At 29.6% G+C, this 72,089-nt stretch overlaps 5 protein-coding genes across 5 annotated transcripts in view; 2 read left to right on the top strand and 3 right to left on the bottom strand.

Moving 5' to 3' along the window:
* Positions 1–1,455, top strand: part of LOC114166524 — a 4,249-nt gene extending 2,794 nt beyond the window's left edge. Inside the window, exons 7-9 of the mRNA XM_028051271.1 lie at positions 1–400; positions 519–712; positions 1,061–1,455. The exon at positions 1–400 is cut by the window's left edge and continues 231 nt beyond it. Of these exons, the coding sequence (XP_027907072.1) occupies positions 1–400; positions 519–712; positions 1,061–1,177 (711 nt within the window). The 3' untranslated portion in view covers positions 1,178–1,455. The remainder of the gene's footprint in view (positions 401–518; positions 713–1,060) is intronic.
* Positions 1,456–35,768: 34,313 nt separating this feature from the next.
* Positions 35,769–36,524, bottom strand: LOC114165591 (histone-lysine N-methyltransferase 2D-like). Its single transcript, XM_028050176.1, has 3 exons — positions 36,450–36,524; positions 35,857–36,375; positions 35,769–35,795 (listed from the first exon to the last, which is right to left on the bottom strand). The coding sequence occupies exons 1-3, from the start codon at positions 36,522–36,524 to the stop codon at positions 35,769–35,771; spliced, it is 621 nt and encodes a 206-aa protein (XP_027905977.1).
* A 389-nt stretch (positions 36,525–36,913) lies between these two features.
* On the bottom strand, positions 36,914–40,597 carry LOC114165590. The gene is made up of 4 exons (XM_028050175.1): positions 39,343–40,597; positions 37,443–39,212; positions 37,061–37,295; positions 36,914–36,974 (listed from the first exon to the last, which is right to left on the bottom strand). Exons 1-4 carry the CDS (start codon positions 40,595–40,597, stop codon positions 36,914–36,916), a joined length of 3,321 nt encoding a protein of 1,106 aa, XP_027905976.1.
* A 6,876-nt stretch (positions 40,598–47,473) lies between these two features.
* LOC114167484 (1-aminocyclopropane-1-carboxylate synthase-like) lies at positions 47,474–51,232 on the top strand. The gene is made up of 4 exons (XM_028052579.1): positions 47,474–47,728; positions 47,830–47,961; positions 48,308–48,468; positions 50,016–51,232. Exons 1-4 carry the CDS (start codon positions 47,558–47,560, stop codon positions 50,989–50,991), a joined length of 1,440 nt encoding a protein of 479 aa, XP_027908380.1. The 5' UTR covers positions 47,474–47,557; the 3' UTR covers positions 50,992–51,232.
* A 7,578-nt stretch (positions 51,233–58,810) lies between these two features.
* Positions 58,811–63,085, bottom strand: LOC114166009 (iron-sulfur assembly protein IscA-like 2, mitochondrial). The gene is made up of 7 exons (XM_028050665.1): positions 62,866–63,085; positions 62,664–62,737; positions 61,599–61,645; positions 61,024–61,193; positions 60,386–60,516; positions 60,200–60,308; positions 58,811–59,172 (listed from the first exon to the last, which is right to left on the bottom strand). Exons 4-7 carry the CDS (start codon positions 61,180–61,182, stop codon positions 59,104–59,106), a joined length of 468 nt encoding a protein of 155 aa, XP_027906466.1. The 5' UTR covers positions 61,183–61,193; positions 61,599–61,645; positions 62,664–62,737; positions 62,866–63,085; the 3' UTR covers positions 58,811–59,103.
* Between the last annotated feature and the right edge of the window lie 9,004 nt (positions 63,086–72,089).

Genomic DNA, 72,089 nt, shown 5'->3' with positions numbered 1-72,089 from the left:
TCGAAGATCGAGAACTCCAATGCTACTACAAATAAGACTGTGAATATTAGTAATGGAACTTCTGATAAAAAGAGAGACTATGTCACAATTGATGAAGATGACTTAGAAGGCACCAAAGCTTTGCAAGGATGTTCAAAACACAGCCACAAAGACCAAGACATGGATGATATTGCTTTTAGCAAGCCTTCTCTAGCGAAGCCAGAGACCACGTCGGCCACAAAGACCGAAACATTATTGCAAAGAAAATGTACTTTGGCCGAGTCTCCCAGAGTTGATATTGACATTGACATGACTAACAATTCAGCTGGTCCTGTGGATGAAGAAGTAACTTTGCAAACCACCACCAACCAACCTGTGGTGAACATTAGAAAGGAGTCTCCATTTACAGTTTCAAATTCAGGTATAGTGCTATGAGTTTTGAAGATATTCATTTTAATAAAAAAACAAGAAACGGTTGATTATTTACTCAGCAAAACTTAAATTCTGGCTTATGCTTCATTCTCCATCATAACTTCCAGATAATATTTGCTTTTCTGGTGGATTGCTTGGTCCTGATGGAACTCATCGATTTTTGGGAAAATGGTGCAAGCGTGGACAGAACAGTGAATCATCATCTGCAAAAAGATCAAGCAATGGGGATTTAATAGCTGTCGGGGCAGACGGTAGAGGTGGCAGAATAAAAGTTCTAAGGACTCCTACCCAAATCCTCTCGGTGAGTTCTTTAATGTTTACATTTGGTCGAATGTATTTGAGCTATAAATGTTTTCAATCATAATTGATTCATTTGAAAGTAGCAGTACTATCTTCCAGCAATAAACTTGTTATCTTTCACAAGTTTCTATAACCATCAAATAGGTTACTTTATTTGCTAATAGATTTTCGACAGCTTAGTTTGTTTGGTTGAGCTTATGTTGGAGAAACAATTGCAAAATAAACGTTCATTTCTTCCAAAATAAACATTTTCAAACATGCACTTATTAAGAGTAGCAACTCACTTGAGTATTATATCATTCTGATGTTGCTTAAAGCTGTAAGCTGAATCTAGAAGTTTGTGTTGCAGGGTGGTAAGGAAAACTCAACAAGTTCGAAAAGATTAAAGCTTGGAGCTAAAACAAGTAGTTTACATTCCCAGGGGTGTCTGCAGATAGAACACTTTTTTGGGAGAGTCACTCAGTAATATATTGGTCTGTTCTTGTTGCAAATAGTAAAGTAATTCATCCTTTGTTACAGAAGGGAAGGATGGAAGATTCAAGAAATTAATTTTTGGGAGTGCTTTTCATCACTTTGAATAATGAGCTTTGGAAATTTTGGCTAAGGGTGTACCAAAATCTAGCTATTGATTCCTTGGCTTCAGTATCTAATCAAATGGTGAAATTGTTCTTTTAGGTTCTATCTTTAACCAAATTCTGCCCCTTTTGAAACAATGCAAATTTAATGAGCTTAGATATAGTTAAAGAAAATATGTTTATATTGAAGTTTGAAGATAGGTTAACTTTCACAGATTCTTGAAGATCATTGTTTTTGGATTCATTTTTTTACCTCATAGTTATAGTCTCGTCAGACTACCCATCTTGTAGCAACAATGATGTTTGTAGATTAGTAGAAGGTAGATGCGTAAGGGCCTTTTTCTTCCTGCACCGCTAAAATTTCTTTACTCACCCTCTAATTTTAAAATTGATTATTCTACTGTTAGTAAAAGTGATTTTTGGATTTTTTCTTTGACTTTTTTTAAATACGATTTGTAGAGTGAATTTTTTTGAAATAAGGTTTCTAATATATATATATATATATATATATATATATATATATATATATATATATATATATATATATATAATATCTTTTAAAACGAGTTCCTTGGAATTAGTTTTTTGAACATCTGGAATATTTTGTGAAGAACTTTTCGTTGTTTTTGTTACACGTTGTCTTCTTCAACAATACTTTTTTTCTTTCTTTGTAGTGGTAGCGAAAAAGGTACTGTAGTTTTCTTTATTTTGTTATTGTGAAGTGTTTTGGTAATGAAAGGGGTGCAGAAAGCAAAAATCAATAGAACAATTTCTTATAGAACTATCAATTTTTATTTAGTAGATCAATTGTATTTTATCAAGTTGTGTAAAGCGGAGATAATAAAGTTTGACTTTACTCTTTCAATGCATAAATTAAGTATATGCCTAAATAAATCTTTATTATATGTTCAAACTTACTTTGAAGTCTTAATAATAAATTAAATACACAAATACAGAGGATAAATGATAAAAACAATATGCTAGACCATCTTGTAGAACAAGTAAAATAAAAGAGCTATGACAGAAATAAAAAATCTATAGAAAAGTTTTTTTTTCCTTTGTTGTTGTTGAAAGTACTTACTAAAGAACATGTTCAAAGAGAGAGTGTAGCTTTTTCAATACTTTCTGTTAGTTAAGGGCTTTAGGAAATGTTGACTTCTTCTCTCATTACTTTGATCGCGGCTTTCTTCTTGCAGCTCCAATTTTGTTTCAAATATCAAAAATAGCCTTTGACTATTTGAGTAAAGCTATACAAATTGTATCCCAAAATTTCTTCCGGTATATATATATATATATATATATATATATATATATATTTCAAAGGTTAACTTCTGGTATATACTTTTTTTTACATTCGGAAGTCCAAATTCTTCATCAAATGTAATCTGGGAGTGCGATCTGTGTTACTGTAATTAAATGGTCAAATAATAATTCAGAATTTTTTTGGAGGTATAGAAGAAATCTTAGAGGTGCAGGAAGAAATCCCCTTATCTGCTGATGTTGTAATTTTGAACCTCTATCCACAAAAAAGAAAATCAAGAAAGAGTTCACCCACCCATATCTGAACAATGTCATTTGCAAAAAAATAAAAATAAAATAATAAAAGTATTTTGCATTATTAATATATTCTAATTTAACTCTAAATAAATTGAAAACGGGAATATTTAATAAAATAATTATTTGACATTATAGAAGTAAAGAGGATATGAAGATAAAACAAAAGAATGTTTTCCTCTTCCTTAGTTGGTGAAAAAAGCGTAGAAGCCCAATGCTACTAATTTATTTCTTTTTCTTTATTTTAAGTTATAGCATTCATTTTATATTGAGTTATATTGAGAGTAGAATTCAGCAAATATATGAAATCTTGGAAAGAAAATAAGATGAATTGATTGTTCTGAATTTTTTTGTCCTCTATCTTTGTTATACATTTTATTCCTTTTTCTCACTACAATATTATTTCATTTTCATTAAGACGATTTGATGGTCATCATATTTGCGTCATTAATATGACGACGCAATAAAAAAAAAGTTGTTGCATGATAATTTGAACAGAGTACTGGTTATTCTCATTTGGGGGCATGGAGTTCTGTGATTGCTTCAGCTTCATAGGCTGCGACAGGGACATGCAGAAAAGGTTATAATTTTTCCTCGTAAACAAAATACAAAGGTTGTCACGAACATGCTAAGTGACACATGCTTGCACCATATCCTCATGTTCTCAAACCACAACGCAAGTGGTCTAGTCTTTTACCTGCAAAGATTTTGCATGCCTTGTTGATCATTTCACTCCACATGTTTCCAAAGTTGAATCTGTTTCTGTTTTTTTTCTTAGTAAAAAGTTGGATTCAACTAATGCGTCTAAGGTAGAATTCTCTACTTAAAAAGGATTTCTAGATGCATCCTTTCTTGTATAAGAGAGGGCGAGGGTGGTTGATGGGGAAATAGGAAGAGTGAGTGAGTATAAAGAAGAACAAGATGGAAAAAAGGAAAAAGAAAAAAAATTTGTCCATACTTATATATAAAGAATTTTTCTTTTATCACATTTGTTTTTCAGGTTTACCTTTTAAATAACATTTTTTTTAAATTGAAATAATTGTTTTATTAGTTTTATCATTTAAGTGACCATATTTTTAACTTTATCCGTTTTCTTTATTTGATTTTTTTTTTAAATTTAGCCATTTCTTTCAATTATAAAAATATTTATAAAGTAAATAAAATCTTACAATAAAATTGTGAAAATTACTTATTTTAATTTTATAATTATAATAAGGGTTAAATATGTTTTTAGTCTTTCGATTTTTAGTGACTATTTGAAACTTTAACTTAATTTAGTCCCTCAACTTTAGAACTGCATGAATTTTTAGTTTTTTTAACCAATTTTTTTTAATTTTATTTGATATTTCAAACATACTTCACAATAACATTTGAATTGTTTACAAATTTTGTTACATTTCCAGTTCAATATTAATTGAAAAACGTGTTTAAAATGTTAAATAAATTTAGCAAAACTTAGTTAAAAAGACTAAATTCATTTAGTTCTAAAGTTAAAGAACTAAATTTGGTTAAAATTTTAAAAATAGACTAATTTTAATTTTTAGTAAAAGTCGAGAGACAAAAACATATTTAAATCCATTTAAAATTATATATCCCTTTGCAACCAACGGTTTTTCTACCATGACGTAAGTCTTCAAATGTCCATTTTTGGCTGGAGATAGTGCATCGTATTCATTTATCATTGCATGGTACAATTTGAGTTCAGCTAGACCTATTTAACGAAAGTTGTTTCTATGGTATGATCATAGTTTACCTCTTTAATTACAACTTCATATAAGTTTTAGGCTTAACTATTCTACTGTCCTCTATTTTATCTACTACGTAAGGTTCAATTTTGATGTGTTAGAAATAATAAAATTGTAAAACTCATTAAGGAGACTATTAAAAAAGATGTCTATGCAATCTTTTTCCAGTAATTGAAAATCTAAAATAAGCTACTTTTCTCATATCAATTCTTGGGTTTTACATACCTAACTATCTTTCTTGTTTGATTGCCCCAATAATATTGTAATCTCTTTCCTAATACTATCTTTTAAGTTCTATAGAATATCTTCTCCTGTGAATATATATTTACAAATTTCATCTGAATTTTTTAAAACTTTTTCTAGAGAAATTTCTCATGATAATTTTGTAATAAATTCGTAAATATTCCTACCAAAATAAATGTAAACTATCTTTACGGTTGCAAACTTGTTACCCAGTGCACCTGATCAAGGACATATTTGAAGAATTGTAAAACATTCCCAAACAAGACAAAGTTCTATTTTATTTTATTTTTTTGTATGTTAAATACTTCTAAGGTCATTTAGATTAATATTTTTTCTCTTTTCTTGTGCACATGCATTGCATATCATATACGATACTTTTTCGAAGAAATTTTTCTTATGTTTTGTTTTTTATGGTACACATGTGACTGAGGCGCTATTGTTAACTACTGTTATCTCAATTCTCTATTTAATTAATCAATCGTTTATTAATTATTCTTTCTATCATTGCTATTTTCATGACCACTTTTTTAATTTATTAAAAATATTGGGTTACTTAAGATTGTCAAGTAGGGTGGTAACATGATGAAGAAAAATGCAATGATAGAGCTTCAAACTTAGGCATTTACACAATATTTGGAAGGCTATGATGCAATTGAGTTGGCACTATGTTAAAAATTCACAATACCTCTATCGTAAAATTTCGAAACTTTGTACACAATGACGGAAGATAGCAGGCGCAGGTGGGGCACGACCCTCAAACCTTTCGATTTTTTTTTCAATTATATGTATTTTGAAAATTTTTAAATTATGTGTATTTTAAATTCTTTAAATTATATGTCTCTTTTTAAGTTAGATAGTAGTAGATAAAAATTAATGAAAATTAAATTAGGTTTTTTTTATTTTTTTATAAAGTATAATATTTAATGTTAATAAATAATAAAACATATAATCAAATATAATAAAGAAAAAATTATTAAGATATACTTTTTTTTTCTTTTGTCTTTTGAATTTCTCTCATGTTGTACTCATCTCTCATTGCTTACTTATTTTCTTTTGTTACTAAAAGAAAAGAAAAATTAAACAAAAACTCATTATTTTTTTTCCCATTTTTCATATATCTTTTCTTTCATTCTTAAAGAAAAGAATGTAACTCTTTTGACTCACTTGATAATGAATTATTTGTTTAATATTTAACACTATTTTCTATCTCATGACCCTTTGGTATATTCAATTTTTATGAATATAGAAGAAAAAGTAATAATGTATCATGTGATTTTTCGTAGTCGATTTTTTATTGTGATTTGATTATCATATTTTTTTTAGTAATTATGTCCCTCAATTTTTTATTAGATTATGATAAATTATTTTTTAATCTTAATTTTTTTAAATATGTATATTTATAAAAAACAAAAGAATAAATTTATTTTTTAAAATTGATAAAAGAGAAACTACATGTGAAAATAAAAACATGACACAATGATCAATGGCAGATCCTCAGTCAATGTGTTGGGGGTGTTCAAATTTTGGTTGAATTACTCTTTTAGTCTATTTTTTTGTCTAAAAATATCAAGTTGGCCGTCTAATGTTTTTTAGTCTCAAATTGGTTTTGATTTTTTAAAAATTGATGCAATTTGATATTTTTCGTTAAATTTCTTAAAGCGGAGCAAAAAAATTTCACCAAAATTTATACTAGGATTAAGTCAATTACACCAACAAAACAAACCATCATTATTCACAACTTCAATTTTGATGAAAAAACATTGCTCCGATTCAAAAAAATTAATGAAGAAATGACAAAATTGCATCATTTTTTCCAAAATCGAGATCAAATTGAGACTAAAAAAACTCGAGGACCAATTTATTATTTTTGAACGAAAATAAAAACTAAAAGAGTAATTCCAAAATTTTCATATAAACTAGTAAAAACATTGTATTTACTTTCCTTATGATAATAAAAAATAATAAAATTATAATTATTTTTATCATTATAATTATAAAATGAAATATTAAATATTTTTTATTTTATTATAATTAATTTTCATTAACAATGCTTAAGTTTGAAAAATAATTAAATAAAAGAATATTAAATTAAATAAATAATCGCTTAAAAAATAATATTAATAAATTATTATTTTTATTTAAAAATAAAATTGAAAAAAAAATGTGAAAAAAAACTATTCCTCATCTATAAATATAAATATATAAAAGTTTATTAGAATATAAACATATAATATATATTAAAATATTAAATTTTTAAAAAATATATATGAAATTATATAAATATAAGAAAAAAAATGTGTGTGTGCCCCTTTGTTCACACTAATGTCTGCTACCGGCTATGATTGTTCATCGCATAACAATTAAATAAAAGTTGAAGACTTTTGAATCAATTAATGCATATGAATAAGATGAAAGATAAATATTTTGTAGATAACATGGTTATTTACATTGAAAAAAATGGCTGAAAAATTTAGTTAAATGATTCAATTATTGATGAGTTATAGAATATGGCAAAATGATGAACAGTCAGTTAGATACGTGTAATTTTTTGTATAGTTATAACTGTACTAAATTATGTATTTATTTATATTGAATTAGTGATTGTAATATTAAATATATAAATTTTGCATATATTATTTTAGCTCTCCCCAAAAATTTTGATCAAGATCCACTATTGTTTGGACCAATTTAGTCTCACATATTTAAAAATGTGTGAATTTAGTCTTTTAACTCAATTTTGTTTAGTTTATTTGAAACGTTTCAAATTATTTTCTTAGCTAACATTGAAGTGAAAATAGGTCAAACGATGTAAACAATTTAAATATTATGAAAAAAAACATTTAAATAAACTTAACAAAATTTTGTTAAAATAACTAAATCCACATATTTCTAAAGTTTAAAAAATTAAATTTGGTCAAAATTTGAAAAATAGACTAATTCTAATTTTCACTTAAAAAAACAAAAAATATATTTAACTATATATATATATATATATATATATATATATATATATATATATATATATATATATATATATTAGATGAGAGAATTTAATTAACTTATTTATAAAATTTTATTGCAAAGCAAATTTTTATGCGATAAAAATATAACTTTCTCCGTGTATAGGTTAAGAATTTTTTAACCGTAATCAGTGACATAATAGAAACTTTTAAGGTTATATTATTTATTTAGTGGCTGCCCACGTGTTACATACAAGTTATGATGGAAGACTACCAGATGGCGTCTAATCAATGCCAACTCTCTTGCTTAGTTGACTCATTCGGCCACCTCTTTCTATGTTTTGCAGTTGACTTTCCTCTTTTTCATTCAAACACTACATTCTAGTATTACCCAAATTCTAAAACATAAACACCTTTTTAGGGTGTTCACACATTCGTGCATGCATTCTAAAAAGTTACTCTAACACTACACTTTGTCTTCAAATCTTACATATTAACAAACTTTTTATCACGTTACATTTTACCTAAATAAAGTTATAGTAGCATCTATTTATTAAGAAAGATAATTATAAATGCATTTTAGAACAAAATTGTGTCAAAATTTCATTTTATGTTAGGTTTTTTCTTTCAATTTGTTGAACCAAACACATTTAATTAGTCAATATTAACAGCAATGATAATTATTTTTCAACATTTTTTTTCTTGATTATTAAAAAATAAAAAAGTTAGAAATTAAACTTACAGATTTTATTAATCATAATAAGAAGAACCAAAAATTACGACTAGGATTAATTTAAGTATTTAACACCTTGAAATAAACATATATTATTATTTTTAAAGATAAATCAATACGACAAAAAAAATAGTAATTTAACATTTTTCTTGTTAAAGAGATTTTTAAACCATTATAAAATATCTGAAATAAATTTATCAAGATTTGTGATTCATAATTACGAAACTATGAAAAATTCCTAAAATTACTTTTTAAATATACAGAATTATTCAATTTTAAGAATTATAACTTTTTAATAGTTTATAAGAATTTTATTATTTCATCTCTCAATTATTTTTTTTAATCAAGGAATAAAGTTACGTCTCAAGTATGACCTAAAAATAAAATTAATTGTATAGTCATTGCTTTTGCTAACTTCCAACAAAGTTGTAACTTTTTTCTCAACAGAAAATAATTAAATAAAATAACATGATATTGAGTACCATTAGAGAATAAGAATACATTAAACTTCACATAGCTCCTAGAATGAAAGAAAGTATTAATAACATATAATAATATAATAATATTAGTGATAGATCATACTATGTTTCTTAATGAACTACACCTTGGGAATACGAGATTGTAATAGGTTGTTTACAGACACTCTCAATCTATGGACTGCCCGAGGCCTTTATCACGAGTCTTCGTCAACGCCTCTTTCAGTATTTGACTTATTTGAATTAGATGTAATACACTTAACTTAATTGTTTATTAAATATTTGCTCTGATAAATAAACATAACCATGACTTATTTTTAGAATAGCCATAATAAACAGTAAATCTGAACTCTTAATCAGTAGTTTAATTTTAATATATATATATATATATATATATATATATATATATATATATATATATGTGTGTGTGTATGTATAAATATAATTTTCTATCAAATAAGTTAATGTCAAATATGAAGATTTTATTAAAAAAAAAGAAGAACACACCAAAGTCATGATAAAATTACAAAACACACATAGGTAAAAAATCCTATTTATGATTTTCTTTACGAAAATCATTTCATAGTTTGAACTTTATATACTAAGAAACAAAAATCAAATTCCTCAACATAATTAGCAAATCCTTTCACATTCCAAAAGAAGTTTATCTTTAGAAGTTTTTGCTTTAGAAGATTTAATATTAATTTTCTTTGGCCATTCTTATTAGTTTTTCCTGTAGTTTGAACTGGTTCATCATCCTCTTCAGTATTAGAATTTTCTCTTTGATAAAGTATATTAGCCCATTTAAAAACTATTTTCAATTCTTTTGCAAAACAAGTCTTCTTTGACATCAAAGAATTAAGAATTGTCGCTAAACTACTATTATTTGAATCGTTATAAATCCTGCAAACTATTGACAATAGTAGTGACATTTTCCAAAAAAAGACATATTAGCCAAATGAATCAGATTTCACTAACAAACTATTGACCTCGAGACTTAGTTTTGATATAATCATCTAAATAAAAAGGTGTGCCAATTCCATGTGATTTTGAGAATATATGAACCCAACATTAAGTTTTCGTAAGTTTCATGGAAACTGTGACAAAATCTTTTGTCCAAAAAACAATACAAAGAATTTCAGGAGATAAATTCCAAATATCAATAGCCAAAACCTTTTGCATGTCTTTTAAAAAAGAAAAATAAAATTCATAGAACCCTTCAACAAGTAGAATAACCTTGATTGACCCAAATAATTCCAAGTCACGTTAAGATTTTACAAAGTTCCAAATGAGTAAATGACTTATCCTCTTTTTGTTAACAAAATACATTTATGCAAATGATTTTTGCACTCTTGTAAGCTAACCAAATAAACATTTTTAATAATATGTATAAAAACCATATTTTCCTTTATACAAGAAAAATATAATTGTAACAAAGAAATATCAGATGTAATATTAAATACTTAAGGAAAATATAAGTTTATTTGCTCATACATTTGAATTGTGTAAGCAACCCCAAAATATAAAACTCCGAAGAAAAAGCCAAGCCTATTTCTCACCAACCGTAACAGTACCCCCAGTCACAAACCATGCAAACTCTGCTTCCAAACTGGAAACGCTGCTACCAAACCAAAGTGGAGCGTGAATATGCTGCATGATATACATAAATATATATATATATATATATATATATATATATATATATATATATATATCTTATTTATATATATCTTATTTATATTTAGACATTAGTTTCTATCAACAACATATTATATCAATAAAGATTAACCCAAATATATAAAATATATATTATAAGGTAAAATATAAGGGAATCACGTGTTTATTTTATGCCATAAAATTTGAAATAACATTAGTTATAAATTAAACAAAGATTTCAAGTAGGAATGAAAAATGAATCACTATTAGCATAAGTATAAATATGAGTAATGTTCAATTTTTAGTTTGAATATGAAAACGTGTTAAGTATGTATATATTTATCTAGTTTGCATACTCGTCTTTATTTTCATATCTATTATCGTTTTAAATGTTTAAAATGATTTCAATTTGTTAAGTAATTTAAAAGACTTTATTAAGTTTTATACTTATTTTTAGGTACTCATTTCCACTTTACTTTTTGTAAATATTTGAATTTTATTTAATTGTTATTCTCCTTTTTATTAAATTTTTGTTGTATTTTTTATTTTTATTTTTTTTAAGAAGATTATTTCAACAAATATTTTTAAAAACAGTAGGTAAGTACAAACTCAAGTACTATATTATACTTGTTTTCTGGTGAAATGAAAACCAGACAAATTTTATATCTAATGAGAATGAAAACAAATTTATAAAAGATGGAGATACATGCTCAAATCCACATCCACCCTTTTCTGTTGGCATTCCTAATAAGAAAAAAAAAATACATTAAGAATGTAGAAGGTAGAAAAAAACTTTAAGAATGTAGAATAAAAGCACAAATAAAAAAAAATAGGAAGAAATGAAATTAATATGCAATATATAAAAACATTATATATAGATTGAACCATTGCACATGGTTGGTTGGCCGGCAGCATCATGCGCATTCATAGTAGAAGCTCTGAATCCTGACCTGACTGCTGATGCTTGAACTCATCAAAATTGGTCAAATTTCAATCTTTCATTTATTTTTCTCCATAATATTTAATCAATATTTCTCTCTATGTAATAACAATACATCAAAGTATTGAGCAATAGAAAGAAAACAAAGTGAAAAGTTTGAATTTTTTTTGTGATAAGCACTTTAGTTGTTTAAAATTGTCAAAATCTTGGAAAAAATAGACCTATGTTTTAATGATTATTTTATATTAAAAGAAAGGAAAATTCTAGAATTTGATTTTCTGAGTTAAGAAGGTGAAGCAAGGGAAGTATATGGATTCATCTGCATGTGCCTCGTAAAGCTACACATTGAGCAATTTTTAAAATTGTAAATAATATGTTTCCAACACATAAAAGAAACACAATTTGTGACATTCCTGTCGTCGTGCAGTGCAACAGAATGAAGAACATTATCCTGTTCTTTTATCTTTAGATCCCAGTTTTCTTATACATGGTGCTTGATTACAATTTTCCTCACAAAAGGATAGTTATGAAATATTATTGAAACCGATATTTTTTCCTTGGTGAACTTTTGTGTTTTCGTTTAAAATAAAAACAAAAACAAGCAATATATATAAATAAATAAATAAAAGTAGAATGATGAACATATTCTTGTCTTACAGGTGTTTTAAGTACTTTTTACATTTTGATTAAGACATAAACACGCACCTGCACTATTTTTATTGTGGCTGAGCAAATGTCTATTGCACAATAATTACTAAATATGTTCTTAAGATATGAAAATTGTCATTTTAAAAATTGGACTTTGCCTTATATAAGTTGAAAAGGTCTTCCGGCCATGTTTTTTGTGGAACTTTTTTCTTATAAAATATTTATAAATTTTATTATGAATAATAATTTACAAAAAATTTCTATTAATTTTTTTTGTAAAATATTTTATATAAAATTTTCTAGAAAAAATTTATAAATTTTATAATTTTGTAGAAAATAATTATCTACGAGAGACTTATCTACCAACTAAATTTTTTTGAAAAAATAAAAAAAATTACAAAATTTTATATCAAATTTGCAAGAAAAATTTCATGAAATTTGAAAAATTCTAGTAACAATCTATAAATTTATAAATTTTTGTGAAAGATAAACAGAAAAATATCACCCAGTTACTTTTTAGATAAAGTGAAGGGAAAATGGATAGAAAATAAATATTATATATTTAATGTGAAAAGAAAAGAAAATTTAAAAAGGTAATGAATTTTACAATACGATATATTTTTATTTATTTTTGTATTTTTTATAAGTTTTATGAAACTAATGGAATTACATTACTTTTTATATTTTTTTCTTTTCATTTCGTACTCATTTCTATTTCACCAAACAAACAAGTAATTACATGTATATTGCATGATATAATCTCAAAATTCTATTAAGAAGTAGACTTTAAGCTTAATTCAATCTTTTAAAATCGATTTATAAGGGGTGATGTTTGTATCCACTAATGTGCTCTAAATTGACCTTAATTATCTCTAGTCGATGTGTGACTTCCAACACACCCTCACGTCGAGGTACATACATATAGTTTGTGGGGGACATTAATAGATGGTTCAATAACGGCTTCATAGCGAGTGGAATGATAGGTTCAATAAACACAAATTTCACTAGGATATGCTCTAAACCTGACACTATTATCATGTTAAGAAGTAGACTTTAAGCTTAACTCAACCCTATGAGACTGGTTTGTAAGACGAGGTTTATATCCACTTATGTTGTAACATCCATAAATCAATAAATAATGTATTATTTTATAAGCATTTTATTATATATTATTATTATTATTATTATTACAAATATATATATTAAATATTTTAGAATGTTAATAAAAAGAATACTTTAAAAAAAAAAAAGAAGAAACGTAAAATTAATATCTTAAGTTACGTAAGTATGAAATTAAATATGGTTAGGTAAACTGAACATATTAGGTTATAAAAAAAAATAATAAAAATAAAAATAAAAAGAAAAAGAAAAAAAAAAAGCCTTCACCATTATCTATTCAATTACCCTACGTCATGAGATGAGCTCATAAGCTAATAAATGCATGTAACATCACATGTTAAAGAAAGAAGAAAGATGAAATGAAAACTTAATCCATAACAAACCACGGTGACTAGAATTTGAAACAAAATTGAACAGTGTTACAAACCAAATAAACTAAATGTAATGATTAGGTGCATAGTATAAATAGGAGTAGTGGTAGACACTAAGACGAAAGAAAAAAAAAGGGGAGAAGAGGAATTTGTCGACAGTGAAGAAAATAGAAGGAGTTAAAACGTTCACAAAGTTTTGGGATATATCTTTCGCAATAATTAAGGTAAGGGAAGGAGATATCTATCATTTTATTTTTACTTTAATTATTTTTTTATCAGTTCATAATTATTTTTATCTCTATATTTACCTTAAGTGAGGTGTCCCTAACCTCATTCTAGTTTATATTTAGTTCCCATTCCTATTTATTTATTTATATTCATCTCTAATTGAGTACTAATCCTATTTATATTTACTTCCATTTACTTATTTATATCTCCAGTTATATACTGGTCCCCTTCAATTATTTATATATATTATTTTTCTTTTTAATTATGCATCGATCATGTTTATTTAATTAAATAATTAAATGGTTAATATTGAAATAAATTTTACGATAAATGAAGATTTGATTATTGTAGTTGGAGGTATGACCTTGGGGATTTAAACGAGTTAGTATTACTCAAGATGAGATGTTCTTGAGTTACTTTATTGGCCATGAGCTCATTTATCCTGACTAGTCACTACAAAATTAATCAATATCTTTATAAAAGTATAATAAAAATTCAGTTTCATGAACTTGGGAGAATTTTTATTTCATTTTATTTTATTATGATATGTTTTTTTTGTGATATTTGTCTCACTTCCCTATTTCTTTTGATTGTGTGCGAAAAACAAAATTTTATAACATCATCATAGATGGCTGCTCCGAACACACCTGATCCCTTCTTCGCCGACATTGTGGCTGTTTTTCCAGGAAATGCATGGCAAACCAATGTAGTGAATAATTCTGTAACATTTCAGGGAACGGGAAACTCTACCATTACTTTTCTCTCTGCTCCGAATGCACCGATTGTCGTCGAAGGACAAATCGGAGTTACCTTTTATCTACCCCCAACAGTCCAAGTGAATCCTATCCATAACCTTTTCCCTCCACCTGTTTGATAAACCGTATATGAGGGGGAAACTATAAATAAATAATCCTTCTTCCTCTTCCAGTATAGGAAATATAAAATGTACTAAATAATGTGGATATAGGAAGTATATAGTATTGTAAATATATATATAAATGTGAATATTTTAAATATAATTATATCTTAGTGTATAAATTTTCGTCTCTAAATATTTATAAGTATACTATAATAAATAGATTTTTTTTATCGCCACATTAGATGGTATCAGAGCGACGTTTCATGCGAGATCTGTGAAATGTGCTCATTATATATATATTTTTCTTTCTAACTCATACAGTTCCAGATGGCGAACATTAGAAGAAACAATGAATTAACTGAAGCAATGCAAGCTATCCGAGACATGGCTGCTGCTCTAATGAGGAATCAAAGACCTGAAGGAAACCCTGAATCACAAGGATTAGCTGAATTTAAGAGAAACAGACCCCCACAATTCTCTGGAGGATATGATCCAGAAAAGGCTGAATTATGGATTAAAGAAATGGAGAAAATATTTCGAGTTATGAACTGTGCTGACAACCAAAAGGTGAATTATGCTGTATTTATGTTAATAGGAGAAGCCGAATATTGGTGGGATGGTACCAGGAGATTACTTGAAGGAGGAAGAATAATTATTACCTGGGATGTATTTAGAACAAGGTTTTTAGAAAAATATTTCCCTAATGATGTGAGGAGAGCAAAAGAAATAGAGTTCATGCAGTTGAAGCAAGGAAGTATGACTGTAGGGGAATATGCTTCCAAGTTTGAAGAATTAGGAAAATACTCTACTTTCTTTTATCACCCAGAGGAAAGGATGAAATGTATAAAATTTGAAAATGGACTTAGAGATGAATTGAGAAAAGCAGTAGGGATACTAGAAATTGCTGATTTTCCTATGCTTATTCACAAGTGTAGATTTTTGGAAGATTTTGAGAACAACCAAAATATCAAACCAAAGTATTTTGGACCCCAGATAAATAAAAATAAACACAATGAGGGAAAACCTTACAATCGCCCACAATGGAGGACCCAATCCAACCAATCTTCATCAGGAAATTCTAGTAGACCTGTATATGATCATATCAGATGCTTTAAATGCGGACAAGGTCATCATGCTAAAGATTGTCACCTTAAAGGACCAGTCTGTTTCAAGTGTGGGAAACCTGGTCACATATTCTCTGAGTGTGGACAACAGAAGCCACATTTCAATCCAACTGCAATCAAGACAAGACCTACCACAACAAGAAGAGTGTACACCATGACTGGAGCTGAAGCTGCTAAAAACCATGATCTAATTCAAGGTATGTGTTTTATTAAAGGAAAAACTTTAAATGTACTTTATGACTCAGGTGCAACTCACTCATTCATTTCCAATCATTGTGTTCAACATCTTAATATGTCGACCTCTTTTCTAAAAACTAGTTTGGTTGTTTCAACTCCCACAAATGACTCAGTAATAACCAATAGAGTTTGTTTAGACTGTCCACTGTTCATTGAGAATACAAAATTCCTTGTAAATTTAATATGTCTACCTTTATCTCAATTAGATGTAATCTTAGGTATGGACTGGTTATCTTCCAATCAAGTCCTTTTGGATTGTGCTACGAAATCAGTGATATTTCCAAACTCTGAGAGTCTTCTAAAATCACCTACCAATTCAAAAAGTGAGTCTTTAAGGAATGAAATTCGAGGGTACTTGTTATTATCTTCTATGGAAATAAAAGAGGAAGTTGAGTTGAAAAATATAGCAGTTGTTCAAAATTTTCCTGAAGTCTTTCCCAATGATATTTCTGGTTTACCACCTAACAGAGAAATTGAATTTTCCATAGATCTGATGCCTGGAGTTGGACCAATCTCTATGGCACCATATAAGATGTCACCCTCTGAATTAGCAGAATTGAAGAAACAATTAGAAGAGTTACTTGAAAAACAGTTCATTCGTCCTAGTGTGTCACCTTGGGGAGCCCCTGTTTTGTTAGTTAAAAAGAAAGATGGAAGTTTTAGGTTGTGCGTAGATTACCGTCAATTAAATAAATTCACCATAAAGAATAAATACCCTCTTCCTAGAATAGATGACTTGATGGACCAATTGAGAGGAGCCTCTGTATTTTCTAAGATAGATTTAAGGTCCGGATATCATCAGATTAGAGTAAAAGCAGAAGACATACAAAAAATTGCTTTCAGAACTAGGTATGGTCATATGAATATCAAGTGATGCCTTTTGGTGTGACCAATGCTCCTGCAATATTCATGGATTACATGAATAGGATCTTTCATCCATTTTTAGATCAATTTGTTTTGTTTTTATAGATGACATTCTTATTTACTCTAAGACTCTTGAGGAACATGAGGAACACCTTCGAATTGTCTTGCAAATCTTGAAAGAAAAGAAATTGTATGCTAAATTGTCTAAGTGTGAATTCTGGTTAGAGGAAGTAAAATTCTTAGGACATGTGATTTCCAATAACGAAGTGTTAGTGGATCCAACCAAAGTAGAAGCAGTTTTACAATGGGAACCACCAAAAACAGTGACTGAGATTCGCAGTTTTCTCGGTTTGGCAGGATATTATAGGAGATTCATTGAGGGATTTTCTAAAATAGCTTTGCCTTTAACCCAACTCACCAAAAAGGGCCAAGCTTTTGTGTGGACAGAAAAATGTGAAAATAGTTTTCAAGAACTCAAGAAAAGATTAACCACTTCTCCTGTTTTAGCATTACCTGATCCTACTGGACACTTTGTTATATTTTGTGATGCTTCCAAAATGGGATTAGGTTGTGTTCTTATGCAAGATAGAAGGGTAGTGGCATATAGTTCCAGACAACTGAAAACACATGAAAAAAATTACCCAACCCATGATCTAGAACTAGCTGCCATTGTTTTTGCACTTAAGATATGGAGACATTATGTTTATGGTGGAAAGTTTGAAATTTTTAGTGATCATAAGAGTCTCAAATACTTGTTTGATCAAAAAGAATTAAATATGAGACAAAGAAGATGGATGGAATTTCTGAAAGATTATGATTTTGAATTACAGTACCACCCAGGTAAGGCAAATGTAGTGGCAGATGCGTTGAGCAGAAAATCTTTACATGTCTCTTCACTAATGATTCATGAAATGAATTTGTTAGAAAAATTTAGAGACATGAATTTGTCGGTCACCCTAAGCCAGGATAAAATGCAATTAAACTCCATTCAGATCATTAACAATTTACAAAAGCAAATCCATGAGGCACAAGAAAGTGATGAGTTAATTAATAAGAAAAAGAAATTGATAGGTCAAAGGGGTGGGGAGAATTTTGGCATAGATAAAACCGGAACTTTAAGATTTAAGGACAGGATGTGTGTACCCAATAATGAGGAAATTAAGGAAATGATTCTAGAAGAAGCACATAAAAGCAAATTAAGCATACATCCGGGCACAACAAAAATGTACCAAGATCTCAAGAAAATGTTTTGGTGGCCCAAAATGAAAAAGGAAGTGGCGCAATATGTAGCAAAATGTCTAGTTTGTCAAAAAGCTAAAATAGAACACCAAAAGCCAGCAGGAATGCTACAATCCTTAGATATACCTGAATGAAAATGGGATAGTATAGCAATGGATTTTGTAGTTGGCCTTCCACGAACCGTTCAAAAATTTGATTCCATATGGGTTATCGTGGATAGGTTAACAAAGTCTGCTCATTTCTTACCCATTAACATTAGGTATTCGTTGGAAAAATTGACTGATTTATACATAAGAGAAATTGTCAGGTTACATGGGGTTCCAATAAGTATTATATCTGATAGGGACCCTAGATTCACTTCAAAATTTTGGAGAAGTTTACATCAAGCCTTAGGTACCAAGCTTCACCTTAGCTCAGCTTATCATCCCCAAACTGATGGACAATCTGAACGAACCATTCAATCTTTGGAAGATTTGCTGAGAGCTTGTGTGTTAGAAAATTCTGATAGTTGGGATCGATACCTGCCTTTGATTGAGTTCACCTTAACAATAGTTTCCATTCCAGCATAGGTATGGCACCTTATGAAGCATTATATGGGAGAAAATGTAGAACACCTTTGTGTTGGTTTGAGACCGGTGATAATTTAGTATTAGGTCCTGACATGATTCAACAGACAACAGAGAAAATCATGATGATCAGGGACAAATTGAGAGCAACCCAAAGTAGACAGAAAAGTTATGCTGACAAGAAAAGACGACCTCTTGAATTTCAAGAAGGTGATCATGTATTCTTGAAAGTAACACCAACCACTGGAATTGGTAGAGTGATGAAATCAAAGAAACTCACTCCCCGATTTATTGGCCCTTACCAAATTCTTAGAAAAATAGGTCATGTTGCTTATCAAGTTTGCTTACCTACGTTCCTTTCCAACCTTCATAATGTCTTTCATGTGTCTCAATTAAGAAAATATATTTCTGATCCAACTCATGTGATAAGACCTGATACAGTACAATTAAAGAATAACCTTACATTTGATGCAATACCTGTACAGATTATGGACAAGAAGGTCAAAGAATTGAGAGGCAGACAAATCCCTCTAGTGAAGGTCATGTGGAATGAAGCTAATGGAGATATTACATGGGAATTAGAAAAGAAAATAACAAACCTTTATCCTTATTTATTTCAAAAATAAATAAATAAATAAATAATTTCGAGGACGAAATTTCTTTTAGTAGGGGAGAATTGTAACATCCATAAATCAATAAATAATGTATTATTTTATAAGCATTTTATTATATATTATTATTATTATTACAAATATATATATTAAATATTTTAGAATGTTAATAAAAAGAATACTTTAAAAAAAAAAAGAAGAAACGTAAAATTAATATATTAAGTTACGTAAGTATGAAATTAAATATGGTTAGGTAAACTGAACATATTAGGTTATAAAAAAAAATAAAAAAAATAAAAAAAAAATAAAAAGAAAAGAAAAAAAAGCCTTCACCATTATCTATTCAATTACCCTACGTCATGAGATGAGCTCATAAGCTAATAAATGCATGTAACATCACATGTTAAAGAAAGAAGAAAGATGAAATGAAAACTTAATCCATAACAAACCACGGTGACTAGAATTTGAAACAGAATTGAACAGTGTTACAAACCAAATAAACTAAATGTAATGATTAGGTGCATAGTATAAATAGGAGTAGTGGTAGACACTAAGACGAAAGAAAAAAAAAGGGGAGAAGAGGAATTTGTCGACAGTGAAGAAAATAGAAGAAGGAGTTAAAACGTTCACAAAGTTTTGGGATATATCTTTCGCAATAATTAAGGTAAGGGAATGAGATATCTATCATTTTATTTTTACTTTAATTATTTTTTTTATCTGTTCATAATTATTTTTATCTCTATATTTACCTTAAGTGAGGTGTCCCTAACCTCATTCTAGTTTATATTTAGTTCCCATTCCTATTTATTTATTTATATTCATCTCTAATTGAGTACTGATCCTATTTATATTTACTTCCATTTACTTATTTATATCTCCAGTTATATACTGGTCCCCTTCAATTATTTATATATATTATTTTTCTTTTTAATTATGCATCGATCATGTTTATTTAATTAAATAATTAAATGGTTAATATTGAAATAAATTTTACGATAAATGAAGATTTGATTATTGTAGTTGGAGGTATGACCTTGGGGATTTAAACGAGTTAGTATTACTCAAGATGAGATGTTCTTGAGTTACTTTGTTGGCCATGAGCTCATTTATCCTGACTAGTCACTACAAAATTAATCAATATCTTTATAAAAGTATAATAAAAATTCAGTTTCATGAACTTGGGAGAATTTTTATTTCATTTTATTTTATTATGATATGTTTTTTTTGTGATATTTGTCTCACTTCCCTATTTCTTTTGATTGTGTGCGAAAAACAAAATTTTATAACATCATCATAGATGGCTGCTCCGAACACACCTGATCCCTTCTTCGCCGACATTGTGGCTGTTTTTCCGGAAAATGCATGGCAAACCAATGTAGTGAATAATTCTGTAACATTTCAGGGAACGGGAAACTCTACCATTACTTTTCTCTCTGCTCCGAATGCACCGATTGTCGTCGAAGGACAAATCGGTGTTACCTTTTATCTACCCCCAACAGTCCAAGTGAATCCTATCCATAACCTTTTCCCTCCACCTGTTTGATAAACCGTATATGAGGGGGAAACTATAAATAAATAATCCTTCTTCCTCTTCCAGTATAGGAAATATAAAATGTACTAAATAATGTGGATATAGGAAGTATATAGTATTGTAAATATATATATAAATGTGAATATTTTAAATATAATTATATCTTAGTGTATAAATTTTCGTCTCTAAATATTTATAAGTATACTATAATAAATAGATTTTTTTTTTATCGCCACATATGTGCTCTAAATTGACGTTATATCTAGTTGTGTGGGACTTCCAACAATCTAGGACAGTGAACACTTTGAAATATTAAATTATGAGATAATTGGTCTCTTCTTATGTACGAGACTTTTTTTTTTATTATTATTAGTATAGTTCCAAATTTATATTTTAAGTTCAAATTTATTTATCAGTGAAGTTCAAAACAACAGGTACAAGCACTACTACAAAAAAGACTTTTTACATCGGTTATACAAGACATATTATATCAATCTAGAACCGATGTAAACTTCACTAATGTATAATAAATTGGATCATATTACATCGGTTATTAAATCAATTTTGTATTTAATTAAAAACCAAAAAAAGTTGAAAGTGTATAATAAATAACCAATGTAATATGATGTGGTTTTTAGAAAAATCGCTCACATGATCATAGTTATACATCCCATACTTCAACTCTTTCATGCCAAAACAAAAGACAATGCCAAAGAATTGGTATAAAATTCATAGTTCTAATTTCTTAGAAGATAAAGTTAATCTAGTAGTAGTAGTGTATCTAAATTTAAAGGAAACCCGAGAATATAAATATAGTGTATATATATATATATATATATATATATATATATATATATATATATATATATATATATATATATATATATATATAACTTAACGAGGATAACATTTTAACTTCAAACAAAAAGGTTTATAGCATTGATCTATGTGAATCTTCAAGCTCAATTTCAACACCCGTTTCAACCAATGTCTTTTGCTTTATCTCCCAAACAGTCCTGCAATTTCAAGCAGAATTAGCATAAAATTCTTAAGAATCACAAAATCACAATTCCCATAACCATAATCAAATGCATCAATCTTATACATGGTTAAGAATATTAAATTCCAACTAAACAATCCATAAATGATAAAGTTTTGGGTTTGTTCCATTTAGATACTTGTAACGTGGATAGTCACCACATGACGAGCGATAGTGAACAACTTAAGCTTCTTCAACTTCTTCCCCACACGTGGGTCATGGTAAAATAACAAGATCAGATATGGTGCCACCTTCATCAGATTGTTAATTATAATCGACGCTTGGTCCATTACAAGAAAAACGCTTATTACCGATGACAATAAATCATCGGTAAGGTCATAACTTCGTCGGTAACTATTTTTCCAACAGACTTTCGACGACCAAAATTTCATTAATAAACACATTGTTGGTACCGACTGATGGTTTAGATCCTTCGATAAATTGACGAACATATCCTTTACAAAAACCGTCAATTATTACCGACAAAAATGTCCTTCGGTAATTACCGACGACCTAATCCGTCGGAAAAACTAGTCGTGTTTGCATTGTCAAATGTTTAAAGTCTATGGCTTTTGAAACAAAAAACAAGACCCAACAAGTTAAATCGAGTGTTGGAAGAGTAAAGGCACCACATATGAATGAGTAACACAAAAACATTGACCAATTTGTGTTCCACTGCACACACACACACACACACACACACACATATATATATATATATATATATATATATATATATATATATATATATATATATATATATATATATAGACACATGAATGGTATTAAGCCAATTTCAACCCAAGTAATTTAATATTTCCTTAGCAAATTAAGTTCCCAACGATGGAGAAAAGCAAGTATGCGAAAAAGCTTGCATTTCTTTTTGGTCTCATTTTCATGCTCACTACAATTTAGATTATTAATGTGTTTTTTTGCACAAGAGTAACACAATTGAGATCAATTCAAACCAATTCTACCCTAAATCAATTAAACCAAAGCAACAACGCATATAGGCAATGACATACACAAGAGAAGGTTGAAGCAAATCCACAACAATGAAATCCATTACCTGTCGGTGTGGTAGTGAAGGCGAAAGGGCCCCTCGACAGCCACAAAAGCTTTACCCATGAAGACAAGCTTCTGCCACCAACGCCGGCAAGCTTTACCCATGACGGAACAGGACACTCAGGCACGTCATGAACAAGCACACTCAAGCCATGAACCTCACGGGAGATGATAGTGGAAGGCAGAGATGGAGCAATTCAGTCACGATTGGTAGTGGAGATGGCACGACAGTGTCAATGGGTCGATGGAAAGTGGGTGGGTAGTGGGTTTCGGCTTCGATGTGGTGGTTGATACAAAATGAAACAAGGGTGGAAAATGAAATTGGAAAGAAGAAAACCCATTCTAAAATCTAATTTCATCGATGACCTTACAGACGACTTAGATCAGTTGGCAAGTCCGTCGATCAATTAAGTAAATAATTTCATGATAGACGTTATAAACGGATAATGTCCATTGGTAAATCCAACAACGACATTTTTTGGTAATTCCGTCGGTAAACTAACACAAAAATGTCATCTTTTACATTACTGACGGATATTGCCCGTTGATAAACTCAACAACTTCATTCGTCGGTAATTCCATCGATAATGAACAATTACCGACGAATAAAAATTCGTTGGGAAGAAGCCTTCGGTAATTAGCATTTTTCTTGTAGTGGTCGACAATGCCTTTTCGCTTTTCTTCTCCCAAAAACGCATGGGTACTTTTTCAATGTGCGAGACACTCCAACACCATCCACCCTCGCCCCATGTGTGCCACCTCGCAAGGACCTGCTACGCCATTTGGAGTTTCTCCCGTGACCACACCGAGGTCAACAATTGCCACTACCAGAGTTCCAACACAAGTTCGTGACTAACGATTGTCACTGGTCTTCTCATCATGACTTTCACTTCAATTATTTCGTTTGTTGCTGATGTAGAGGTGTTGGAGCAACGAGAGGTTGCTAGAATTGCCAAAGTAACAACAATGTTGATGAGGACGGACCATGCGTCGACTGCATGAAATCCCAAGCGACACCAACAAAGAGATAAAAAAAGCACCATTAGAATGGGGTTTGGTGGCTTTGATAGGGAAGGTTGCCTACACTGATGATGACTATGATGAAAAAGTGATAACGAGTGACTACAAAGAAAGAAAGGAATGCCAAAATGAAAACAACAATGCCAAAATGAAAACAACAAAGAATAATCAAATGAAAAACTACTTATAAAAAAAAAATAGTTGCCATAATTTAACAAAATTAAAAATAAAAACTCATTTTAAATACTTATTAAATTGGTCCTAAGTTCAATCCATGTAATAATGTTTGAAATTTAAAAGTAAACACAAAATACAAATTGAATCATATATTACATCTGTTTCCTGTATAACAGATATAATATATCATTTTATAATAACGAAAATGACAATACATCATATTTTATATTGTTTTTAATTTTATATTGTTTTCGTAAAAGGTGACGTAGTATCTATTGTAAAAAGATAGTTTTATACTATAAGAAGGATAATTTTTTTAACACATATTTTTATGAATAAGTAAAAAGAAATTTAAGATACAACGTGGGTGAGAAGTATGAAAAGTCAAATCACCTACAAAGTGTCGTGTTTTATTAAATTGTTTAATCAATTGCTTTTGGAATTTTATTGGATGAGAGTTTATTTTAACACTTTTTGTATTAAAGTTCTTGACTTCGATTAGCTACTTTATAGAAATCCATATAATAAAATCTATTTGATTACAAATCACGTACACACTGATGTCAACGTTTTCATCATTCTCTTGCAATTTTAAATTCAAAATTTCAATCGCATTAGTCTAAAGTCAACCTCATTGATCACACACACAAGTACGTAAATGTTTTAATTTCTGGTGTTAGAGCTAACTTTAAGGTACAGATTAAGGTTCTCTCCGATGGTTTTATTTTCTAAAAATTTGAGTGTGATATTTAACAATTTAGATTTTCTGTTAGTATTTTTTTTATAAACTATATTAATAGACATTGATTTTAAGATATTAAAATATATAAAAAAGAATTTAAAGTACTAACGTTGTTATATTTTAATATTAATTAGAAGACAAATTAAATATTCAAACAAAAGAAAAATCTGAACTCGATATTTAAATGATCATTCAAAAGTATGGAATTCACTAATTACAAAAAATAATAATTTGTTTTTCTTTTTATCATGAAATATTTTATATATTTTGTGTGCTAACTTGATCAAAGGAGTAGTTAGTACAAAAAGAAAAGAAATAATTTTAATTATCTATCAAATATTTAACGAAAGAACATGAGGGTTGTTCTCACTAAGGGTCAACATTCTTGTCTACTATACAAAGTTATATTGAAACATATATTTTCTATTATAATACATTATAATCCCAGATATATTAAAATATTTATTTCACATACTGTTTATACAATTTATAGAAATTTAATCAACAAAATTATAAACGTATTAGCTTACGTCATGACGGACTATAGTTACATGAATCATGAGCTGATACTGATACATGAATATATAAATATATGTTAAGTGTTTTTTTAATATTTTTACAATTGAAATCATAACAATAATTATACATTCAAGTAAATATTTTTATATACTATTAAAATATACATTTCTTTAATTTTGATACACATAAATAAAAATAACAATAATATTAAGAATTTTATAAACATCATTTATGTAAAAGAGAATTCAAATTAAACTATACCAGTGAAAATACACGCGCAATTAAAATTTTATAATTTTATTATAAATAAAATTTGTTTATTTTAGAAAAATAGTTAAATTTAAAAAATTATTTAACTTTTAATAAAACATAATATGAAAGATAAAAGTAAAAAAAAAAAAAGTAGCCACAAAAATAAAACTCCTATATATAGGTATAAATATATTTATTATAAAAAGATATAATATACATAGATAAAAAGTTAAAGTCTGATTTTATCCATGTGAAAATTTATTTTTGTTTTCTTTTTCTAAATTTACAACTGTTTTAATGTTGATATTGCAACGTTTATTATATTGAACAAAAATTTAAATGATAAATACAGGTTACTAATATTTATTATATAATATCAATAGGATACTTTTAAACATTATCAAGATTTAAAAAATATATTTTATTTATTTATTTTAGAATTAAAATTAAAAATAAAAAGGATAATATACAAAATTGAAAATAATCAATTTATTTCAAGAATAATTTTATAAAATACATATTTCTCCTGCTTATTATTTATTTTCTTTTAATCTATATAGGCTTACACAAATAACTCACTTTTATTTGTTACATTTTAAAAATAACATAAAAAATAGTGAATAGTTTTTAAAAATTTATTCTCGAAGTAATTTTAATACATGTGTGTGTGGTAATTGAATGGCTCATCACAACTTGTTAACATACATTTATACGTCAAAAGCCTTTTGTTTGGAATAATATGAGTTGTTTGAGTTGTCAGGATATCCGAAGAGAGAATAATCTATTGAAATTATTCAAGAAATATGATTTTCGAAGCAGCTATGATCACATAATAATTTCAGTTATAACCTATGATTTTAAAGCATTTGAGTTGAATTAGCCACACAACTTTTTAACATATTATTTCAAATTTAGGCTTTATTATTAGTTAAAAATTATTAAAATTTTCAAATAAAGAGATAAATTTCTTAAACAAATAAATTTGATTTTCTAAAATTTGTTATTTTAATAAATTTCAGTTAATAATATAGTATATGTTTGAAAAAGTGTGGTTTGTGACACTTCTATATTTTTAAAATAATTAATTCCTTACTCTTGTTAATTTTCCTGTTTGAAGGGGGTCCTTGCTTTTCTTTATTGTAAAGAAACATCCATTTACCATTAGAAAGAGTAGAGCAAATTTAAAACTTATACTACCAAATATGAACTGGAAACTATAGTTAGAAAGTATAGTAATATGGTGGTCGTTGACTTAATTAATGCATTTGAATTTCAACGAGCATAAGAAACATGCTTAGTTGATTTTCAATAAATATATTTTGGAAAAAATATTATTCAGGAGGTCGAATGTGAACTTCAAATAAAAATAAAGAAAGTACAGGGCAAAGAGATTTGAGAAATAAAATAAGGAATACAATATAACTAGAGTTAAAATTGAAAAAAAAGAGTATAATAATATATATACATAACGGATATTTTAATATAAAAGTTATTCGAAGAAATGTTTTATTAAATCTTATAAAATACATTACTCATGTAAGTTACTGATTTTCTCACTTTGTATTTTCTATTTAAAAGGTGAAAATAAATATATCTCTACCCATGAATTTAAATTTTCTACTAGATTTTTACTGTGTTTTTCTGTTGTATCTTCAAGATATATCGATAGTCACAAATTTTAAAATATCTCTACCCATATATGTTTAATACTTAATGGAGGGCAAAATAAAAAATCATTAAAAAATTTAGACTCTTCTATCCACCTAGTATGATTTATATGAATAATGCGTAATAATATAAGAATATATTTTATTTTTATTAGTGTTTAGGATATGAGAAATGTGAGCCCATGGACATGATTAATGTCTTAGAGTAACAATTCTCAAAATCTATTTTCTTGATTAATGTATTGATAGTGTAATTTGCTTTAGTCATTTATAACTTTCTATTATATGCTGATAATCGGATATAATTTTTTTTTGTCCTCAATGGTGATATGTTCTCACGAGCTAATGATGAAATATGTAATAGAATAAATTGCATTCGAGTGAACAAAAAGTGACACGAATGAATCGTTAAGTTAAAAATCAAAATAACTCAAGGCAGAAATCACATTATACATAACTTGAAAATAACACTTGAACAAAATCTATATATTAATTAACAAGGTGAACTCTTTATGTGAAAAATAATATGAAATTAGAAGACAGGGTGTTTTTCTTCGAGGATATACGTGTCAAAATATTTTCATATAAAATATATATAATATATATATATATATATATATATATATATATATATATATATATATATTTAATGTTTTAAATTCATATATTCTTAAAGATTTTTTCCATAATATGTATAGTTTATTTATATATTGTGAAGCAAAAATTTTCTTATTATGAGTTTAGTGTGATTTTTTAATATATTTTGTTTTCCTTCTTTATATTTTAATTAAATTTCATTTCATGACATATGATCGATGAATTTTGAAGTATTAATATAACTAAGATGTAAAAATTTGTAGTAATAATTAGCATGAATTTATGTGTTAGCATAAACTCATTTATAAATTTTAAAGGGAGAAAACATATGTGCTTTATCTTTTTCATAATTAGGACATAAAACTGTCTGCGTTCAAGGTGACTAATTTTATTTTATTTTTTTTATCAGGAAAGTATAAATGTAAAAAGGTGACGAATTAAACTTTCTTATAACGTAGAAACTTCGCTTATGCCGATGATTTGTGTTTAAGATTTAATATTAAAAAAACCCGAATATAATAATAATAATAATAATAATACGAGACGAACAGCAGTTTTATATTACACCACTAACAAGTGGAGCAAGTAAAACTTGTTTTGTGCATAAAAAATAAAACTTATATTCTCCTTTTGCTGGGGGCGTGACGTGAGTGTGTATGTATGTAGTAATGATGCAAAGAACTAAGATTTAAGCAGTTAGCACAAGATAATAAATTTTGAGTTAGAAATTAAAGGGTGCTGAGGTGGTGTTGGAGATGAACACCAAACAGTGTCGTGGTGATTATAATCCTTGGCGATTGGTGCAAAACTCATGTATCTCATGCCTTGTATTTTCAAAAGAGAGATCATCAACGCGTAAGAATCCTGCACCACCATTACTTGCGGTAAGACGAATGCACTCAAAGTTTGATTCAAGAAGTAATTCTCTGGTACGAGTTACATGTGTATATTCCAATGTGTTCCACGACCACAAAATGGTTGAACACTTTCCCAGGAAACTTGGAAGATGTTTCATAGTCATTCTTTGGTATACGTGGCAAAGTTTTCTTAAATTCCTACCAGAAAAAAAGGGAATGTGGGGCCAAAACTTTACACGGTGTTGCCGGCCATGAGCCCTAGGGTTCCACCTTTTCAAACTTTCTATTTCTTCTGAAACAGTACCTAACATGCTTCTGTCTTTGCCATCACGATACTCCAATTTACTATTTTCACAGTCGAGTGCCGGCCAAATAAATATCTTTTTCTCAGAAAAATTTTCTAGTCAGTGTTTGTCTTCCTTTGAAATTATTCATATAAAAGAAGAAAATATTCCTAACTAAAAAAAATCTACAACAGGTAAGAAATGAATATTGTAAATGAATATTCACAAATAGCAGTACGAATATTTTTTATACAAACATATTAACGGAATGTGTACAGATATTATAGTATCTGTACTTGTGAATATTTGTATCATACACGCTCTGTTAACATCTCTAAACACAATCCATATATATGAGCAATTAATAGTATAACTGATATTAAACTTGATCTTGTTAATTATGTAAATATTTCATATTTGAGTATCATACTTCAGATTATTAAGAGAAAATATTTACAGACACTTAAAAGTCTCTCTCTACTTAAATAGAAGAAAAGAAAAAGATGATATATTTATAGAAAATATGATGTCATAAAAAGAGAGATAAGCGTGCTTATTAAAAAAAAGTTGTATTCTATTTAAAACAAATAATTGAGATAAAAGATTTCACTAAAAATGATTATCTAACTTTTTAACAAAAATTAATCATAAATAAAACTTGTGTTATTGAGGAGCCAACACAACATGTACATAGAAAATTAATTAACAAGGATCAGATATTGTAATTTAGACTCGCACATTCAAACCCCTAAAAGTCGTTCTTCACACTAACATTATTAGATTTAGTGCATAATATCAACACATGATATACTCTATAATGTTATTAATAATTTTGTTTTGAATTTAATTCCCACAATTAACGTGTGAGATGAGAGTCATATTATTATTCTTTATATACAATTTTTTTATTGGTATGATAATTATTGAAACATGTAGCGAACCAATGCTCAAATTTTCACTAAAAGAGGTACATAATTGGAGTACCTTATTGTCCACTTAGACTAAACAAGACTGAAAACAATTACATTCCAGTTATGGTTATAACTTTCGCACTTTGGAACATGTCTGCCTAACGCAGAGGAAAAAAAGAAAGAACATATGAATTAATATATGTCTCAAATAATATATTTATATTCAAACTTAGTATATATACACATTACTATTTAAATTAAATATTGCTCAGAGTAATTAATTCTATGCATGTGACCAGAAACACTCAGAGTTCATCAAGTCAATAAATAACTGAACCGTCCAACCAAAAAGTAAGTCAGAAAGGAATAATTACCAAGTGTTAGTTTATTTGGGTAATTGGTTTTCATTAACTAGTTGACTTAATAAATTGGGTTAAAGGATTCACCGACAATTGAGATATTATTCCTTTTTACTGCTCACAACATTATTTGTGCTAGATTTAAAATAAATCCAAAGTGAAAAATAGTGTACATACCGAAAACTGCATACATATCATTTTAATCTTCAAAATTGATATAACTGTTTTACGATTAATTTGGTAATTGATATTTTAAAATATTAATTTGGATTCTAAATATTAGGCTTAAATATCTTTTTGTCCTCATTTTCGTAGTGTTTGTTGCGAATAGTCCTCATTTTCACAGAATATTTAAAATGGTCCTCATTTTTACCGAATGTTTAGAATGGTCATCATTTTCACAATTCGTGTTTTATTTTGTCCTTTTCTGTAACGCCGTTTAAATCATTAACGGATCATTGTACATGTGGTACGATTTGTATTATGGTGTATTACGTGTATTGTACAGGTGTCTTAATTAGATATTCAGGGATAACTAAGTGAGCTAGGGTTTTGGTAGAGAATGTTTGGGCAGTTGGTGAGTTTTGGCAATCTTGTTCCTCCATTCCCAATTGGTATTGCTGCAATCTTCTTCTTCCTGCAATCTCATTATACAGGTATGTTACGGTCCCAACATCGACAACCGACAAACAAACCAACTAAAATAATACCCCACTAAACCCCACCTACAGACACAAACTACACAAAATCATGGAAGTAATTTAGAAACCATGCAGAACATCACAACAGTCGAAAGACAAACAAACCCAAAAATAGAATTACGAAAACCCTAACCCACGAGCAAACACAACCCAGAAAACCCTGAACCCACTTACCTCGTTGATGATGATTAACTAGAAAATTGAAATGAAGAGTGCAACTGCAATCCAATGATGAAATGACAAGTATTAGCTGCTTCCTCTGCAAATCTGAACTCAAGAAAGACGAAGATAAAGAAATTTCTCTAATTGCAAAATTTTCCCTAAATTGAAAAATTAACGTTAATTAGTCACCTGTACAACACACGTAACACACCCTAATACAAACTGTGTTACTTGTACAATGTTCCGTTAATGATTTAAACGGCGTTACAGAAAAGGACCAAATAAAACACAAATTGCGAAAATGAGGATCATTCTAAACATTCTGTAAAAATGAGAACCATTTTAAACATTATGTGAAAATGAGGACCATTTTAAACATTATGTGAAAATGAGGACCATCCGCAACAAACACTACAAAAATGAGGACAAAAAGGTATTTAAGCCTAAAAATTAATAGCATAAGTCAACTTATCTTTTAATATATTGAACTAATAAATTTACTCGTTAACTCGACAAATAGTTATTTGGGATATCCATTAATTTGATCGTTGACCAAATTAACAACGATAAACAAAGTCAAGATCTAACGGTTTTTATACAAAGGTTGCCCATAGTTTGGTTCCCGATCATTTTTTTTTCTTCTGGCACAGAAGTACTTTTTGCCATGACTCAACTACACTCATGATAGCAAACATTATTATAGGAAATTAGTTTTAAACCCTACGTATGAATGGATAGAGAATAAAGAGAGTTGTCTACTATATACATTAATAGATTGGTATAATCTGTGTATAAATAACAGTCTTATGTATATTGTTAAATTTATTTAAGTAATGTATGGACAAGCTCATCGAATGTGTGTTGCAAAACTCATTTAATTAGTGAATGGACAAACTTACCTAATATATGTTTTTATACTCGTCTAATTAATGCATGAAATGACTTGTTTTATGTTGTATGCACAAAATACTTGTTTAGTTAGGACATGGATAGACTCATCTAATGTGTATTATTAAACTTGTCTAATTAGTGTATGAACAGACTCGTCTAATTTGTGTATGAATAGACTCATCTAATGTATATTGTAAGATTCATCCCGAATTGACATACTCGTCTAATGTGTATTAATAGACTCGTCAAATTTGTATATGAAAAAAACTTATCTAATGTATACAGTGGCGGAGCACCGTTGGTGCAGGGAGGGGCAATGGCCCCCCCCAAAATTTTGAATTTTTTTTTATATTTTTTTATATTATATATATTTTAATTTTTTTATATTATAGATATTAAAAAATATATTATAATTAAATCACATATTTTATTTCTTTTATAAACATAATAATTAATATTAATTAATAATAAAATATAAAATTAAACATAATAAAAAGTAAAGAATAAAAAGATTTATCAAGATATTTTTTTATTTTTTTATTTATTATGGTTTGAGTTTCTCACAAATTGTTCTTATATTTCATTCTCACATGTTTTTTCTTGTTTGTGAAGAGAGAAAGATATATTACTTTTGCTCTTATTTATCCTCTGTCCTCTTCCTTCCATTCTCATGGAAGTAAAGAAGAAAATAATTCTTTGGTCTCAATTGATAGTGAAATATTAGTTTAATAATTTATTTAATGATCCTCTTTTATATTAATTATTTATTTCATGAATATAGAAGAAAAAATATTGTACTGTGTTTTTTTTTATAACCGAATCTTAATTGTGGTTCCATTATATGTCTTGAGTTTCTCACATATTGTTCTCACCTATCTTCTTATGTTTCTAAAGAGAAAAAGATCTATTATTTTTGCTCTCATCTTTCAGAGGTTTTCTTCCATTCTTGAAGAAATAAAGAAGTTAATTCTCTCTTGTCTCACTTGATAGTAAAATATGAGTTTAATCAGCCTCTTGTATATTAATTTTTTATTTTATGAAAATAGAAAAAAAATTGTACTTTGTGTTTTTTATAACTGGAATTTAAGTGTGGTTTGATTATTATTGAATTTTCTTTTGACAATTTTTTAGATATGTGTGATTTTTTTAGTTATTGTTATACTAAATTATGTATTTAATTTTATTTTATTAGTGACAATAATTAAATATATAAATTTTTGATGTATTATTTTGGCTCCTCCAACAATTCTCGTAAAGATCCGCCACTGAATGTATATCTCTTTCTCTCTTACACGTTCTTGATTTTATTTTTTTCATTTTAAATAATTATTCATCAATGGAAGCCTAGTTTTCTTAATCGATTCACATTTGCAACATGAGGTAAATCCAAAATTGAGGTCGTTCTTTTTCTTTTAGATTTTGATTGAGATTTTAATTTGAAAATTAGTTGTGAATTAAAATTAAATGATTTTTTAGTTCTTCGTAAATGTGTTCAATATAATTATTTAATTAAATTTTTTAATTGAATCGGTTAGTTGTATAAATTTTAATTTTATTTTATTTTCAAATTAAATTTATATGAAGTATTTTGATCATCATATTTTATCTTTAGAATTTTGCAATTTTCACTAACACAAAAAATCCTTTTAACGTCCGACATTTTCGACCTTTGACGTCTGCCCAAACACCGACGTCGTATCGGGTGACGTCAAAATAATGTCGGAAAAATAGCAGACGTCACTTGACGTCGGTCCTTGTGGGAGTCCGACGTTATCCAACGTCGGGGCCAGTAATAGCAGACGTCAATTTTCGCACCAGAAAGAGGGAAAAACCTGAGCAATTTAACGTCTGTCAGAGACTGTCAGACGTTAAATAACGTCGGCCCTGCAACAGTCAGACGTTAAATTACGTCGGCCCTGGTATAGTCCGACGTTAAATTACGTCTGTTAGGGCACACCAGACGTCAAACTGCTCCATTTTTTTAAAAAAATTTGACTGTTTTTACAATATCCACACACCTGAAAATCAGAAAATTCCCAGAACAATTTCATAAAACTTTCAGCACAATTTTAGAGTTACAGTTATATATAATAGAACTAAAGTTTCAACATATATTCTAAACTAATATAAATAACAACAAACTAAAAGTTTCAACATGAAATTCTTGTACAATAAAGTTTTTAAAACGAGTTCTAATTCATGTGGTATCAACTCCATCTCTCCAATAGATATGCTGCCCATTCCTGTCTTAGTGTGTGGATAATGTCATCTGGTAGAGGTGATGGATTCTTGAATCGCTGAAAAAGTAATACAATTTCATTATGTATGAATATCATTCTTTAAAGTTTGATATGATTTATAATATGTGAAAGATATATATAATTACCTCTATCCATTCATCTTTAACTGCAGCTCGAATGATTGTTCTTATCCAAGACATGACATAATATTCACATTCCCATGAATCTTCTTGCTTGTTACACTGAACATTACAAATAAAATAAACACATCAAAGTCATAAGTTGACATACAGAAATTAATAACTTTAAAATGAATGAGTTCTAACCTTTGGATATATGACTTTAAGTTGTTGGCCTCTAGGTTTACCCACAATTCTAATGAAATTTTGGAAACATAAAACATATATAAGTTTTTATAACTAAGTAGATACATAGGTTAGGATTGAAAAAAAAATAATACTTACTCTTGTAACATGTTTTTAAAAGCTGGTGGAATCTTCCTATGGCATGAACAAAACCATACAACTAGGCATTGTCTTGGAATGATGAGACAAAGTTGCCAATGATACCTACCATCAATCACAAGTACTTAGCCAAAATAATTAATAATACTTCACAAAATATTATTAGCAAAAACACTTACGAATCAATGTATGGCGCAAAGTAGATCTCTCTATTTGACTCAACCATCCATGTTTGCAAATAAAGTTTGATTTGGTCAGGTGAGTTTCCCGAAGGTTGAATTGTTTGAGGTTCAATGAATCCATAGACGGAAGATCGACCTTGGTCCACAATGACTTTGTCCATGTACCTACAAGAAGACAGTTAGGTATAATATTAAAAGGTACTAATTCCTTGCTTTAAATATGAAATACAATAAAAAAAATCTTACATGCACCATAGTTGTATGACTGAAATATTTAACATCTTGTCTCCTGTAATGATCTCTAGTGCATCATTCAGGTTTATGTACAATGGGACATGACAATGGAGGCCAAATACTCTTAACTCCCACTCTAGCTCTACCGGTCCTCTTTTCAACTTGTGTAATTTCAGAAGCAGCTTTCCTAGAGGATCATCTTCTGCTTCCGCCATTTCATCATCTTCACGTATAACACGTGGACGTCGGACCGGCTGTTTTTCAGGACGAGTGGACTGAAATAAAGATTTAGAAAGGTTTGACGTTAAAAGTTTTATAAATTGTAAGATTGAACTACTAAAAACATGATGTCATAATACCTTTGGTGGGCTAAAGTATGACATGATCAATGCTTTAGGCCAAGCAATAAATGTGCCTAAAGCTTCCCCAACAAATTGGATTTCTGAAGTTGGCACAAGCACTTGGGCATGGGGATCTCGAACTTCATCAATCATCACACGCACATGATGGGGCAATAGAGGAACACCATGGATAATCTCCCCACCCTGAAGTTGTCGTCCTATGGCCACTACGCGTGGGGGGTCTTCATCAACCAATAGCTCATACTGACTTGTGTAGTCAGTATGATCTACACCAGAGCATGAGCCTTTTGTACTCACACGTTGTCCTGTTGGAGCTTGAGTGGGTAATTCCATGTTCTGTTGCTGCATGGACTGAAGCTTTTCTTCAAGTGTTCTTTGTATTTGTTGTTGTTGTTGAAGTTGTTCCATAAAACGTTGCTCCATAATTCCCATGCGTTGGTTGAATCTTTCCTCCATTTGTTGCTCCATCTTCCTCAAGGCCTCTTGACTCAACGATTCATTACTTCTTTGTGGAGGACCAAAGTAATCTCGAAGACCAATGGCACCTCCAACACCACGCACACGTCCTGGGTGCTCTGGCCTTCCAATTGCCGTTGTGAGTATATCGTCCCGACCATGGCCAACAAACGAACCCTGAGTCTCTTGCTCAATTAATTCATCCTACACCACAAAAGAAAGTTTAATCAAAAGGAGAAACATATGAACTATGATAGTCAAATAAGGTTTGTACTTACTATTTTTTGAGATATGATTTGAGCTGATTGTGATGTCATTTGCCCATCGGACTTAGTCCGAGCAGCCTTCCACATCTAGTACCTAGGAATTGCATCCACTAGGTCAGGGGACTCAAGTCCCAGAGACTGTGCACGCGACTTTTTCAATTTTTTCTCCAATAATGCATAACCACCTCGAGAGAGTACATGTGGTGTATCATTAAGCCTTTGTCTTTGTTGGGCTGCTGTCCTTTTTTCCTGTCACACATAACATTATTTAATAGTTTGAATACAAAAATGTATGACTAGTGTCACTATAAACAAATTTAACAAACAAACCTGCCAGTCTCCAGACTCTCTACATGCACGAAATTGCATCCACTCCTCCTCCGAGATTTTGTACTTCTCACAAGGAGTGTCATGTTGTCTATCTCCAAACACATATAAACGTGTGAGCCTTGCCTTGAAGTCCCTCCATCTGGTGGCTATGTGAGATAAGATTTTCTTTCTAATTCGCTCAGTGTTCGGAGTAATCTCAAATTTGTGCTGTTTAAAACATAAAATATGTTATGTTAACAGTAACATAAAAAAATACTATAGTTGGTTTAAGTAAACATACCACAAGATCCTGCCATAGGAGGTTCTTCTCGACCTCCGCGACGTCATCCCAACATGCAATTGCAATAGAAACTTTCGTTTTGGCCAACATTCCTATGTAGCTACAGTACTTTTTTTCCCAAGGGCCACTGGGTTCACCCGATCGAGGATCAATGTGGACCGGCATCCTCTCTCGTCGGTTTGTGACATCCGACAACCGAGTCACAGATCTACCAGGTCCCTCCTGGTCTGATCCGGAGCTTGTCATACCTGAAACATATCATTAGGAAATGTTAACAATGAAAATATACTCAATTAACCTCTATTATATTAAAACAGGAAGAAAAATAAAAAAAAAGTAAATGTGACAATATTATTAAATAAACACCTATCAAGAAATTGTGTTCTCCCATATGCCTTCATTGTGATCACTTCGAATAGCATGGATGTCATCAGTTACATCATCAACTTTGTCTTGAATGGTTCTTGATGAGAAAGACGTTGTCTCAAGTATGTCTAGACAATCTTCATCATCATTTACGTGCATGTTTCTTCCTTCCAATACAACTGACAATTTCTGATTGGCTGGATCAATGACATAAAAATTTTGTCTTGCTTGACTAGCCATAATAAATGGTTCATTTGTATCACTCATCTTGTTAAGATCCACCAAAGTAAAGCCAAAGTCATCTGTGCTAACACCCGAATTACTATCAACCCATTTACACTTGAAAACTGGCACTCTAAAAGTCACATAATCAACTTCCCATATTTCATGTATTATTCCAAAGTAACTCATGGATGCTGTAACTGGATTCTTGTCCTTAGAACTGGCAAAATGTACAGATTCAGCTTGAAGTGTAACCCCACTATTTTGAACTCTACTTTTGTCATCTTCCATCTTTGAATAAAAACAATGATTGTTTATGTAGTACCTGCCATATGTAATGACATCATTGTTCGGTCCACGAGCTAGCCTCAATAGAGTTTCAGAAACATTTGGAGTCGCGTAAACCTTTTTCTTAAACCATGATAAGAATGTTTTGTTATGTTCATTAAGTGCCCATTTTTCACTCATTCGTGGATGTGCTGATTTCGTTTCATCAATGTGTTGCGTTATGTAAGGAATGACATCTACAGTGTTGTTTAAGATGTACAAATGGGCTTGATCAACTAATTTTCTACTAACACTTTGAATCTTCACTCCACGCACACCCTTACCTTCACATTTACCTTCATGTCTAGTCTTAGGAACTGCAATTGGTTCACAACTTGGCATATAACTTGAGCAGAATTCAATGGCTTCTTCTGCAATGTACCGCTCTATAATAGAAGCTTCTGGTCGATACTGATTCTTGACATATCCCTTTAAGATCTTCATGTATCTTTCCACTGGGTACATCCATCTCAAGAAAACTGGCCCACATAATCGAATTTCCCTCACAAGATGAACTATCAAATGAACCATGATATCGAAAAATGAAGGTGGAAAATACATTTCCAATTGACACAATAGTCTAATGGCCTCATTTTCCAAATCGTCTAACACTCGAGGGTCAATAACTTTCTTGCATATGGCATTGAAGAACATACACAAACGTGTTAGAATACCTCTGACAGAAGTAGGTAAGATGGCTCGAAAAGCTACTGGTAAAAGTTGTTGCATCAACACATGACAATCGTGAGACTTTAAACCGACTAACTTTAAATCTTGCATAGAAACAAGGCTACTAATATTTGAAGAGTAACCTTGGGGAACCTTCACACTTCTTAAACACTCACAAAAAATTTGCTTCTCTTTTCTAGAAAGAGTGTGACAAGCTGGAGGCAGGTAGGTTCGTCTTCCAATTGATTGTGCATGTAACTCAGAACGGATGCCCATTTCAGCCAAATCTTGTCGTGCTTTAACTCCATCTTTAGTCTTTCCTTTTACATTTAGTAAAGTCCCGATGACGCTATCACATACATTTTTTTCAATGTGCATCACGTCTATACAATGTCGTACATCAAGTTTACACCAATATGGAAGATTAAAGAAGATTGATCGTTTCTTCCAAATGCTTTTTTCCGTGGTCTTTTTCTTTGGATGTTTCCCAAACACAATGTCAATGTTTTCCACTTGGTTGTATATTTCTTCACCATTGCGGGGTCTCGCTACAACTTCATCCTCAGGACTTCCATTAAATGCTTTTTTTCATTCTAAGATAAGGATGATTTCGAGGAAGAAACTTTCGATGTCTTGTATACACAGTTTTCTGACCGTGCTTCAATTGAATATAACTCGTGTTTTTTTCACAAATGGGACATGCAAAATGACCTTTAACACTGTAACCGCTCAAGTTTCCATATGCTGGAAAATCATTTATGGTGCAAAACAACATTGCACGCAAACAAAACAATTCTTCAGAATATGAATCATACACATCGACACCTTCTTCCCATAATAGTTTCAAATCATCGATCAACGGCTTTAGGTACACATCAATGTCATTTCCAGGTTGTCTAGGACCCGATATCATCATAGACAACATCATATATTTCCTCTTCATGCACAACAAAGGAGATAAATTGTAAATCATCAGCAAAACTGGCCATGAACTATGTTTGCTACTTAAGTTCCCATAAGGATTCATACCATCTGTAGCAAGTCCAAGTCTTAAGTTTCTTGGCTCAGCACCAAATTCTGGAAATGTTTCATCAATCTTCTTCCATTGTGGAGAATCTGCTGGGTGTCGAAGAAGATTATCACACTTTCTTCCATCAACGTGCCATTTCAGGTTTTTTGCATCTTCTTTAATGGAAAATAGTCGTTTGAATCTAGGAATTATAGGAAGGTACCATATCACCTTAGCAGGTGGACCATCTTTGTCTTCATCGCCACTATTTCCATCAATTTTCTTTTTAAACCGCGATAAACCACATGTTGGACACGCCTTCAGTGAAGCAAACTCGTCTCTGTATAAAACACAATCATTTGGGCATGCATGTATCTTTTGATATTCCAAACCCATTGGACATAAAACTTTCTTCGCTTCGTAATTACGGATAGGTAACGTGTTATTTTCTGGAAGCATCTCCTTTAACAACTCCAACAATTCTGTGAAACTTGTATCCGTCCATCCATGCCTTGCTTTTAAACTGAATAATTTCAAAGTTGCTGACAGTCGCGTAAAGTTAGTGCATCCTGGGTACAATTGTTCCTCTGAATCGGACTTAAGAGAATCATATAAATGAACTTTTCCAAAATTCTCCTCCCCAACATCACGTACCATATCTTCTAAATGATCATTCATCCAGTCGTCTACATAATCTGTTCCTCGTGACGTTGTAGGCTTGTCTAATACTTCTCCATGCCAAGTCCAAAGTGTATAACTTCTCATTATACCAAAGATGAATAGATGATCACGCATTGTTCCTAAGTCATGACGTATTTGATTAAGACAACGAACACAAGGACAAAAATATGTCCCGTTACTTGAGATTGCGTGTTCTTGAACATATTGCAAAAACTCAGAAACCCCCTTTTCATACTCTTCACTTATGCGACCCTCATTCATCCAGCTTCGATCCATACTATATGTTCGTAAAAAACTCAATCAATCTCAAACTTTTAACTCTCACAAGGAGAGGCCCTACCCATTCGAAAAAATTATTTTTCATAATTTGCTAACACATGTACAAATAAGTCAAACATCATAAATTTCACAAAATTTTGACAGCATTTCGCATTGGTCTCTGAAGTACACGAAATGAAAATGATTAATCATGATCACAATCAAGTATGCATCCAGAGAACAACACAAATTAGCCTCAATCGAAATTTTATGAAATTTATGCATAAACCTCAATGTACACATTGTAGCAAATTATGAAAAATAATTTTTTCAAACTGTCCAATCGGACAATTCAAGATTTAATACAAACGATTAAAAATTTAATCATTTGTATTAAATCTCAAACGGGAACTAAGTTTCGCTCACTGTATACTATAAGTATAATAAATCTACATATATAAAATAACACTACAACAATAATATTCAAAAATAAAATGCAATGAGAATTATTTAAAATGCATATATCTAATAATAAATATAATTTTATTTACTAATTTTACAAATATTATTATAAAATTTTAAATAAAATATAAAAATAGTTTAAGACTAAAACTATAATGACATTTATAAATTATACAAGTAATTCTATACATACAATGAACAAATATATACATACAATGAAAAACTAACCTTCTCTAATTGAAAGACGAACTTTGATAGGAAGTCTAGGGTCTCCGCACACTGCTGGCCAAATGGGAACGAAGAGCAAGTGGGACGAATCTCAAAACGCTGCAAATGGGGATGAAAACGAAAAATAATCGGTTCAAAACGCGTAAAATCAACCCATAATTAAACCCCAACAAGTTTGATGGCGAAAACCTTTCGAAACTCACCTGGAGGGGGTCGGAAATGGCGTCGCCGGCGGGAACTCTCGCGGAAACGATGAACAGCGCGAGGGTTTCTGCGTTTCGCGCAGAGATAAGCTAAAACTTAACGTCGGGGGTTTTATGTCCGACGTTAAGTGACGTCGGGGGTGGGAGGGGCCGACGTTAAGTGACGTCTGGCGCGCGCTGGTCCGACGTCAAGGGACGTCTGTCGAGCTGGGGGCCGACGTCCTTTTTTGAGTGACGTCGGGGTATTTTTTAACAGACGTTAAGTAACATCCGCCCGCTCCAGGTCAGACGTTAAATATGTCTCATTATTTGCAAAAATGCCACCGCTCATTTTTAACGTTGGGCTTTTTTTAGGCAGACGTTATTGGGGTGACGTTAAAGGCCTTTTTTGTGTTAGTGTTTAGTGAACAGACTCTACATAAATTCCCTCCCAAACTGCAATTTGTATAATAAGACAAGATCATATTTAATTCAAGTGATATGTGTTTGTGAATCGACTTGGCTTGAATTTTATAAGAGAAACTTAGCTATTTTTTGAATCGAATTGACCTCATTATCAGTTATTCATTGATATTTTAATATGGAAAACATGCTTACATTTATTACTTGGTTAAAACCAGTCGTGGCCCGATTGTTAATCACATTATTCACTTTATTTAATTTTTAAAATAATATCAATATTTTTTTAAATTTTATTATAAATATTTATTTAATTTATAGATAATTTTTTATTAAAAATACTTATTTCAGTTTAAAAGTTATAAATTTTAAAAAGTTAATTGAATAAAACACCAAATTAGAATATCGTTTATTTATAGATTTTTTGAAAGATGGATACTTCATTGATCTTGACAATGCTTTATTTTTTTATGCAAAGATGGATAAGTGTAGCATTAACTTTAGGTCTCCCGTACAAGAAGGTCTTTAATTTTTTTTTACTATTAATATTTTTATATTAAATTAATGATAAAATTATGTTTAAGAAAACAAGACTCAATTTTTTTTAACTAATATATCTTTATTAAAGTAAAATTACAAAATTATATTTAAGAAAAAAAGTCTCAAAAAATATTTTATTAATGATATATGTCAATTAAATTAATTATAAGTTCATGTTTAAGAATAAAATTTAATTAAAATTATTATTTTTTATTGATATTAAAAATGATAATTAATAAAGTAACACTATTATTTAGTAAATTACAATTTTTTTTATGAAAAATACAATGATTATTTATCTTTATTTTCTTATAATGACTTTGGGTTCTATTTTCTTCTTTTATCTTTTTATCTCGATGTGACTTTTTTTGCTTCTCTTTACTTTTTTCTTTTCTAAAAATCCTTGTTTTATGGTTTTGAAAGATTACATTCTTTCAATTTCATATTATCCGTGTGTACCAATTTGTTCATCATCATTTATGACTAATATTTTTTTTTCTATTTGTATTGCTATTGTTTTTATTCTGTTTTAGATTTGTATTAGAAATAGAAATACGTTTCTTTTATCTAATTTTATTTTTTGGTACTTTTCGATCTACGAGTTTTAAAAGTTTTTTTTTTTTTACATATATCTTGACAATGGAACTAGAATTTTTCTACAAAACTATTAATTAGATTAGGATTTAATCTTTTAGTGGATAATAGATTAATTGGAGCATAATTCAAGTTGGATTTTCTGTAAAAAGATAATTGAAGTTTAAGGAAAAAAATATTTAGATTTAATTACTCGAATGGTGCTGACTTTGGTAGAGATGAGTCAATTTGGTACCCACTTTAAAAAAAATGTTAATTGCATCCTAGCTTTTAAAAAATGCTTCAATTACGCCTCTTTTAAACAAAAAATATTAACACCATTAACAAGGTTAGTAACTTAAGCGAAATTATAGATTTGGAAAATGGTAAACCAATTGACATTCTTAATTATATAAAAAAAATATTTTTTTTTTTTCAAATGCATACATATTATAAAATAATGGTAATAATTTTACTGTCAATTAAATGTTAAATGAAATTAATTATAAAAATTTAATAAATAATTTTGCATCAAAACAAACTAAAAAAAAAGTTATCTTTTAAGTTTGTTTTGGCCTTTTAAACTCTTGAATTACTCTATTTGCGTCATCATGTCATTCATGTCATTTCTTCTAGAAAGAGTAAATTTGCTAACCATGATTTAAGAGCACTAAGATCAATACATAGTTGATTCTCATATTTTAATTCTAAAACAGATTTAATCAACTTTCTAATTTTATTAGATATTTTAATTAAGTTTTAATTAAAGAAAATTATCTATTAATTACTCAAAAAATTTATATTTTTTAATTGAATGTTATATTAATTTTTTTTACTATTTAATAAAATAATTATTTTAACTTGTCATCTTACTTATTTTTTTTTATATATGAAAAATATGAGATTTTGAGTAATATTTGTAATAATATAAATATAAAATGACACGTGATTTTTATTATTTTTATTAAGAACTATAATTTTAAATTCGTGTTTATGGACCGATTAATGTTTGTTTTTATGGTATTAGAACCGTATATATTATATTAAATGATAGTTTAGAAAGAAGTAGAGAACAAAATAGAATAAATATTTTTAAAAATAGTAAATATATTGGAAATTATTATTTATTATTTTTATTAATATATTTTGTTTATTTGCATCGCAAAAGAGACCATACTTATGCATGATTATTAATCGGTGGAAAAAATTAGTATATATACTTTTTTTAATGTGGTGTAGTTATCTATTTCATTATTGGTTAAATTATTTATTTAGTCCCAATTTTCGTATGTAAATTTGAATTTGATCCCTCAATTTTTAAAAGTGTTAACTAGGTCCCTAATTTTGATAATTTGTTTCAATGAAGTCCATTCCGTTAAAATGGCAGAAACGACGTTAAGAGCACAGTGTCGTATAGATGTTAGACGGGACTGAACAGTGAAGTGACACATTAAATGTGGTACACATGGAATTTTGAATGTTGTAATAAATAAATAATTTCGAAAAAAAAGAAAAATGGTGTGCATTTAAGTCCAACAGAACAAAAAGAAACCAAATTAAATACACTTACAAAAGGTTTTACTTCAATCCAACAGGGAATGCTTTCTGATAAAAGGATGATATATTGCTCCATTGCCTACTCTGGACTCATAATCCCAACTTTTCACCATGCAGTCCTTAAAGAAATGACTTGGTTAAACACATCAAAGAATCTAATGGAGACGAAAACTAGAGCAAGAGGGAAAATATTCTAAGCAGGGTAATCATTAATCAACTACCATTTTGCTCGAGCAGAAGAGAACTTCAGTGTCAATGGCTGGAGTTCGTGGCAAGGACTTTGTGTAGCAATTCGGTAATAACCATGAAGCTTCATCTTCACTTCATTACTAAGACTATTATCGTTGATCCTGGATCCGACAAACCCCTCTTTCCTCCAATTTCGGCCACGAACGCAAACCCTAGAATAATCCCCAATTTGCTGGTTAATACAGGCGCTAATTCTGTTTTATTACATATTAAATGCACATCATTTTTCTTCTTTTTTTTTTCAAAATTATTTATTTATTATAGCATTCAAAATTTCATGTGTACCACATTTAATGTGCCACTTCACTGCTCAGTTCCGTCTAACATCTCCACGTCATGTCACTGTGCTCTTAACGCCGTTTCTGCCATTTTAACAGAAGAGGCTTTAGTGAAACAAATCAAAATTAAGGACCTAGTTAACACTTTTAAAAATTGAGGGATCAAATTCAAATTTACATACGTTGGGACCAAATAAATAATTTAACCTTCATTATTTTATTAATTTACTTCGAATCCTAGACAATTAATTGGTGTAATCTAAATTTTAATATACTACTAAAGGAGATGCGTTAGAAAAGATACTCTCATCATCATTTACATAAATAATATAAATAATAGTGACAACGTCAATTTTTTTATCCATATAGGTGATGATATAAAAATTATAAGAAAACATAATATCTTTTATTATACAACACATATTTTCGATGTAAGTAATCAAAACTACTTGTCCACTTACATTGAGCATATCAATTTATATTAATTACTAAATCTTATGAAATAAGTAAGATAGATAACGTAACAACATAACAACAAAACTAAATAAGAGGAACTCAATCGAAAAATATTAAAATTTAGAATACATAATATAATAAAAAAAAGTTATAATTATGTTTTTTTGTCCTTACATTAAACCATATACTTATTTTGTTTCTACACATTATAATGGTTACAAAAAATAAAAAATCCTTCTTAAAAAAAATGATACATAAAGGTTTTATTATAATATATTGTTAAATTTGATTTGTGACATGAAAAATATGTTTGTTAATCTAGAAATATGATTTTTGAATTCGAAGATAAAAATAATACTTAACCTATGAAATAATTTAATAAAAACTAAATTAAAATATCAAGTTTATAAAACACTTAAAATATAGTTGTCTTAAAAATAGTTAAACATTTTGATATGATCCTCGTAAGTCTTTTGAATTTTATTATAATTTTTATCTTTTAATTTAATATAGTACATAATGATTGATATAATAAAGATTAAATGTAAAATTAGTGAATATTAAATATCAGTTAAAGAGAAATAATGTGAAATTCTCAGGATTTTGGTTAATTCATTTCATAAAAAGGATGTACTATATAATATATAAAAATATATGAATTTTGATAAAAGATATTGAGTTTTCTCTTTGTGAAAATTGCGTGGAATTCTGAATTATATGATCTTAATATTAATCTTAACAAGATATCATGTGATGATCAATCTCGTGATTTATCACTCACCTCCTCGTCTTTCTAAGGTGCAATGTACTTTCCCAAATTGAATATCAGAATAGTCCCTTAATTTCTCATCAGATTTTCATATTTTAAATGCAATATCTGGTTATAGTGAGAACCATGGGTGATGGGATTTTTCAGAATAATAGAGGTAACTTTCCGAGTAACTTCACAATTGATTTTGGCATTGAAACTTCTTTTCTTGCTTATGTTGTTACAATTGTGATAGACGTCAAACATGTGCTCACCGGTTGAAAGAAACAATGGCTTCAGTGTGAATTGGTGCTTGCAGTACAAGTTCTAGATATAGTCTTGTTACTTAGAATCTGCAAGCTAAATGGAGAAAATGCAAGGGGATCACATCGTTTTTATTTTTATTTTCCTGCTCTCATATTTTTCTTGAATGGAATATTTGTTCTAATAAGCTAGCCAATTATAATTTAGTTAAAAAGTTCTTAATGGTTAGATTTCATTAATTATGATTTCTTTTATAATAGAAGTGAGCTAATGGAATATTTGTGCTAATTGTTAATTAAAAATAAAAGAGATACTTTTAATTAAAAACGTATTTTTTTAACCAAACATAAAGTAACATACGTACTTTCATGAAAATTACTTAATAATATTTATAGGAGATTTCAAGTGAGGTGTAATTTTCGTTTTAAAAGTATGTTTTATGATTTTGATAATTAAATATAAATTTATTTAGTAAGTTAGTAATGGAGTTATTCAATCTCTATTTTAATAAAAAAAAAATTAACTATTATATCATCTTTATTATATTTTTATTAGATGACTCGTAAATATCTAATTTTACTTTTGATAATGATCATAAATAGAATACAATTTTCATTTTACAAAGTTTTATTAAATTGAGTTTAGGTTTACACAAACTCACTTAAATTAAAAAGAAATGAGTTGAGAATATAATTATTCTCTTTGGCATTGTGGTCGTTGGTCTTTCCACACGTGTTTATGAAACGAGAAATGAGAAGAGAAACAAGCAATTGAAATTCTACCAACATAATCCATTATTATCTTTATTTATTTTTTTCAGCGTTCAATCATGAAGTTCTAAACAGAGTTTTCTTCCTCATCTACCACTGTTCCTACCCCACATTTACTATAAATACCCCAAACTCACACCATTTCTTCACCGGAACTTGTTCGCTAACCTAGCTAGCACGATCCAAATTCCAAAACCTTGCAACTCAAACTAGAGTTTTATCAAACACCTTCTGCACAAATTAACATTAACATGGACTCTCAGAGAATGAGCCAACAACACCTTCTATCCAAAATTGCCACCAATGACAAACATGGAGAGAATTCTCCATACTTTGATGGGTGGAAAGCATATGAGAGAAACCCATTTCACCCTACAGAAAATCCTCAAGGTGTTATTCAGATGGGTCTTGCAGAAAATCAAGTACGTGTGATTCTCCATAGACCCACCATGAAAAATGCAATTGTGTTTTCTTTATTATGATCAGTGGTGTTCATTTTCTTGCTGGTTTTTATGTTTTCCAGCTATGCTTTGATCTGGTTGAAGAGTGGATTCTGAATAATCCCGAAGCTTCCATTTGCACTCCCGAGGGAGTGCATCAGTTCAGAAACATTGCCAACTTTCAGGACTATCATGGGTTGCAGGAGTTCAGAAATGTAAGTCAGGAAATTAAATGAAAGCCAGACATAATATATGAAATCAATCTTTTCTCACGTAAAGTTTCATTTTATTAATTTCTACCATAATATATAAAATGTGAAATCTATTATCCGTATTTATAATCTCGATTTTAACTATCATAGAATCAACAATTTCTGATTAACACGGAGTTCAACCCACGACTTCTTCTATCCTTTTTTCTAAATTGATCTTACTTCTCCAAATTATTACTGAGGAGTTCAAACTCATGATCTTACCCTCTCTTTCCTTCTGTCTAGCGACTATTTCACCTTATCGGCCATTAAACTCATAAGAAAGGTGCAATTTTTTCTGGTTTTTCAGGCTATTGCGAATTGGATGTCAAAAGTGAGAGGAGGTAGGGTCAGGTTTGATCCAGACCGTATATTGATGAGTGGAGGAGCAACAGGGGCCAACGAGCAAATCATGTTCTGCTTGGCTGATCCTGGAGATGCCTTTATGATTCCTACCCCATTTTATCCAGGGTATGTACCTTCTCTTCCTTAAAATATGTGTTCATTCAATGAATGTCTCTGTGCTACTCACTATCAAACTTTTAAAGTGAAAAAACAAAACCAAACATTCATAAAGCCTTATAATAATAATAATAACACCTCTTCTTTTTATTTAAGGCGAAATTCAATGTCTTCACATTCTACTTACTTTAGTTTCAACGGCTTTTCTCAATATAATATTCATCAGACTGATATTTTTGTTTCTGATGAACATTTTATGTATATCTGCTTACTGGTTTAAGTCTGGAATACTGTAGAAGTAGCCTAATATTTTGACAGATTACGTTATCTGAAGTATCTAAGAAAACGTGGCATTCAAGGGTTTTTGTTGCGGACACCAAATAAGGTGAAGCTTGGGTTGTATCAATCAAAAAAATGTATCACTAATAGATGAAATAATTGAGTCAGTTTTAATTTTATAAGCAAAATAAACTTTATAAAAGATGTGAAGAACAACAACACAAAGAATGACATGATCTTAATTTTTTTGTGATATTAATTAAGGTTTTTTCTTTAAGTTAAACTGATTAATTTTATTTTTAATGTTACAAATGTTTCTAATATATTATTCTCCACTGTTAAAAATAATATTTGGGTTTAATAACTTGTAAAACAAAAAAATTGACTTGCAATTATTTATAACTTATATGCGGATCATTAAATTATAATTATTTTTTCTATCTTTTTATTACGAAATATATATCCTCTTATGGTATGAATTTCTCTTCTGATCTTTGTTGCATTTTTGTGATAATTTGGAAAAGAAAGATCAGAGAGTGCGACGGTATGAGGTTAGTCAACACGCGTGTGGTTTTTCGTTCACATATATGTTAAGTCCAAATTAGACACTTCGTGATGCAAGCTAAGTGGATTATAACTATACGTTGACCTTTAGAAAATGGAACATGGAAACTATGAACATTTAGGGTGACCTCATATTCAAACACAAACGTCAGCACAATACAATAATTACACACACATGCAGCTCTATAAATTTTTCAGAAATTTAATTCCGTAGGTCAAAATTTCTTCAAAATATCAAATTTAAAGAAAATCTTTTTTTATTTTTATTTTTTTCAAGGAATGTCTTTTGCCCTAAACCCAACTATGTTCTTCTTTTAACTGATTTCTGCATTGATATATTTAAATTTGCAATTAATTTGCTTTAGAGATTATGCGCTTTTTACTGAAAATAACTTTTTAAAACTTTATTCAAGACTCTTGTAACTCTTTCCAGCTACCCACTTAATGCGTGGACCACAATATATAATATATTCACTGTGGCTGAATTGGTCAAAGGAGAATTAAACCTGATAGGGTGATTACACGCATGTTATTATAATAACGTGATGTGATTAAGAGGTGGAAAAATTAATTAACAACTTCTCATCAATGGCAAAATGTGATCATATATATGATTACGTAAGTGTATACTTACACAACACAAAACACAAAGAATGACATGTATGCTTTTAACAGAGTGATAAAGATTGATATATCTTCATATTTTACTACAGATTCGTTCGTGACTTGTGTTGGAGAACCCAGGTGCAGTTAATTCCTGTTCACTGTCATAGCTCCAACAACTTCAAGATAACAAGAGAAGCTCTTGAAGAAGCGTACAAAAAAGCCAAAGAGGACAACATCAACGTTAAGGGGCTGATCATAACAAACCCCTCTAACCCTTTAGGAACAACCTTGGACAAGGACACGTTGAAGAGCTTAGTGAGCTTCATCAACGAGAAAAACATTCACTTAGTCTGTGATGAAATCTACGCAGCAACTGTGTTCAGTAGTTCCCCCAGTTACGTAAGCGTGGCTGAAGTGATCCAAGAAATGGAACACTGCAAACGTGAACTAGTTCATGTCATTTATAGTTTGTCCAAAGACATGGGGTTCCCTGGTTTCAGAGTTGGCATAGTTTATTCATTCAACGATGAAGTGGTGTCGTGTGCAAGGAAAATGTCTAGCTTCGGCTTAGTCTCGTCGCAAACCCAACACATGCTGGCTTCGATGCTTTCCGATGAAAAGTTTGTGACGAGGTTTCTTTCAGAGAATTCAAGGAGGTTGGAAGAAAGGCACGAGAAGTTCATGAAGGGGCTTGAAGAGGTTAACATCGCTCGGTTTCCAAGCAGTGCAGGACTTTTCTTCTGGATGAACTTGAAGAGTTTGTTGGAGGAACCAAGTTTTGAAGCTGAGTTGAAGCTATGGCGTGTGATCATTCACGAGGTGAAGCTGAATGTGTCACCAGGGTCTTCTTTCAACTGCTCTGAGCCTGGTTGGTTTAGGGTTTGCTTTGCCAACATGGATGATGAAACAGTGGATATTGCACTCAACAGGATTCGTGAACTGGTGGGGAAAGAAACAAAGAAACCAGTGGGAATCAAACGTTGGCAACTGAATCTTAGACTCAGTTTTTCTTCGAGGATGTTTGATGAGAGTGCCATGTCTCCTCATTCACCTCTTGCATCACCTCTTGTTCAAGCCACTTGAATATTCGACAAGGGTTCTGCATGAACATCTATCGTTTCAACAACTATGAACTATGATATTGTCTGAGTCTGAAAAAAATTTATAATTTTTTTTCTTTTTGATAATTAGGTTTGTTAATGTTGTGGAGGGTGCTTAGGGTATTTTCACGTTTAGGTTGTCCTAAAGGGCTAACTGTGTAAGGTAGCTAGGGTGACTGAAATGATCGGTGCAATATTGCAGTTATACATATGATTGGAATAAATTTGCCCATTTTATATTTGGAGAAAGTTTTCGTTTTTCCATACATGTAACATTCATGCATGAATCAAATAGTGATTGTTTTCTTCAATGATTCATCGTAACTGCGTTGGATTATATATTTTTAATTAATTTTATGAACTTGTAACGTAAAGTTAAATTGTCAGAAATACTGAAGTTTCTAAAATATATATTTTAAAAGTTGAATAAAAAATTATATATTTTTATTTATAATAGTAATTATTTTAATTACTAATAATTTTTTACTTTATGAATTAGTATCAAAATTAATTACTATAGTGATTAATAATTTTTTGTCACAAAAATTCATTATTAAAGAAACATTTTTTTAGTGAGTCTTACTTGAATGGAGTCCATTCTCACATCCTAATTTCTTGGTAAATGTTGTTCTTTTAAGTGATTCACAATTTTTTATTAAAAGACAATTATTCTGTTATTCTTTTAAGAGAATTAACCTCTTTTGAGTATTGTACAACCTTCCACTCATACCTTTAAAAGAAGTAGATTTAAAAAACTAAAATGACATTTTTAAAGCACATGTTAGCATAATACTAATGGAAAGAAATAAGGTTAATTATATAATAATTGAAGGTTTATCGATTGATTAAAGTTTCGAACTTTATGTGACCGATGTGCATATATATGCATAGCGTCACTCGTTCCGTGCATGAATCACATGATATTATTTATTATATTGAGATATTCAATGTCATTCTTTGGTACCTTAATTCGCAAGGGAGAGAATATGATGACTATAGTGTGAAAAGGGTACTAATTAAGTGTCTTATTTTGGTTGTGCATATCTACTCATCCAATCTAATAAAGTTTAAACTATTAAATTATGATTATTATTATACCTACTTATATTCTCTGATTGAATGCACCACGACTCCTTATATACCACTACCTTGTTGACTGAAACCACACCCCAGTCAATTTCTATTTTTTATTTATTAAAGTAATTATGTTTGAAGTGAGTTATTTATAATATGCTAATTAATGAGAAGTTGAAAGTATTTGAAGACAACCATGTCTGAACAAGATTCACAGCTTTCGTCTTTTTCTCTGTTTATATTATATTTCTAAAGGTTAGTAAAATACCTTACTTTTTCAGGAAATGATTCATTTTATCTACTGTCATTAAACTTAAGACAACATTAATTGCTATTTTTTTTAATTCACTTGATTTTTTATTATTTTAGCTATTTAGTAAAAACAGAAAACATTGGTTATATATTTTTAATAGAGACCTGATACTTTCACACTCTTTATTCTCTGCTTCCTGAAGAAATTTCATGTAAGAATTTTTTATTTAATAGCTTAGTTTAAACTTAAATTAATCATATTAATTTAATATTTCGTTATTAAACATGATCTTAACAACTTTGTATAATAACATTTTATTTAATAACTTAATTTAAACTTAAATTTACCATATCAATTTAATGTTTTATTATTAAACATGATTTTCAAATAGGAGTATTTATAAAAACTGGTGTAAAAGAAAATTTTATCTTTTGATTAATATAGACATTATAACAAGAATATTTTTAAATAAAAACCATTTTAATTAGAGACCAATTTAAACATTTATTTTTTGCTACTTAAAACTTTTTTAGTTAATATTAAAAGATTAATTTAGAATCTAATTTACAAATCAATTATAATATTTTATACATAAAAGAAATTATTTTAGATATTAATCAATTTTAATTTATAAATTAATATTTAAATTAGTTATCAAAAATAATTAATTATGTTTTGCTCTTAAAATTAGTTTTGATTTAAGAATTTTATGTGCAGTGACATATTTCAACACGTCAGTCTAAAACAATTGAGGTTGTGTTTTCATTTTTATTATTTTTAATTACGTTTTCTTTTCGAACCATAGAATAAGTAAACCACTTATCATACTTTTTAGAAAGTAAAAAGTTTAACACATCACACAAGAAATCTCTGAGAAACTTCCACTGCATAATATGATCAAATAGTTTGGAACCAGTTGCTATCTATCTTTACTTACAAGTTCCAAAAACTATACTATGAAAAAAACGACTTCTACTTTTCTAAAATTTCTCTATTTATTATATTTGCATCGAAATATAGTTTATGAAAATTCCTATAGATATTTGAGAAACAATCCAGTCCCAGATAGCTATATATCATCACCTTTATCTTCTGAGGAAATCTTTTGTCGAGATTAGGGTATGTACTTGATAGATGTTGAAAACAACAAGTGTGTGCTTTTGTTTCCATTTGTATTATTGTTCTGATACGTGTAACTATGAAATATGGTGAAGAATAAATATCCGAGGTTAGAGCATGGCTTTTCCAATTTGTTATAATTCGTTCTTACATTTTTGGTCGGATAAAAAGTGAAAGGAAAGGTGTGTTGAGTGTTGTTACTTTTCAGGTCTTTTTCCACCATTGGAAGGGAACACAGTGACCCACACATTCTGCATTTTCATTGCATCGCATATCAAAATTCAACTCTCTGTCTCTGAAACCAAACCTAACTAAGTCTTCGCATGCAGATGATAACTCACAAATGAATCTGAGTGGAAAACAAAATCTAAGGTACCGAACTGATGATTTTGTGGCAATTGAGTGGTGCATAATTGGAAGCTTTTCTTGTCGTCTGGGACATGTTCATTCGTTTCCTGTTCCTTGACACTGTTAGAACATTCATGCACTAATTACGTGAGTTTGTGGTACTTTAATGCTTCAGGTTCCATCAGTGCTTAATGCTTTGAATGGTGAACAACAATGAAGGGTCGCAATTTGCAAATTGCAAGCTAAATATGTGTAAGTCATTATCTAAACTCATACACAGTTGAATAGAAGGTTCGTTTGATGAAATAGTGGCTCAGCTGGGCCACTTGGCTATTGCACATTCTGTAACATCTCCCTCTCATGATTATCATTGTTATGTTTGATTTTATGTCCTTAGAAACAAAACTTGAGGTACTCAAATCTTCACACTTCTAAAATATGAGAACAAATTAATTCATGGAAATAAAAGAAGAATCATAATTTTTTTTTATTATTATTATTATTAGTGTTAAATAATTATTTTTACACATTTTGAATTATCAGAACATCTCATAGTTGATTATGTCTGGAACATATAGTAATTCGTTATCCTCCCATACTCCAATAATTGACTGTCTCTTTCCTTAAATTGATTACTCTTTCGATATTGAAAATATATATTATACTATAAGAATTTTGTTTGTTTAATTTAAAACTAAAATTATATATCTCATGTGAATTTGGTCTATGTAAATAATATACTAAATTATTTTATATTAATATAAAATTTTGTGTGTTTGATTTGTGCTAAACATACTATCATGTAACTATAAAATTTGATAAAATCTAAAAAGTATTAAATAGTATAACATTTGATGTTGGTGATTTTGTGAAAAAAAGAAGAAGTTGTGTTTCTATCTATAGTGACCCAATTTAATATAGTCTTTCTCTTCCCAATATGGATGTTGAACATACAAGCATTTTTCAGGTTAATTTATCAAATATTATTAATTTACTTTTGTATTTTCTTAAAAGGTTGGATTTTTAAAATTTTACCAACATGGTTGGTATCATCTCTACACCAGGTTCCTTCTACATACACACCATCTTTCAATCTTAACCTAAGTTCTTTTCAAGTTCATCTCACAGTATATTCAAGACATCTACATTCACATCACTATATGCTTATAATTCAACTTCACCTATTGTTAGATATGTATAAACTGTGAAGGAAAAAAAAAAAAACATAAGAGATATTTGGTGAAAACAATTCAAAGAAATTTTGGTTATTAATTTATTAGAACCTTGATCAATATATAGAGTACAATATCCCATCACAGAAAAAGAAAAGTAAAACCTAATAAAATAATAAAACAGAATATTTGATAATAATAATAATAATAATAAAAGAGAATCAAATATATGATATCTTTATCAATATAAATTAAAGCAAAGTAAAAAATGTATAATATTGGGTTGTTGTCGATCTACAATGTCTTTAGAACAATATGATAATAAAGGGGATGATGAAGATGATAATGGTTAAAATGATGATAATATTGAACAACAATTTACCATTCTAATTGAACCGAATATGGAAAACACCGAAGACTTAGAAAACAACAAAGAATACCATCATGTAATACTGATTCATACAAATAAATATTTATATTGGGATCATCATTTATTTTTATTTTAATGGATTTGATTAGCTATAATTTTTTTCTTACTTTATTAACTGTCATATATTCAATTATTTAAATTAATTTTAAACATTAAATTAATTAAATAAAAAAATAGAAATAAATTCCATTAGATATAATAAAATAAAAATTAAAAAATATTTTACTTTAAACAAAAATTAAAACCACTTCAATATAAAATATTACTTTTAAAGAAAAAGTTTTCGAGTCTTCGAATGTACCAGGACTTCAATTTAAAAAAAAAAAAAAATCATGCTACCTCATATGAATTAAAATGTGTTATTGAACAAGTATGAACATATTCGATCCTCAATACTAAATGTACATTAGTTATCAATTTTAAACATAACAATATCCATTCATCCAAATATTTCACTACAACTAATTTGCTAATTTGTTGCTTTTAATTTTTTTACAAATATTGAATCAACCCAAAGGTATTTTAAATTCAATTTCACCAAACCACTAATCTAATTAATATAGCTCCTCGAGCATCTTAACAAGTGGAATCTTGTTGGGGGTTTTGAAGTTTTTTAACATAGGAGACATATTATATATATTAATTGTTTTATTTTATTCTATATTTACAATATTTAAATTTTATTTTTTTAAATTTAAATAATAACTAAATATATTTTTATATAAATAAATGTTTAAATTTGAAAAATTTTCTAAAAATTAATTTTAAAAAATTATTCTGTAAATATTTCCAACAAACATCTCTTATATAATAATCTTTTAATGTGTTATTGACAAAATAAAACGTGATTACATATTGAAAGTTCCATTCCAAAAGATAGATGAAAAACAGCTATATTTTTTGTGAGAGACCAAATGTTCATCGCAAACATCCCATAAATGAATCCACCTCAAAATTTATATATATCTTTAGTAAATACATACCTAAATGCACCGCAAAATTTAACACGTTACTTATGTTCCCATATATTTTAATATATATATATATATATATATATATATATATATATATTAAAAACAAAGTTAGTTAATTAATTTACGTAATGATTAATTATATTTTAATAAAATAAAACTCAGTTTATAATATTCAATTATGAATTTAAGATAATTTATGATTTTTTTTCCATGAATGGAGTCCATTTTCACATCTAATTTATTGACAGATGTTGTATATTGTTTATGGTAGACTTATAATTTTGTGATTTTTCAAGTTCATTATTTGAAACCTTAATTTATAAGGGAGAGAATATGATGATTATAGTTAGAGTTGTCAAATTAGTCCATAATTCATGGGTCCGTCTTGATCTATTCTTCGATAACTCTCCTTTAGGGGATCCTAAGGTAGGGGTAAAAGAAAAGTTACAGCATTTGAAACCCCTCTAAAAGTGTGTTAGAGTCAAGGTCAAGGTGGATTAGACCTCATTACAAGACTTTAATTAACTCTTAACAACATATTTAGCTTGAGTCAAAGGTCGAGCATAGTTGTCTCAAGCTGAAGATCGAGACGGGGTGACCCAAATTAAGGTTGGAATTATCCATTTCGAACAAAAGCTCTAAACAGGCTGACCCGAACCTAATGCCAAAACAGGCCAACCCAGAAAAAAGGTTGAGATGAATTGATACATGGGACGAAGGTTGAGACGGGTTATCCCATACCGAGGCCCGAGACAACCAATCTGGGTAGAAGCCCGAGACAGGTTGGCTTGAGAGGAAGGTCGAGTCGAATAGGTTGGGATGAAAGATGATACAAGCTAGGGTCGAGCAAAAGCCCAAAACGGATCGAGCTAGGTTGAAGGTTGTGATAGGCCAAGCTAAAGGTCAAGACAGGTCGGTAGAGATGTAAGTCTAGACAGTTCGACCCGAGCCAAAGGTCGAACCGGGAACATCGACCAACTTTCAATCGATGTTAGCCAGGGGCCGACTCGACCGACCTTTATTCGGGTTTGACTTGACCGACCTTTGTTCGAGGCCTACTCTGCCAAATTTGGCCGAATTTTGAGTTGGGCCGACTTAGCCGGATTTGGTTAGGACCAACTCAACTGAATTTGATCAAGGCCGACTTGATCAAAATTCGATCAAATTTTGAGTAAGGTCGATTTGGTCGAATTTGGCCAAGGTTGACTTAACCAAATTCGTTTCAATCAAGGTTGATTCGACCAACAATGGTCTTTCGCCCAAATTTCGGTTGGAATCGACTTTACTGATTTTGGCCGAATTTTCGCCACGATCAACTTGAACAAATTCAAGCTAATTTTGACAAGGGTTGACTCGATCAAATTCGGCCTATTTCAATCTTGGTCAACTTGGCCAAATTTCAATATAGGACCACTAAGATGAATTGCGACTGGGTCAACTCAGTCATATTCTGACGAATTTCGATCATGATCAACTCAAGCAAATTTTAACTAGCTTCAACTCGACTGAATTCAGTCGAATTATAACTGAGGCTAACTCCACCAAATTTCGAATGCCTTAAATCAACCGAATTGTGACGAATTTTGACCTAGGCCGACCTGCCTAAATTCGGCCAAATTTTAATCAGAATCGTCTTGGCCCAGTTCTATCTGAATTCAAACTCTGTTTTAACTGTATTAAGTAGTGACCATCAATTTAAAAAAATCTAAGGCGTGATCGAATTTGTTTTCCTTGCTGGATTTTGGCGGACATAGAGACAAACATTCATCAATGAGAAAATGATAAAATAATGAAAAATTAGAAATGGGGACATACTCGAACACAATTTAGGATGATGTGATCGGAATCGGTGGAAGAAGAGGGCGTGGCGTGGTGAAGAGTAGCAGGAGAAGCATAAGAAAGAAGAAATACGCAGGACGGATTGGTTGTGTCGGGATCGTACTGCCTAGTGTAGAGCAAGGCTTCGAATCATTGGTCCTCCTTCTGTTTCCTCCCAAATGAAAGGCTTCAAAATCATAAGCACAAATATAAAGCATTACAACACAATCATTTACATATCATTAATGTGGACTCCTCGATAACTTCAAGTTAAGTGATGATATAAAATTCTAGTTTGAGTCTCCATTTTAGTTAAAGGGTGATATAGCATCAAATTTCATGACAGTTATTTTAATAAACTAAACTACACCAATGAATCTAAAAAGGCCAATAGATATGTCCTAAATTGAATTCTGAAAAAATTATTTTTAAAATGAAAATTAGTATATTTAATATTATTTTTCAATCAAATTACATTTTATAAATTTAAACATTCAAAATCAAATTCTATCGTAGTTCATACTCCTTTACTCACATATTAGTTTCTCCTTTTCGGATACAGCCACTGTAATGAATGTATAAATAGTTGAAATTTAAGTGCATATGATCAGGTGTGAATTCAACAAAAACTATGCAGAGTATTATTATCAGTATCAGTGTATACACGTATAGAATGAGCGTTCAGAGAGAAAAAAAATCATGGCATAACAAATCAAATGCCAAACCAAAGGACGTAGAATCTATAAATACTTGCTTTTATGAATATGGATAAACCTATTACTAGGACAGCAGCATTTGAGAGCATTGTACAAAATAAACTTTACCTTCTTAGTGGTACAAAAGAACGGAAAATTGGTTATAACAAATATCTAAGGAGTGGGTGAAGTGTCAAAAAGGAGAAACAAAATCACAATTGTTTCACCATGAAGGAACTTTTACAACTGCAACCACCAACTGCACTGGGGTTTTCAGTCACCTGCACATGAAACCAGAGTCGGTAAATTGTCATCGGTTATATGCCTTAATGATTTTAATATGCAACCTTATAGCACAGAACAAAGTAATGATAAGTGATGATCATATACATATTACATCCCAAACAGTTATGTAAGTTTTCATGTCAACACTATTTTGCAGACATACTACACTTTTCTCATGGAAACAGCAGTAATTGAAGAAAATATAAGTTATCACAAACATGCTATTGAAGTGCCGCTGCAAAAATTTCTCTTTAATAAACATGAAATCATGAAACGAACAAGAGAAAAATAAGGTTATGAAATCATTTAAGAGTGGATCCAGACAGTGTTATCACAGATGATGGTTATTGCTGATTCTGCTTAGAGGGGATAAGTAATATCAGAGTATCGAATCATGCTTCTTAAATGTTTTAGTATCAAAAGACAGAACAAGAAAAATTAAAGGATTACGTTGTTGATTACAAATCAATTCAAATCTGTTAAGATTTTGATTGCAACAGGTCTGCGAAATTTTTTTAAATAATTTCAGATAAATTCCAATTTTATTTTTGTTTTTTGCACTTCAAAATTCCCGAGATTTCATAAGATGGATTATTAGTGTCCTCAGAAATCAGAACTATAACATAGTAGTGAAATCAGCAACACGCAAATCCAAAACTCACTATTAACACATGCAGATCAGCTAGACCGACAACAATTGTATGCATGCGGTACTAAAGGAGATAAATAGGTGTGCATTGATACTTTTTCTGAAAACTTTATGAGAATACAGCATAGGGCGTGCTTAGCTTAGCCTATTTTTGATGCAAATTTTCTTCTTTTTTTTCTTTTTTGAAAATTTTTATGAGAGCAATCGAAAAGAAAAAGGAAACAAGTATTTCTTAAAAGAAATCAATTTACAAACGTGCACACAAAACATTCTTCCCTAGGTGTAACCATAAATATAAAGTTCTGTGACAACAATGGTGCAGTGCTAATATGAAGACAACAGTTTATGCTCACTCACAAGTGAAATTGTCTTACCACGAAAGCTGAACGGATTAGCTCCTCAACATAATCAACCGTTGCCCCTTTTACAAATTCGTATGATATGTTGTCAACGACCAATTTAGTTCCTTCTCTCTCAAAAACTCTACAATGTAGTGATAAAAATGTCAGAACAAGGGCTTAGCATATCATTATTGAAATTTCCATGAGAAAAGGTAATACCTATCATCTGAGTTAATTCGGTCATCAAGATTAAAAACATATTGGAATCCAGAACAACCACCAGTTTCCACACTCAAACGAAGCATTTTTCCACTAGTCGATGATTCACTTGCTTCCAGTTCCTTCATTTTCTGTTGCGTTGACACGGTGTAGAAATGAGTCAATAATAAGTATTGAACTCACGTTGTAATATATACAGCTTCATGGAATTAAATTAGTAGAATCAAATTTAGAAAGGATGACCCTACGATGCAATAAGTAATTTAGTATAACCTGCATCTTCTAAACAATAGTCACATCACATAAATTATGTATTCCAACGACGTGCGCCAATCATCGAAGAAATACTGAACAAAGCTTGTTTGTGTTTTTCCCTATACTATAATGGGACACAAAAAACCACCACAATTTTCCATTGCCAAAATACAAATCGAGGTACAAATCACGTACGCAAATCAATAGCTATACCAAGCAAAAAATAAAAACATATTTTAATTGTACTAAAGCAGTGACCATCAATTTACAAAAATCCAAGGCGAGATCAAATTTGGTTTCCTTGCTGGGTTTCAGCGGGCATAGAAACAAACAAAGATCAATGAGAAAATGATAAAATAATGAAAAATTAAAAGGGGACATACTCGAATACAGTTTGGGGTGATGTGAACGGGCTCAGCGGAAGGAGAAGAGGACGTGGCATGGTGAAGAGTAGCGGGAGAAGCATAAGAAGAAGAAAGACGCAGGAGTGATTGGTTGTGTCGGAATCGTGCTGCCCAGTGTAGAGCAAGGCTTCGAATCATTGGTCCTGCTTCTGTTTTCTCAAAATGAAAGGCTTCAAAATCATATTCATATGCACAAATATGAAGCCTCACACAATATTATGTAAGGATAACACAATCATTTAAGTATAAATCAATCTTATAAAATGTACTTGTAATATATATATATATATATATATATATATATATATATATTAATTTGCTGCTGGTATTTCCAATTAATGTGAACTCCTCAATAACATCAAGTTAAGTGATGATATAACATTCTAGTTTGAGTCTCCATTTTAGTTAAAGGATGATATAGCATCAAATTTCATAAGAACGACACTTATTTTAATAAATTTAAGAGTCAATCAATTATAATTACGGCTAAAAACTAGATCACACACCCAAATGGAACCAGCTATATGGAAACGAGCGAATAATACTAATCTTACCAACAGAGAAGAGAAGCCTCAGGGATGCTGCGCCGGTCTCTTGCGTTCTGAAATACAAGAATTTATAGAATTATAGGAAAAAAATTATATATTGTAGGAAGAAACTTCCTTATATTGCTTGTTGTTTGGTGTTGGGCTTCAAGACTTTTCTTATAGGGTTAGAAAAAATATATTGAATTACACAATTTAAGACAGTAAGTTAGACTTTCAGATTATGCAATCCTAAAACTTATATTTAAAAGTCTGTATTTTAGAATATACAATTTAAAAGTCTTTTTTACGAAAAAAAATAATTTATAGATTGTATAATTCAAATTAGACTTTAAAATTTGGAATGATTTACAGATTGAGTAATAAAAAACTTATATTTTGTACCAAAAAAATTTTACAATATGAAATCCTGAAAGATATTTTCAGATTACAAATTCCAAAAGTTATTTTTTACATTAAAAAGACTATTAAATTGTGTAATTAAAAAGGCATTTTCAAGTTACAGAATTTAAAACATTTTGCTGACGTAAAATCTCAATGTTTCTATCATGAATTCACCATACACCTCATGGACAAAGTTGTGGTGTCAACAAGTGATGGTAAGAAAAATGAATGATGATATTTTGACATCATACAGTCATTTGATAATTTAAAATAATGATATTTTAATTATATTTATATTATTTTTTAATATATATATATATATATATATATATATATATATATATATATATTAAAATGGAGTGTCAAATATATATATTGTTAACTAGTATCAAAATAACTTTTTCCTAAGAGAATAAGACAATTTGTCTTTACACACCCGTAAAGATGGAAGATGAAACTACAGTGATTCAAATGTTGGAACTTCTAATTCTTAAACACCAAAATTTTGATTAAATAATTGGAAAAGGGATATCCCAACTCGCAAAAAACATGTGCAAGATACGAATTACAAATCAACCAGAAATCCCCACCCCATCCACGAAATCACCATAACGAAAATCCCCCCAATTCGAAAAATAATGTCAAATGAAGCCCCAACAAAATGATGCAAAGAAGAGAAAAGAAACAAACCTGCGTCGTCGTCGCCGATTGTTTCACCACCGTCAGTCACCTTCGCCGTTATGGAGACTCTCTTTCGTTATGGACTGTTGCAGTAAGAAGAAGAAGCTTAGGAACCATCAACTAGGGCAAATCAATTGAATAAGAGAAACTAATTTGAAGAATTTTGCGAACGAAATCGAAGATTAGAAAAGGAATCGAAGAAAAGACGAACCTGTGTCGCGTAGGGCCGCTGTCGGTGTGGTCGCTGCCGCCGATGTGATCGTCGCCGGAGTCAACCCCGAACTGGGATTGGGCTGGGTTGCGTGGGTGTGGTAGGTTTTCGCTCTCTATCTGTCGCGTGCTGCTGCTATGCTGTTTAATGTTTTTGTTTGTGGCTCTCTGGACAGAAATGAAGGAAGGGCAAAACAAAAACAATCAAAGCTGTAAAACGGGGTTGGCCCCGTCCAGTGGCATTTAATGTCCATAAGTAATAACTATTATTACAGTATTGTAAGTTTGTTACTTTAGAATATATATATATATATATATATATATATATATATATATATATATATATATATACTAGCCTTCAAAAGCACTGTCATGTATATATGTATTTTTAAATATAGATGATAATATTAATAGATAATGATAGTATAATGTTATTAAGTTAATATATAAAATAAAATTATATTTATTAAAAATAAAGTGTAATATATAAGAAAAGATGAGAGAATAATTGTTGATCAATAAATAAAAAGTTTGTAAAAGTAAGGGTAAGTTTAAAAAAGTTAATAAATAATTATATTTTAAAGGATAAAATTAGTATTTTGAAATGTGGACACAAAAGAGGGTATCCTACCCTCGTTTGTGTTCATATTTCGTTATTCCAATTTTACCCTTAATTATTATTTTAAAAACTAATTATTTTATAAATAGGTTACTTTTAATTCGTCTAAAAACCTCTTATGTTTTAACCCGTTGTATTAAAAACTTCTCTTATGTACATATTTTATTTTTCTAATTTTACATTTAACAATTATTTTAAAAATTCATTATATATTCTTTATTAAACAGAACTGAATCGAATCGAATTGAACCAGACCGAACCGGGTCGGACCGAACCGCACTAAACCGAACCGAACCGAACCGGACCGTACCAAACCGAACCGAATCGAACCAGACCAAACCGAACCAGACCAGGCCAAACCAAACTGAATCAAACCGCACTGAACCGAACCGGACTGGACCAAACCAAACCAGACCGGACCGAACCGAACTGCACTGAACCGAACCAAAACGAAATGAACTGAATCGAACCAGACCAAACCAAACCGAACAAAACCGCACTTAATCGAACCGAACCGGACCAAACCAAACTGAACCGGACTAGACCAAATCGAACCGCACTAAACCGAACCGAATCGCACTAAACCGAACCAAACCACACTGAACCAAACCTAACCGCACTGAACCGAACCGCAATGAACCGAACCAGATCAAACCGAACCAAACTGGACCAAACTGAACCAAACTGAAACTAACTGAACCGAACTGAACCGAATTGAACTGGATTAAACTGAACATAAATACTCTTTACTTTTGCTGAATTTTAAAATACCTTCAAAGAAAGAGAAGGAAATTTAAGGAAAAATTTTACACTTTCATAATTAATCAATATAGAGCAAAAGGAGAGTCGCTTTGTAATGTGCGTAAAAAATGTCACACCGAAATTTTTTTTTAGCACCAACACCACAATCGTGAAGTCCCTCTTAAACAATTAAAACATAATGATTTTCCCCAAATTAAATATAGCAAGTGTATAAACAATAACATAAACAAACTGTATACTTTCAATAAAAACAACAACATTCAAAGGACGAACTTAAAAATGTTTGTATTCACCTTTCACGGAAATAACTATTTTGTCAAAAAGGAGAACATAGAGTTCCGAAATTGGTGAAAGTCTAAATATTTAAGAATAATATTATAAGACGATGAAAAAATTTATTTTTTTACTTTAATATTTAATTTTATTATAAATAGTTTAGTTTTTTTTTTGTTACTTTAATATAATACAGATAATCATATTTAAGTTTAGTTAGACTAATTTTTTTCATCTATAACAATATATATAGATGATACCCTCTTTTGTATCCATATTTTGTTATTCCAATTTTACCCTTAATTATTATTTCAAAAACTAATTATTTTATAAATAGTTTACTTTTAACTGTTAGCCTAAAAACCTCTTTTGTCTTCAACAGTTATTTTAAAAACGTCTCTTATGTACATATTTTATTTTTCTAATTTTACATTTAACAACTATTTTAAAAATTCATTATATATTCTTTATTGAATGAACCGAATCGAATCGAATTGAACTGAATCTAAATGTTACATTATTTTAAGGGAACACTGTGTATACATAGAGAAATATAATTAGTTTTGACCAACTTTTGTGTCCACTTTTGTGTCTCATTCAATATATAAAGAGGATTCCCTTTTTTGTGTCAACTTTTCGTTTTCCAATTTTATCCTTATTTATTATTTTAAAAATTAATTATTTTATAATTAGTTTATCTTTAACCGTTTTTTTTAAATCTCTTTTATTTTGACCGTTATTCGAAAAAAACTTTTTTTCAACAATTATTCTAGTTAATAACTATTTTAAAATTTATTATACATATTTTGAAAGTAAATATTATTGATCTTAACTCAAATTCTTATAAAAATTAAAAAATTAAACACACAGGTGTTGTCGCACCTATGTTTTCGCATATATATATATATATATATATATATATATATATATATATATATATATATATATATATATATATATATATTTAACATAAGAAAAAGTAGTCAAAGTATAGAGTAATTCAATCCCATTTTTTTTATTTTAATTTTTCTACAAAAATGGTGCGGTAGCTATTATTTATCACAATTTTTGACAGAGGTGTTATTTGCTTTGGTGATCAAATCCTCAAATTTGTTTTCTCCTACAATATAGTGTACTTCAAAGTTTAGATGATTCAGGATTTGAAATTATAGAAAACACGTTATAGGATTCTCGTGACAATGATAATGGTAGAATATTAGTCTTTATCTTTTTGGTGTAATTATGTTTTTTATCTTTATTTTTATAGCAAAATCTCAATTTGATAAAAATTGTCACGTGTCAAGCTGTTGTCGTGCCACGTGACAGTGACAGGATGATGTAGCGGTGACAATGTCACATGTCAGTATTATGTCATGTGTTATTTTCTCATTCTCAATTTGGTCCCTATATTTTAATTTTTATCTAAATTTAGTTCCAATTTTTGTAAAAATTGTGCAATTTAGTCCCTCTCCAAATTGAAACAAAAATTAATTTTTGTATAAATGTTATACAAATATTTTTATTAAATTTGATATTTTTATTCAAATTGATATTTTTATTATATATTTTTAACATAACTAAGTTTATTTAAATTTGTTTCACTTTCAACTTTACTTAAAATTGTTTTCATATTTTAAATTTATTTGTTTTTTATTGTTACATGAACTAGTTAAAATTATTTTTAAAATTTTTATAATTGTTATTCTTACACCAACTCAAACATTTGTATAGAAATTATTAAATTTTACACATTTTAAAAATATACAATTATTTGAATTATAAATTCAAATAAAAAATAATATTAAAGTACAATGTAATAAAATATTAATATAATTTATGAATTTTTTTCCATTAACATTATTTCTGTTAACAACTTTAAAACAATTTTAAATAAATTAAATGTAAAATATACATTTAAATAAACTTAATTTTGGATTATTATCATTTTTTTGCGGTTATCCTTTTGGATTCTTTATTTGTATTTTTTTTTTGTATTTGATGTTAGACCTAATATTATCAGCATTGGACGTATCACCATTGATGACATCAACTCTTGGACATTGTTGTTACGGGTATAAAAGGTCTTGAAGTATAACACTGCAATCCTTCGAGGCTTTGTCAGAATCGCTCTAAGGAATCTAGTAGTCTGAGATTTGTTTTGTGTACTCATGTAGTGCAGAAGGCTGTTACTTGCTAATTGACAATGACAATTAGTTTTTTTTGTTTAAGTAGGTGTGCCGATTATTTTGAGGTTAAAAATTAGTTAAAAATACACATTTTATTTTGTTAAAATAACGAGAGTATATAATTTTGTTTTATATCCCTATTGTAATGTGAAATATTTTCTAGTGTGATAGTCAAGTAATGTCTTTTGTTTAGATTATTATATGACTTGAGGACTTAAGTCAAGGATTAACATATGAGTGTTCTTTTTAAATTTATTTAAGAAAATCCATATGAAGAAAAAAAAATGATATGATTTTGTACGTAATATTTTTTTCTTACAAGACCAATAATTATGGTTGGGAATTACCATAAAAATTGAAAAAAATGAACATAATTTAATAGTTTTATCATTTAGTTATATGAGTATAATCGAATAAGACTTTAGCTCATAGGTAAGTTTTATGTCACTATATTAATTCATTAAGATATGTTGTTATTGACAAAATATAATAGTTTTATCATTTGGTTATATGAGTCTAATTAAGTAAGACTTTAGCCCACATGTAAATTTTATGTCATTATATTCATTCATTAAGACATGTTGTCATTGGTAAAACATAATAGTTTTATCATTTGGTTATATGAGTCCAATTGAGTAAAACTTTAGCCTAGAGACAAGTTTTATGTTACATTCATTCATTATGACATGTTCGCATTGGTAAAACATAATAGAGTTTTATCATTTGGTTATATGAGTATAATTGAGTAAGACTTTAGCTCAAACGCAATTTTTATGTCACTAGATTCCTTCATTTAGACGTGTGTTTGTATGGGTAAAATATAATAGTTTTATCATTTGGTTATATGAGTATAAACGATTAAGACTTTAGTAAACAAGTAAGTTTTATGTCACTAGATTTATTCATTAAGACATGTTTGAATCTATCAAACATAATAGTTTTATCATTTTGTTATATGAGTCTAATTGAGTACGACTTTAACCCACATGCAAGTTTTATGTCACTACATTCATTCATTAATACATGTTTGCATTGGTAAAATATGATTTTTGTTATAGTCTCAAATGATGAGGAGCATGTATCTTAAAAATTTACAGTTTCTTAAACTGTGAATATTTCTTATATCCATTATGGTTTTCCCAAACTAAAAAGGGGATAATTATAAGTTTTTGCAGGAGAAAGTTCTTCTCAATTTAGATTGAATGGACATTGATTATACTATTAAAAAATTAGAATTACCGTTATTATCGAGACCAAAACTTTCAGATGTTATTGATCTCTTTGAAAAGTGGGAGAGGTTACTTTGCCTCTTTGTGACATTAATAAAGACCAACTTTTCTGTTGGTATTCGAGTTTTTGATGGTTAGCATGACAATGTGAAAGCTTTACTGAAGGTTATTGATGAATAATCCATCAAATTTGACAAATCTCTTACCAACACAATTATCATGAATTTTTCATTCTTAAAGCTCACCGAGGTTAAGACATTATGTGATTATGTTAGAGAGTCCAAAGATTACATTATTTTATTGTCCATCTCATAACATTAGAATTTTTGGATCAATGAATGTGAATTTTCTTGGAAATGACTTAGTTAAAGTGATTTAATTTAAAATAATCATAGTAAAGTTCAACTCTCTAAATCAAATGACAGGTTGGTAATGATTCATGCTCCTTTTGGTTCAAAAGCGTATTAGATAGTTGATTATTCGAGTTCCACAAATTATTAGAGATAGATCAAGTTGTTGAGGAACCTATTAAACAACAAGTTTTCCATCAAGGTAGTAAAGCAACATTAAGAAGATCTACAAATATCAAAATATTAATTAACAATTTATAATGATTATGAAGTGTATTTACAAGAATCAGATTATAACATTGGAGCCGAAAGTGATCTTGAACGGGAACTGATGAAGAATGTTTCATATGCTTCTAATATTGGAAGTCTAATGTATGCTCAGGTTTGCACCAGACCTGACATTTCACTGTTGAAGTTTTGGAAAGATATCGGAGTAATCCAGGTGTTGACCACTAGAAGGTAATCATATATTTTTAAGGATCAAAAGATTTCAGGCTCATATATAAACAAACAAACTGATGGTTTGGAGGTGATAGGGTACTTCTATTTAGATTTTAGTTGGTTGCATTAATACTAGAAAATCAATATTTGGTTATATTCTTATCCTAACTAGTTGGGCTAGATTTTGGAGTAGCAAAAAACATATCTTAACGGCTACTTCCACTGTGGAGACTAAGTTTGTTTCTATTTTGAGGCTACCTCACATGGTGTATGGTTGAAGAGTTTTATGTTTGGGTTTAGAGTTGTGAATTCAATTGCTAGGCTATTGAAGTTATATTCTGATAACTTTGTTGTAATATTTATGGCTAAGAATAATAGAAGCGAAATTCAAAGTAATCACATTGATATTAAATATCTAACTATAAGAGAACATGTATAGTGGTCATTGAACACGTTAGCATTGAGTTGATGATTGTCGACCTTTGACTAAAGACATGTCATTAAAGAATTTTAACGATCATTTAGCGCAAATGGAACTTGGTTCTATGTTGTGACACATTAGTTTTTTCTCATTTTGTTGAGTACATATTTGTTTATTTTGAGAAATTTCGTTTGACCCAGAATAATAAACATATGGTTTATTCATTGGAGTTAAAAGTCTTTGATGAAAGACTTATATATTGTGGTACATGAGAGATAATACTCAATTTTGGATTACCTGTCACCACTTGTATGTAATTTCTTGTATTGGTTGATAATGGGAGAAATGGACCAAGTGGGAAATGTTGGAAATTTCCCAAATGTGATATGTGGAATAATATGATATATTCACATGGTCAATTATTTCCATATATGTGGTCCATTTGTCAATCAATTTTATAATTGTTGCATAAATTTTGATAATGTAATCTCATATAATTGACAAAAATTTATTATGGTAATTACTCTCTGATGGGCAAAGAGCTCTATAAAGTTCATAGGTGTTTTGTGCTTTGGGTCATTAAATTTTCTCTCTTCTACATTATACTATATAATCAAAGTTTAGAGAGTAAGAGTTTGAAACTATAAAGCACATTAAAGGATTCTCGTGACAATGACAATGACTAAAGGTTAGTCCTTATTTCTTTATCTATATTAGTTTAACAATGCTCATGTCCAAGTATAGCAATAGGAGTTTTAACACCTGGAAGTAATTCAACATAAACCTCTCAATCATTCAAAAATGGTACCACCAAGTTGTTGGGTATTGGGCCCCCTTCCTATGTGGAGAAAAGGTCCAAAATTTGAGAAGCTCATGTCTCACTTAACCTAGTGGAGAGGAGGCTATAAAATAAAGAGAGAGACAGAACAATAGAGTTAGAATACACTGAAAGCCCTAACACATAGAGGGAGAGGTAGAGGGAAAATTCTGTTCACGTTTTTCATAGAGCTGTCGCAGTAAATTCTGCGCTGCGGATTCGTTCACCGTTGGATCGGGCTGAAATTTTTACAGCAGGTTCGGAACTCATTGCTATTCATTCTGACCGGTCGGATCTTTGATACAAGGTCTGAGTTGGGAGATATTAATTTCGCACTGCAGCAGTGATTTGTAGAGGTTTTCCTCTCTTGTTCTTCTCTATTTGAAAGCTTTGTTGCTTTGTTATTTGGTTGGGTGTTGGCACTAATTTGTGCTATTGATTGAGACTCTTTTGTACTCTTGTTGATCATAGTGGAGCTATTTCTTTGGTCTGGACGACTCGTGGTTTTTACTCTTGATTTGAGGGGTTTTCCACGTTAAAAATCTTGGTGCCTTTATTTGTGCTTTTGGTGATTTATTACTGCTGCTCTTTGATTATTGCTCCTCATAGATTCTTGCAAGTTAGGGGAAATTATATCCGCTGCATTCTCTGGTATATTGTTTGTTGTTGTTTTCCCCATCACAAGTATAGCAATAGGAGTTTTAACACCTGGAAGTAATTCAACATAAAAACCTCTCAATCATTCAAAAATGGTACCACAAAAGGAGATTTCTAAGAAAATACAAACACAACTATATCATCATAGGTTTTGCACATCTTTCAAATAACCATTAATCACTTTCAAACTTTGTATTGAAGATTTTTGAATATTGGTTGGATTAACGTCAACATGAATAGTTAAGTCCTCGTCATTATTGAAATTGTAAGTATACAAATGAGATATGGGTAATCATTTTGGATATGCTTGAAAGATTTTCATAATGTATAAGATGATGCTTAATTGGATTATGGATGATATTGTTGTACTTTTTAAAAAAATTGCAAAAGTTTTTCTCTTTTGGTATGAAATGTGTGGATTGGGAGAACTTGATTTGATTAGATGAGGTGCCACCAGGTAAAACTTTGGTTCTTTGCAAGTTGTTGTAAGGTTGTTTTACCTATTGATGTGGAGGTTAAAAAAAAGAACGATTTTATGCTCTATGTGTTCTTTTTGTGGTAATAATGTTGAATTTTTCTCTTATTTATTCTTTCACTGTTCTATTGTTATACGGTTGTGGGAATGGTTGAATGAAGTTTTTCAGGATTTACAACTTTTTTTCTTTGGATTTGCACCTTTGAAGGGAGTGATTAAAGTGACAGTCATTATTGCAGTTGTTTGGATGATTTGGAGGATGAGAAATCATAATAGATTTTAGGATCCAAATGTGTTTTCTTCTACTATTTTTCAAATTAAGGAGTTAGTGCATATGGTTTAGAATAAATATAAAAAGCATGAGTAATATTATCTTTGATTTTTTTTTTTTGTGCAGAAATTTTTCAATATTCAAACTAAGGTAGTTTCACTTTTGGATGTAATATGACAAGTTCTATCTACCATTTGGCTTAAGGTGAATATTGATGGTGCAGCTAAGGTTTGTCCTGGTTTGGCTTCATACATACTTCTATATATGTTGAGTTGTGACTTTTCTTTAGTTTGTCATGATATTTTGGATCAATGAATGGTTTTTTAGACTTTTATTTATGTGCTGGTAAGTTAGCTAATTTAGTTTTGATTCAGTGTCACAACCTAAAACGCGACGAGATGACTAACTTGAAAAAGAAAAAATAAAGTATTTTAAAATAAAATACCTTTTTAGGAGTCTTCACCATAGTTTATTTTGGAAAAACTATGGAAAAATCATAAGGATGAAACAAAACTGGGGAAATATTAACACCCTACCACACCCACCCAAAAGCAATACCTTTAACTACAGATACAAAGATAATGTGAATTTCAAAATACACAATTTTCCTAAAATTAATAGAAAAATAATACTTTAAAGAAACAAAATAATTTTTAGGTTTTAAGGTGCTTGACAAGGATAATTCCTTCTCCCACGTATCTTTATTCATAATAGAGAATTAGAG

This window comes from Vigna unguiculata, chromosome 10, assembly GCF_004118075.2.
Source record: "Vigna unguiculata cultivar IT97K-499-35 chromosome 10, ASM411807v1, whole genome shotgun sequence".
NCBI lineage: Eukaryota > Viridiplantae > Streptophyta > Magnoliopsida > Fabales > Fabaceae > Vigna > Vigna unguiculata.
Note: the sequence above shows the minus strand (reverse complement) of the source record. Positions and strands in the feature narration are given on the sequence as shown.

Bases quoted from the DNA above. Each gene is read 5' to 3' on its own strand.
- LOC114165591 (XM_028050176.1), bottom strand. From the start codon at position 36,524: ATGTGGAAGGCTGCTCGGACTAAGTCCGATGGGCAAATGACATCACAA. The intron at 36,376-36,449 runs GTAAGTACAAAC...TTTGTGGTGTAG, and splicing joins AAATCATATCTCAAAAAATA to GATGAATTAATTGAGCAAGA. The intron at 35,796-35,856 runs GTGCGTGTGATG...TGCCAACTTCAG, and splicing joins TTCCTCTATTGCCCCATCAT to AAATCCAATTTGTTGGGGAA.
- LOC114166009 (XM_028050665.1), bottom strand. From the start codon at position 61,182: ATGATTCGAAGCCTTGCTCTACACTGGGCAGCACGATTCCGACACAAC. The intron at 60,517-61,023 runs GTATGTCCCCTT...TCAACGCAACAG, and splicing joins TCACCCCAAACTGTATTCGA to AAAATGAAGGAACTGGAAGC. The intron at 60,309-60,385 runs GTATTACCTTTT...ACTACATTGTAG, and splicing joins CGAATTAACTCAGATGATAG to AGTTTTTGAGAGAGAAGGAA.
- LOC114167484 (XM_028052579.1), top strand. From the start codon at position 47,558: ATGGACTCTCAGAGAATGAGCCAACAACACCTTCTATCCAAAATTGCC. The intron at 47,962-48,307 runs GTAAGTCAGGAA...CTGGTTTTTCAG, and splicing joins GGTTGCAGGAGTTCAGAAAT to GCTATTGCGAATTGGATGTC. The intron at 48,469-50,015 runs GTATGTACCTTC...ATTTTACTACAG, and splicing joins CCTACCCCATTTTATCCAGG to ATTCGTTCGTGACTTGTGTT.
- LOC114165590 (XM_028050175.1), bottom strand. From the start codon at position 40,597: ATGGATCGAAGCTGGATGAATGAGGGTCGCATAAGTGAAGAGTATGAA. The intron at 37,296-37,442 runs GCATATGGGAGA...GATATGTTTCAG, and splicing joins TCGAAGTGATCACAATGAAG to GTATGACAAGCTCCGGATCA. The intron at 36,975-37,060 runs GCAGGATCTTGT...TGTTTTAAACAG, and splicing joins GTCGAGAAGAACCTCCTATG to CACAAATTTGAGATTACTCC.